General features: G+C 40.3%; 1 non-coding gene across 1 annotated transcript; it reads right to left on the minus strand.

Annotated features, from left to right (window-relative positions):
• Positions 1 to 32149: 32149 nt before the first annotated feature.
• Trnap-ugg (transfer RNA proline (anticodon UGG)) lies at positions 32150 to 32224 on the minus strand. Its single transcript has one exon. It is a non-coding gene; the product is annotated as a tRNA-Pro (tRNA).
• Positions 32225 to 72089: the final 39865 nt, after the last annotated feature.

Genomic DNA, 72089 nt, shown 5'->3' on the forward strand with positions numbered 1-72089 from the left:
CTTTGGCTTTAAGGGGCTCCGGAACGCCCTATACTTGCAATGTTAAAATAACGCTTATAAATTACATCTTTCCTCACAAAGTATTTGAGGTAGGAAGTTGAACATTTTACAGATTATTTATTGGAATATGGGCTACAACTTAACACAGGGATTTTACAAAATTTTAGTTCAGTTATTAAAGATGAGTTTTTTTCAATTGTAATGAAAATTCACAACATTTTTTTGCAATTTTTTATTTATATATTCAAAAATATACAGTTTTTTGGAAAAAGGCTGTGTTAAATTATGCAGAATGTACTGTGTAACATTTACTGAAAGTTTGAAACAAATATGTTTGTAAGATCCTTAGAAAACATGTAATTAGTATGAGAAAACAAAAGTTTTGGGAATCGAGCGACAAAGATTGGATTAACTTTTTAGTGCATTCCAGGGCCATAGGATGGATTATCTTCATCCTCTGCAAACTCCTCCTCCAGCTTCCTCTTGTTCCTCCTCCTGTTTACTCTTGCTTGTATTTCTAGACTCTTTACAGCCCTGTCTGCAGCCCGAAGGCGTTCCTTGTCTAAAGCAAGCATCTCTCGTACCATGTTAGAACCTATCTTCATTCCCATATTTCTAAATACCTTGCACCTTACAATGTTGCCATCATTGAAAGTCGCAACAGCATCATACACACCAAAGTGAAGTGTTTCTATTCCAACAAATACAGTCTTGGGGATTCTCGACCATATGACACTATTTACACTTTCATTGGGGTTTTGAGTTTTTCCGTAAATACACTTTTTCAACAGTTCAGGTGCTGCTAAGTCTCTGAAAATAGGTTTTATCACCTCCATTATTGCATGAGGCAGACTATGCTTATGAGTGTACACTTCACCAGTTAGCAATCCTTTGTTATATTTACACCAACTGTCTTCTTCTTTGGGACACAAGCTATGTTGGGGATTTTCATCGTCTTTATTGTTTACAGTAATAACACATACCTTTGGCTTTCCAACATTTCTCCTTTTCTTAAAAGCCTTCAGAGGATTTCTAATAACTTTACTTTTACTCATTATTATACTTCAACAAAACAGAGACTCAAGAAACAGAAATAATTACGAATATTTTCGAAATAACGACAGAGTAAATAAACATGAAACAATCGACAATCACACCAGCGATATATATTGAACCATCACAGGTCAGCCACAACACATACTTTATCTCACATCACTAAAATGTACCTGATGAACACGGACGTTAATAATAACACCATTTGACAGCAGTTTAACAGCGCCACAGTGGCTCACGCCCATGTAGAACACATTTCAAAAAATTTTTTAAAATAGTTGTAGTCTTCGGAATTGAATATATTATATATCTCTTAAAAGGTAATAGTCTGCAGATTCAGAAAACGCAAAAAAGTAAAAATTGAACTTTTCATGATTATGAGCCTTTCCGGAGCCCCTTAACCTAGAAAACCTGTCTGCCTGGTCCCATTAACCACAGGGATCATCCCTTGTGTGACTGTGGTCCCCCTTACAGTATTTGCTAGTAGTGAAGCTAACTTATCTTTACCCTTCCTATTTAGATGCAGGCCAGGTGTAGTGTATCCCCACCTCCCAATAGCATCAACTGGAACAACACTTATGTGAGAGCATCCTGTTCAGCTCAGTGTTAACATGCCTTACAGCAGTGTTCATCCAGGGCCGATCATGGCGCTGAAAGACCTCCACAGACCCCACATTTGTGTGCCCAGTTTCTGCTCCTATTTCGTCCAGGTCACTCCTAATACTATATCTTGGATTCTTAGCCACTTTGTTTCCTGCTCGCCCAACTACCCCAACCTGTCTTTTTTCTATAAGCTAATATTCTGTTTCAACCTACATTCAACTACATGTAGATGAGGGCCTTCCTCCACTATTTCAGACAGCAAGCCAAACTGATTAACTAACTGAATTTCTAAAGTTTTTTTAACAGTTTCCCTTTTTCGCCCTTCGCTTGTTACCTTTTCCCAGCACCCCATTTCTTTTTCCTCCCATAGCCTACATAATTCCAAATTCGCGTTTTATAGTTCAGCCTTAAGGGCACATATTTTTGCCTCTTGTTCAGAGATTCTTCTGTCATTTCTGCATCACCTACATTGCCCTGGAAGAGCCTCATTATCAACCCCCATTTACTTGCCGCTACATTCGCCCCAATGAAGCCATAACCTGCAGTCTTCACAGAACACTCCCTCCTTTAGGTTTCTAAGGCAACCATCACATTTGTCATACACAGTTTGATAGAAAAATGTATGTAAAAATTTACACAAAATTCACAGAAAAGCAGAGAATAACTTGGCACAAGAGCACTGAAGTTTCATAGCCTGTACTAAAACATAACTAAACGCTAAGGTAAACAAACTTTTAAACTTACTTCCCAAAATTTTAATTAACTACCTAAAGGCTATATGACAGACTCGTATTAATTTAACTTTGAACCGCTTCACTTCATTTTTTTGTGATAAGGATATTGGTATGTGTTATTTTTATTGTACGATACCTTTTGCGTTGAGGACTCATGGATATTGTAAGGTGCACCCAGATGGAGCTGTTTATGTGCGGTGTAAAAGACCTGGTGTTGTGGTACTCTAACACTTGTTTGCGATTTTACTGTATATTATCATAAATAAAGAACCCTGATGACATCCAGTTTCTGGTGCAGGTAAGCTTGCAGTTGATACAGCCAAGCATATTATAAGCGCGGCAATACCTGGTCTTGTTGCCATTCTGGTTTACGCTGCTACACAAGCAGCTACTTTGAACGACTCACACTGATGCATCGTTGAGGCGTGTTCATCGTTCATATGAAATTGTTTACAGGGCTATTAATAGTATTGAAATTGTTACTAGAGCCAAGGAGAAAAACAAAGTGAAGGTGAAAGGCATTGCTTCACATGCAATGGTCTCTGTGTTTTTGCAGGTGGAATTTTCAATTTTTCATTTATAATGGATGATAAATTTAGTCATATTCCTGAATTACTTACCATGGCTATTATTCACTGCTATCCAGCCTCTGGCTCCCAACTTCCAGTACTTGGGCAACACACCGCAAACAGAATTAAACACATGAGTCATAGGACATGACATAAAAGAAGTACCTCACAGAAAACGTAACACATTACTTGCTCAATGTCGCATCACCTATTTACTCCTTAAGGAATGCCCTATCTCCTTTCTCGCCACCATCGTGACACTTTATAATGCGATCCTCCTTAGAGGTTACTATCCCGACCACTAGAAAACCTACAAAATACTACTTTTCCTCAAACTGTACAAGCCTCATACTGATGCCTTTTCCTATCGCCCCATTTGTCTCACCTTAGTGTACAGCAAGTTCTTCAAATCGATTCTTTCCCAGTGCATTCATTGACATTGAAGAACACCACCTACTTCCAATTAACCAGCGCGGCTTCCATCAAAGTTTCTCCTCTGGTGACCTGCTCCTGCACGTCTCCCATCTCCTATCCCACCTACTAAATTCCCATAAATCTGGTATTTTTGTGTCTCTAGACCTAGAGAAAGCCTACCACCATGTATGGCAATCTGGTCTCCTTCCAAAGTCCAGACATACAGGGTGTTACAAAAAGATACGGCCAAACTTTCAGGAAACATTCCTCCCAGACAAATAAAGGAAATATGTTATGAGGACATGTGTCTGGAAACGCTTAATTTCCATGTTAGAGCTCATATTAGTTTCATCGGTATGTACTGTACTTCCTCGATTCACCGCCAGTTGGCCCAATTGAAGGAAGGTAATGTTGACTTCGGTGCTTGTGTTGATATGCGACTCATTGCTCTACAGTGCTAGCATCAAGCACATCAGTACGTAGCATCAACAGGTTAGTGTTCATCACGAACGTGGTTTTACAGTCAGTGCAATGTTTACAAATGCGGAGTTGGCAGGTGCCCATTTGATGTATGGATTAGCACGGGGCAATAGCAGTGGGGCGGTACCTTTGTATCGAGACAGATTTCCAGAACGAAGGTGTCCCGACAGGAAGACGTTCGAAGCAATTGATCGGCGTCTTAGGGAGCACGGAACATTCCAGCCTATGACTCGCGACTGGGGAAGACCTAGAACGACGACACCTGCAATGGACGAGGCAATTCTTCGTGCAGTTGACGATAACCCTAATGTCAGCGTCAGAGAAGTTGCTGCTGTACAAGGTAACGTTGACCACGTCACTGTATGGAGAGTGCTATGGGAGAACCAGTTGTTTCAGTACCATGTACAGCGTGTGCAGGCACTATCAGCAGCTGATTGGCCTCCACGGATACACTTCTGCGAATGGTTCATCCAACAATGTGTCAATCCTCATTTCAGTGCAAACGTTCTCTTTACGGATGAGGCTTCATTCCAACGTGACCCAATTGTAAATTTTCACCATCAACATGTGTGGGCTGACGAGAATCCGCACGCAATTGTGCAATCACGTCATCAACGCAGATTTTCTGTGAACGTTTGGGCAGGCATTGTTGGTGATGTCTTGATTGGGCCCCATGTTCTTCCACCTACGCTCAATGGAGCACGTTATCATGATTTCATACGCGATACTCTACCTGTGCTGCTAGAACATGTGCCTTTACAAGTACGACACAACATGTGGTTCATGCACGATGGAGCTCCTGCACATTTCAGTCGAAGTGTTCGTACGCTTCTCAACAACAGATTCGGTGACAGATGGATTGGTAGAGGCGGACCAATTCCATGGCCTCCACGCTCTCCTGACCTCAACCCTCTTGAGTTTCATTTATGGGGGCATTTGAAAGCTCTTGTCTACGCAACCCCGGTACCAAATGTAGAGACTCTTCGTGCTCGTATTGTGGACGGCTGTGATACAATACGCCATTTTCCAGGGCTGCATTAGCGCATCAGGGATTCCATGCGACGGAGGGTGGATGCATGTATCTTCGCTAACGGAGGACGTTTTGAACATTTCCTGTAACAAAGTGTTTGAAGTCACGCTTGTACGTTCTGTTGCTGTGTGTTTCCATTCCATGATTAATGTGATTTGAAGAGAAGTAATAAAATGAACTCTAACATGGAAAGTAAGCGTTTCCGGACACATGTCCACATAACATATTTTCTTTCTTTGTGTGTGAGGAATGTTTCCTGAAAGTTTGGCCGTACCTTTTTGTAACACCCTGCATATGTACATGTTGCAGCCAGATGAGTTACAGGTGCAACAGATGACGTCACAAACATCACCTCATGAAGCCTCACTGCACCAACGGAGACAAGCTGTGCCGAAGAACCTGCACAAACCCCAGGTAGCCGTCAACAATATTCAACATTATATCTCGCCACCCCCGCCCCCCGCACCCCATAACGATCCTTCCTTCCAACAGCCTTTAAGAAACCTACTAATCGTCAAAACATAGACATCTCTCCCACTCCCACGCCTAGCAATCCACAAACTGAACCTGACGCCACTCTGCATGCTCTTGCTCCTCCAATGTTTCCCCTACCACCCACACCTTCGTCCTCTCCAACCCTGACTCAAAGTTCCTTAAACCCAAATCCCTCACCCTTGCAATCAAAAAGTACCTACCAAGTCTCCAAATCCAAGAAATAATCTCGAGAATGTCTCTGTCTTACCAGAGTCCGTGAACCCTAATTTCTATACTGTCTGTCTCTCCAAAATTCCTCACATTCCTTTCGGTCCCAAAGCCTCCTTAAAACCTCTTATCACCAAACCCAGGATCAAACAATCCCAGCCTCCTCGGTTTCCTCTCACCTTCACCACAGTGATCACAAATGTCGACCTTGAGATCATGGATAAGGTAGTTGCACATGAACTGAACAATCACCCAGATTTAGATGTCCAAAAAGCCCTTTGGATCAACAATAAACTTGATCCCCTTACCATGTCTGTACCTTCTGTGACTCTGCTGCCACCATAGACCATCTCCTTAAAGAGCGAGCCTTGATATACTACCACTGCCACAAGGACAAACCTCCAGAATTTCATCCTCAGTCTTACCACTGCCAAAAACGTCTTTGATAAAACGAACATCTTACTGCAGATTGTAAAAATCCACCTACCTGTCTACACTGCAATCCCTCCCAGTGCCTTAATCCAGCAACACCTGCAATGACTCCCTCCCCACCCACTCTGCAAAATGCTAAGCTAAACCACAACCTACTCAAAGCTGAACTCGCTGTCCAAATCTGTTCCACTGATACCCACACTCGCCACAATTCCCTCCATCCAACCCCCATTGCTGAAGATATCATCAAAGTCATTAGAATCGTCCCCCATAACATCCATCCATTCAAAGGTCCACACACCCTCCAACAAATCTCCCTTGCCTCCCACTCCATTTTCCATCTCAGTACCCAAGATACTTATGCTCACAACCAGACCCACTTTCTATTCACCTGTCCCACCACCCTTGCCTGAACCTCCTGAGATTTCACCCAAAGAAACCAATATTATCCCTTATAATGGCGCGACATCACTACAAAATCCTGTACCACAACATCCAGTCACTCTCCACTAACAAACATCTTTTAATGCATACCCTATCCCAACACAGCGTCCATACCTTTATCCTTAATGATACATTCCTCCAACCCTATCATACCATCTGAACTTCTCCCCATATCTTCCACTTCACAGATAAGCCCCTTTCCCTGATCGGAGGTGGAGTTGCATTTGGCCACAACAAGAACATTAATGTTTGGACACAACTCTTGTACAATAATCCCACCAAACATGTATTCCTTACCCTCTTTATCCAAACATTAACCATTACCTCTATCACCATCTACATCTGACCTACTCACCCCATCGTCCTTGATTTGATCACCCTCACAAATTGTACCTTTTCCACCAATATTATTGGTGCTGACCTCAAAATACTTAGTAGATCCACCACAGATATCCAGCAATTTATCAAGTTATGCTAGGTGGCTTGTTCCAATCCAACACCACGCCCACCCTGAGAGAACACTGCACCTGATGTCATCCTAGCATCCTTCAACCTCTCTGGGCGTCCCACTGCACAAGTCCTTCGTCTGATTGGATGTGACCAGCTAGCTGTACTCCTCACCATCTCCTACATACAACCTTATCCCCATGTACCTCATCCCTATTTCCATCCAGGTGTTATCCAAGACTACACCTGTGCCAACTGAAATGAATACTGGGACTCCATACAAACCCTTATTGGAAGCCACACCTGACCTTCCAACAACATGACGATAGCCCTCACACCACATTCTTCCTGCAGCAGATCTTGTTAGACGCTATATCCACCCACATTCCTACCAAGACCATATATCCTCACCATCTCACCTTCCCTCTACAAGCTCTTATGTACAGCAGGCTCAAGACTGGGATACATTCACACATCATCAGTAAATACAGACACATAACAGGAAGTTATTAAACGAAAACAAACGCAGAGACGGGCACCAAACTTGCATCAGGCTGAAAACTCTCTCTCCATCAACTCTTACAAGTACTGGAAAGCATTCCATCGGCTCACTGGCAGTTACCCAATACCTCAATACCCGCTTCTCCATGATAACCATCCCTTACCTGACAACCTGACCAAAGTCAACCATTTTGCATCCAATCTGTCTGACACCTTCTCCATCTCTGATGACTCACATTTTGATTACTCTCTTTTCTCTACCATCCACAAATGTACAAATACCGGTGCCCCACCCCTGGCTCCTAGCTCCCAGTACATGGACAGCATGTCAGAAACAGAATCACATATAACAATTACAGCATGTGACATAAAACAAGTACCTCACAGAAAACGGTACACTTCCCCTGGTCATGACTGCATTACATATTGACACCTCAAAAATGACATCTCTCATTTCTCATCACCCTTGCAAAACCTTTACACCACTATACTCTCCACATGTTACCTCAACAGTGGGAAACATCCAAAATCCTACTTCTTCTCAAACCACACAAATCTCCTACTGATACATCCTCTTACTGTCCCAGCTGTCTTACCTCAGTATTCTTCAAATCCAGCCTCTCCTGACGCATCCATTAGTATTTGAACCAACACCACCTTCTTTCCGTTAACCAATATGGCTTTGAACCTAATTTCTCCTCTGATGACCAGCTACTGCACTTCATATATCTCCTTTCCCACCAACTCAACAACCTTAACCCCACAATTTTTGTCTCTCTCGACCTAGAAAATGCCTGTGACTATGTGTAGCATTCCAATCTCCTTTTGAAACTCCAGGCATATGCAATTCCAGTTAACTATGTCTGTCTTATTGCAGCCTTCCCATCTAATCGCCCATCCCTTGCCTCTGTCAACAATACCAACTCCTGTCCCTTCCATCGCACTGCATGACTGCCCCAAGGCTCTATCCTCTTTCCTCTCCTTTATCTCTTCTAGGGTGCAGATGTGCCCCAATCAATCACAACCAGTCCACCTCCTACATTATGCTGATTACACCACTTTCCTCAACCTCTGTACTACACTCCAGAAACCAAACGATCCTTCCAAATCCACCTCAATCAGTTTACCTCCTGGTATAACCAAAGGCCCCTCAAGATCGACCTCTCCAATACCCAGGCAACAATTATAGGAGAATTCACCTGTACCTTCGGCCTCCATGACTTCTACCTTGCCATTTACAACCATCCGACACATTTAAGTAATTCACTAAAATACAGTATCTTAAACTAACCCTCGACTGGTAAGTAATGTGGAAAACTCATGTACTAATGATCCAACAGCAAGCCCACGATAGACGAAAACCACAAACAAGCTGAACTTGGGGATTACACCTCTCCATTAATCTTCACACTTACAAAATGTTGATCCGACCCATCTTCAGCTGTGTGAATGCTGCATGGATCTCCACCCTACCAAAGTTCTATAAGTCTCTCCAAATCTTCGAACGACATGCACTCCATCTTACTTTCCACATCCATTCACCTTCCACCACATGGATCCTCTTCCATCTCATCATATTCTCACCCATTCTCACCCACATCGAACACCTCGGCATCTCCTATGTTATTTAGAGCCTAGGTTGCAATCATCTCATTATCTCCCTTCTTATCACCAACCCTGGTAAGCTGCTGTGCCTTCGCAATCAGATCACTCCATCCCTACACCTACACACACACACACACACACACCTTGTAATAACCCAAAGCAGCTTTGACCAACTCCCTCTTCCAGACAGTGAAATCCAGCCCGATATTTATCCCTCCTACTAATTTTAACTCTTTCCCACTTGTTCCATTTCACATCAGGGCTCGTCTCTCCTTTACCCTCTCCATCTATCTGCAGCCCTTTGCTCTTGTTACCACTGACCCACCCACTCACCACACTTCTCCTCACCCTCTGCCTTTGCCACTGACTGTATTTCCACTATCCACTTCATATCCTGCCCCTCATATTCATAGTTTCCTACCTAACCGATTCCTATCTCTAAAATGTAAACTTTCACGGCCAGAATAGTCACAATTAATAAAATATTCCGGGCTGTTATGAACCAGTCTAATTGATTTCACTTTAAAATCCGACGTTTCGTCCCGATATGCGAGGGTAATTTTCAAGGGAGATCGTAGCTTTGTTGAATGTCCGATTCACACGCTGGTCGCTACTGACTACAGCAAAATTCCACTTCTGTGAGCTACCGCGCAGTGGCGTGGCGTCACATGTTTTGAATACGCGAGTGCAATTAGCCGTTGTCGACTGCCGTCGTCCGCTGTTACAATCATCCCATGGTGGAAGAGCGAAACACATCTTCTTCAGTGCCAGAATCCAAATTTCATTCAATTTCACGCCGTCCTCTCTCCTATTGTAATTCTTGGAGTGTTTCACAATCTCTATGGCCTCTCTATATAGCCTTTCGTGGTATCCGCGTGTGGCTGCCGGTACGTGAGTACCACACCCCTCAACCCTATGGAACATACTCTGCCATGCGACAATACTTGTACCCCAGACGCGAGTGCAGCTCTTTCAGATTTTAAGTGGAAGTGCAGTGTTGCAGTGTTTTTATCCGAACGGTTTCACCTTCCTGCGATGTTTTTTTTAATGTGCATATTTTTCTTTTTTTTAAACTGTCTGTCTTTAATTTTTAAATTAAATTAGAAAACAGACCCAAATTTTGTTTCTATTTCCCTTCAGAATTTTTTAAAAATCTGCATGACTGAAGAGTGGAGAATTGTACCACTGCCAGCCCACCCATCTCATTCATACGAGGCGAGGGAGATGAAATAACAATACAGAAAGAAACAGCTCTGTGTGTACATTCGAAGTTTGGAAGCCCTCTTCCCTTGAGGAATAAGAGCTGGCTGCGCTGCTCTCAGGGTTTAAATTCCGATAGGGAAAAGCTTCCAGCGTCCTCATCATCGTCGTTGTCGTCGCCTTAACTGCCAGTCTTCGCTGTCACCTCTCGCTACCTGTCTTCGTATTCGCTGCCAGTGTGTACTACCTGTCATTCCATTTGCTTCTTCTGAAATGAATACAGGGACTCCATACAAACCCTTATTGGAAGCCACACCTGACCTTCCAACAACGTGACGATATCCCTCACACCAACAATTACAGCATGTGAAATAGAATAAGTACCTCACAAAAAACTGTAATCTTTCCCTGGTCATGACTGCATTACTTATTGATACCTCAAAGAATGCCACCTCTCATTTCTCAATCGCCTTGCAAAACCTTTACACCACTATCCTCTCCACAGGTTACTATTCTCAACAACGGAAAACATCCAAAATCCATCTTTTTCTCAAATCACACAAACCTCCTACTGATACCTCCTCCTACCATCCCATCCACCTCACCTCATAGTTTAGCAAGGTCTTCATCTCTACTCTCTCCTGACACATCCATCAACACTTGAACCAACACCACCACCTTTCTGTTAACCATTGTGGTTGCTGTCCTAATTTCTCCTCTGAAGACCAGATACTGCACATCACCCATCTACTTTCCCACCAACTCAACTACCTTAAACGCACTATTTTTGTCTCCCTCGACCCAGAAAAAGCCTACGTCCATGTATGGCATTCCAGTCCCCTTTTGAAACTCCAGACATATGCACCCCCAGTTAATTATGTCTGTCTTATTGCATCCTTCCCAACTAATCCCGTCCATATTAACTATTAACAATACCATTTCCCCTCACTTCCATCCCATTGCAGGAGCGCCCCAAAGTTCCATCCTCTCTCCTCTGTGTTATCTGCTCTACACTGCAGATATGCTCAAACCACAAAGCTTCTTCAGTATGCTCGTGACACCACTTTTCTCGCCATCTATCCTACACTCCAGAAATCCCCAAGATCCCTCCAAATTCACCGCAGTTTACCACCTGGCGTAAACAATGGCCCCTCAAGATTAACTCCTCCAAAACTCAGGAATAAATATGGGATGAACCACTCACACCTTCCTCCTCCATGGCTTCTATATTACCGTTTCCAGCCATCCTATCCAATTAACTAACACACTAAAATATCTTGCACTGACCCTTGACTGGCAGCTAACATGGAGAACTCACCTATTAACGAACCAACAGCTAGCCCACAATAGATCAAAACCACTAACAGGCCGAGCTTGGGGGTTACACCTTTCCACTATTCTTCACATTTACAAAACCATGATCCAACCCATCCCCTGCTACGCGAATGTTGCATGGATCTCTGCCCCACCAAACTTCTGTAAGTCCCTCCACATATCCCTGAACGTCATGTACTCCATCATGCTTTCCGCATCTGTTCTCCTTCTCCCATATGGATCCTCTACCATCTCATCGAAATCTGATCCCTTCTCACCCACACCAAATATCTCTACATCTCCTATACTATCTACAAGCTTGATTCCAATCACCTCATTATCTCTCCTCTGATCATCAACCTTTTCATGCTGCTGCACTCTCACAAACACGTCCCTCCATCCCTACACCTATGCACACTCCATATTGTATCCCAATGCAATTTCGACCAGACAATGAGATCTGCGCCAATGCTTATCCGACCTAGTGATTTTGATTCTGCTGCGCGGGATTAGCCGAGCGGTCTGAGTCGCTGCAGTCATGGACTGTGCGGCTGATCCAAGTGGGGGTTCGAGTCCTCCCTCGGGCATGGGTGTGTGTGTTTGTCCTTAGGATAATTTAGGTTAAGTAGTGTGTAAGCTTATGGACTGATCACCTTAGCAGTTAAGTCCCATAAGATTTCACACACATTGGAACATTGGATTTTGATTCTTCTCCACCTATCCAACTCCTCTCTCACTTTCTCTCTCAATCCATGCCTACCTCTTTCCTCTTGTAACTAATATCCTACCCACACATCACACTCCTCCTAACCCTCTCTCTTCCCCACCAACTGTGTTTCCCATTATCCACCTCATCTCCTACTAATCATCTCCAATGGTTTTTCTACCTAACAGACCCCTATCCTTTTACCCACCCGCCTCAATCCAAAAACAATACTTTTGGCTCTGTGCAGGTCCTTATGATTTTAAGCGAAAGTGCGGTGCTTCAGTGTTTTTATCAGAAGAATTTCACCTTCCTGTGACGTGTTTTTAAAATGTATGTATTTTCTTTTTTAAGTGCCCATCTTTGATTTTCAATTTAAAATAGGAAAACAGTCCCATATTTTGTTTCTAGTTCTCATTTTCATTTTTTTAATTCGCTTGACTGAAGAGCACAGACTGCCCACCCCTAACCCATATGGGGTGAAGGGTATGAAATAACAATAAAGAAAGAAAAAACAGCTCTGTGGTGATTCGTTATGTTTGGTGAATTTTACAAGCATAACTCCTTAATATATTTTGGTCCCAAAGCCACGACACAAGTGGTCACCACAGCGGTAAGTTATCGAAACGGTAGTATGTGAGTAGTGTCCCTCTCTGCTTGGAGCTGTCACTGACAGCTGGTAAACTGATTACTGGCTGCTGGACTCTTTATGTATTGGGCTGTACGGCGACCAAAGTGGGTGACAGCTCTGCCCAACCATCTGGGGGTGAGAGTTGTGTGCAGTAGCGGACTTCTCGATAGCGGAAAGGGAGCTCTCCCTGGCAAGGTACCATCTAATTTGAACTTTAACTTGTGGGAATAAGGCGGGAGGCGTGTCCAGAAGGTCTGTCTCTCCTGGTGTTTGTTTGAACAAAGACACTTGTGGAGAGACTCGAATTTAGAGTTGGGAGAAGCAGTGACCACACATCGTTGAGCGAATAGTAGCCAAGGAAAACATGTCAAGTAGGTTAGCAGACAGAGCTGGACATGCACAAACATTCTTTGATTCAAACGTCATAGTGCCAGTATTCTTGAACTTGGATTCTGATATAATAGAGCCTGTTCCAGTATTCAGAGTTTTAGATTTTCTTCTCCAGTATTCCATGTCGGCCATCTTGCATCGCCATCTTGTGTTCTGACATCATAGCAAGACTGTGCTAAAGTGCGCGTCATATATCTTGGCGGCCGAGTTTAGGTTCGTTCTGCGCATCTGACGTCAGAAAACACAGTCAGCCAATGAACCGAGAACGACGTTGCCAGATCTCGACTGCAGTGCAGAGCACGGACGAGTCTCTTCAGTTTTAGAAACGTTCAGTCATAAATACAGTAATATAACAAAAGCAATGTCTTGATAGCAGACTTTCTTTTATAGAAAGTTTGGAAAAAGCATTCTTTATACCAATTGCTTCATATTCTATTAATTAATTAAACCAAACAAGCAATAAGACTCCTAATTCAGGCGATAGCAAGGAATGGTGTTTGTTTGAATCTCACGAACTGCTTTTTCGCAATAAAGAACAGCGGTAATTGTTTATTTCCTATTGTACTTCGACGAAGCGTGAGTAATTCATAGTCATACCAACAGTTTTTATAAGTAGTTGCGTGAGGCGTTATAATACTTATGGAGTTGAACTGTTTGAGAGCCGATGTAGCGGAACGGTTAGGGTGTTGCGCTGGCTAGTGAAGGGTTACGAGTTCAAACCTTGTGCGGTGCATAATATTTTTTTCTATTTAAAAACAATATTGGAGTGCCTTACTTCACGAATTTTATTCGTTTGAATGAAATTTCTAGTGCTTTGCCTCCTCATTAACTTTTTCGCTGCTGCAGACACGTGCTCCCGGATTCCGCGCTGTGCGCGATTTTGTCATCACTGCATTTCTCGCCTGTGCAGACACATGGTGTTCCCACTGCTTTGACACACTTATCATTCGATTTCACAAAAACTATTTGGCCAAAAAATTTGATTTTTACACGTCTTCTTGACTGATACCTTCCCCCCATAAATGACTTAATTTTGTTTTGATGTGCAGCATTAAATGTAGTAAACCATTGCACGAAATTTTGAAGAGTTTGCAGAGGTAAAAAGTCCATAGCGTATACTTTCCGTATGGTCGATTTTAGTTGCCACAATGTTGAGAATGAAATGTGGACAAGATACCTAAATTTCATATAATATTTACTGTATAACAATATCTCATTTAATTTAAGTACCACATAGGTGTCGTATGTAATATTAAGAAATATTCCGTCTTTCGCGACTGGAATAAAAGTTTTATTTACACAGGGCGCGTTTGGCTTCATTTTAAAGTGAAAGGTGAAAAGGTATGGCACATACACAATGGTATTCATGTTCTATTTCTTGTTTTTGTTCCACAGTCGCAGTTTTACCAATGGTATTGAAATATATCCCTCTTCTGCAACTGTAATAAGCGACTTATTTAGACCAGATGCGTTTCTCTCTTTTGAAGCATCATAAGAGGACTGTATTTTGTGTCCTCCATTGCCAAGTCACCTTTCGTAGTTTTGTGCTGCGGTAGCACAATATTCAACGTTTGTGTTGGCTCATCAGTGTTTTAGCAAATAAATGCTGTTTGTGTGTGAGACACACAAAATTATATTTGACATAGCTCTGAGCACTTCACTGACAGACGGTATATTCAAGTCCTAATGTTTTTGTAAGTCCACAGTTTTGTTTAATGTATTTTGTCTACTTCCTTTTGATTGATTGAAGTACTTTAAAATAAAGCCAAACGTGCCCAGTGTAAGTAAAACTTTTGTTACAGTCGCGAAAGGTGGAATATTTCTGAATATTACATACGACACTTATGTGGTACTTAAATTAAATGAAATATATAGGTATCTTGTCCACATTTCATTCTCAACATTGTGGCAACTAAAATCGACCATATGGAAAGTATACTCTATGGACTTTATCTCTGCAAACTCTTCAAAATTTCGTGCAATGGTTTACTATATTTAATGCTGCATAATAACTGCGTTGAATATCGAAACAAAATTAAGTCATTTATGGGGGGAAGGTATCAGTCAAGAAGATAGGTAAAAATCTAATTTTTGAGCCAAATAGTTTTTGTGGAATCGAATGACAAAGAGTGTCAAAGCAGTCGGAACACAATGTGTCTGCACAGGCGAGCAGTGCAGTGACAAAATCGCCCATAGCGCGGAAAGCAGGGAGCACGTCTTCGTAGCAGCGAAAGGGTTAATGCGGCCGTGGTGGCTTTACTTCATGAACTGCGCGCTCCCCCCTAAACGTAAGCTTGCGAACTATGCTATACTATGGCGCTGCTTCTCTTGGCGCGTGCGTCGTGTGCAACTGGCAACACAGCAATCTCCCGCGTCTAGGCGGGCATGCGCGAGCCGCCAAGATAAAAGAATTGAACTATAGTATCTTAAGTCAACCACCATGACAATGTAGCATTTTGAATTTACCTCCAATTTATACTTAGGACAATTTCTTGATTTTTCTGCCAAAATTTGAATTCCCACCATTTCATACATAGGGCAGTTGAACTTTGTCAGAGGAGTAGCGATGGTGGAAGGGGTAGGGGAAGAGGGAGGGGGAGGGGTGGAAAGAAGGTTAGGGGAAAGCCCATGACGTATCGATGATGTCATCGATGACATTACCACACCAGAAAATCACTCCAGTACCCACCTAGCATATTTACTCACCCACCCTTTTTCAACTCATCCTATATTTCATCGTTAATGTCTTCGCCTGGGCATCCTACAACCGACAGAATTGTTACCAAGTACATCTAATTATTATCGTGAGAGGTCACACGGCATGTGCTAAGACAATGCTGGCAGATTTTAAAAGGAAAGTGTTCATATGGAGTTCCACCTTCGGAATTCTTATCAGAAGGTAACACTTCAGTGAATTCTGATCTCAAACTATGTGTTCAGAACCTGTAAACTTTAGCTCGTCTTGAGCTAGCATATCACTGAAGAAACCAGTAAGATTTGCGGATAACTCTCAGACAGGCTTTATAATGTGCCACCAGACTTACTTGTGCATAGCTTGAAGGAATTAGGTATCTCTCTTTTTCGCTATTTTTTGGGTTAATGCGCTCTGTCATGAAGTAAACCCTCTAATTCTTCTGATTTTGACAGAACGCTGAATACTGTTACCGTAAATGTTTTGTGTCACCACCTTCTGAGTGAAAAATTAGAGCCGTGATTTATGAAAGTTCGTGTTCAGTATGATGAAACCATTTTGTATCCTAACAGTACGCATTAATGTACGTATAAAACTTCTCTCTATCTCTCTCTCTCTCAAAAACACACACACGCACACATATACAGACACACAAAATGTCGTTCTGTGAGTCAGCCTCACCGTTCGTCTCTTCCAATCCTATGAAACGAACAAACTGCTTTCCGAGAGTCTGCTTTTGAGATACGCGCACCTTGGAATAATACCAAACAAACAACAGTTTAACAGCTGTCGAAATTGTTACCAATATGCTGGTGCCGTCATCAGACGCTGATATTACGTACATCGAGCGTTCAGACCCCCGAGAAGCATAATTACCCTGAACCATTCCATTAAGATTGTCCTACAACTCTGTACAAGATTCTGTTGTTCGTCCTTCTCAGAACTCAACTTGGGTTCCGTCTCTCACCACTGATAGTACGTAAGACCCTAAACAAATGTAATGACTTCGCTCCATACCTTCTAATGTGTCTACACGCATAAGTGAACAGTAGTCTACATTGCCCCTTTGAGTAACAGGTTTACATCTGAAATCACCATTTTATTTTATTTTTTTAAAGTACCAGTGTCTTTCTCGTGAAATCTGAGGTGCTACTTCAAGACAGAGGCATCTAGTAGTACACTGAGGTACATATACGAATGTAGTGCATTGTACCAATCATTTACAGCCTTCAAAGCAAAAATCGGCGCTAAGGTCGTGCTACGTGATTGTAGGTGATTGTGACATGTGTTTTTTTTTTTATAGTGACTATACTGAGGAGACCGCTGAAAGTGGAAGTAAGTATATCTAAAGTTATTGTAACGTGAGTTTGTATTACTGCTTTATGCGCCCCCGGTAATTGAGTGGTCAGCGCGACAGAATGTCAATCCTGAGGGCCCGGGTTCGATTCCCGGCTGGGCCGGAGATTTTCGCCGCTCGGGGACTGGGTGTTGTGTTGTCCTAATCATCATCATTTCATCTCCATCACGCGCAAGTCGCCGAAGTGACGTCAAATCTAAAGACTTGCACCAGGCGAACGGTCTACCCGACGGGAGGCCCTAATCACACGACATTATTATTATTACTGCTTTTATCAGCGGTTTCGAAATGAAACCATAGGGGCAATATGTAGTTTTGACTGAAAATTTTTTAAAATTTAGGTTCTTTTTGCTTGTTATTAAGGACTATAATTTGTTTCAGGCATTATGCGTTCAGGGAAGTTTCGAGATATGCGCTTGTGTCTAGGAAAAAAGAAAATTTACTTTCAACTATATCGCATGAAATTATGGGTGGTTGAAAACTGTATGTCCTAGTGGTTCCAAAACGAAACCACCTCCTTAAAACAAATGATTGTGTACTTTTCCCAATTTCTTCTTGTATTCGCTGCTTACTATGATAATAAAGATTAATTCTGTGAAAAATTTTACAATTATCTTACAAAGTGAAACTACCTCCTCAAAACTTCTTGACAATTTCTTCTTGTTTTCGTTGCATACTGTGATAATAAAGGATAATTATGGGAAAATTTTTAAAATCATATTTTGTTAATATTGTTGGGTCTGAAAAGGTTAAAAAAACCGTATGTGGAGGCCAGAGTGCTATGCTTAGAATCTCGATACTCGGAAGAACATCGACATTTAGGTTTCCCATACATTATCGAAGTCTGTGAGAGCTAATTTATTTGATGTGCACAAAAGTATTTATATCATATTGATCCAAAGGTCTTGCCGGATAACAATAACAAACAAACATCATGTCGAGCATGAGCATGCTATAGCATATTGCTAAAACTTTTTCATCTGGCAGATCCCTCTTTTGATCTCCATGCTATTCTCCAGTTGGTGTGGTTGCCGTGCTTCTTAGCAGTTTTCTTTTTTCAGAACTCTAAACACAGAATATTCGTGTTAAAAAATAAGGAAAAAACATTTTTATTGCATTTTTAGTAACTAATTTTGAGTCTTTCAGCCTTTTCACGAATTCCTAAACACTCGCAAAGTTCACCAAACACGTGCTCGGATACTATGAAATTCAGTCCGTTTCACTCAGATGACTTTGAGTGAGGTGTATGAACAATAACATATAGATACATCACTGTTTTCCTCAGTCATACAGCACTGAAAAGTAATGACTGTATAAATGTTTTGATGACACTTACGAAACGCAATCAGTATGGTGATCCACTATAAGCTCATACAGCACTGAAAAGTAATGACTGTATAAATGTTTTGATGACACTTACGAAACGCAATCAGTATGGTGATCCACTATAAGCTCCTGTATTGACAGCGACGAAAATTTTATTTAGCTGCACACAAAAAGATTTCTTCCAATAAACGAGCGTATTCACAAAGACGAATATAGCTTGGACTATGGGTGAGTGTTGTAATAGATGACGAAAAGTCGCCAAGAGCATTGGATTATCTGAAAACAACCAACAATGAATAAATTTTTACCTGATCGTGTTTCAAACACGACAGATTCTACATCTAAGAACTCAGACTCATTGTCTTTTAATTCTGTCGGGTTGAAGTCACAAATTGTGTACTTTGAAAGCTATGATAATAATTTTTTATCATTCGTATTTGCAGGCACGCAGAGATACATAGATGGCACAGATAGATAAATGGATAGAGAGAGAGAGAGAGAGAGAGAGAATTAGCACCGCCAAGTTTTCTAATTGTGAGCCGGTCTCCAAAGTAGTTTGATTATCACACAACTGAAACACTGAATTTTTTGACATTTATTGACATTTAAATATTAAAGATTAGTAATTATTTTTGAAGTGCTAAAACATACTATTTCCTTCAGCAGACGATACATTGCACTGCAACCATTCGTATTGTCGTATTTCCTCTGGAAAGCTCTAATTTGTCTGTTGAGATTTATGCCCTCATCAATACCGTATTCTGTGGTGCCCAATGACACGTTCATTACTGTACTGCATCGGCACAACAACCAATACACGTTGCATAGATATTTAGTGCTATTCGGCTTAAAATGGGTTACTTAACTTACCCAATAGCAGAATCAATAATAATTTTGTGTTCGAGTTCCAAATAATGATGAAGAGACAGATTACTTACAGACGTGGTAAGAGCCTAGAGCCGCAGCGTTTAATGATGAGTCTGTACAGAATTACTTTTTTTACTTAGGTTCATCTGTCAAAGGCCGGCTAGAATTTCGTTATATCGTAAATGTCACGAAACGACAACGTATTTCTGTCAAGCATTGACCTACCTTATTAATCGAAACTTTATGTCTCCACTTTTAATAATCTGAATATTAGCGGAACCTTACATGTAAATACATGGCAGCATTACTGGAATATTAAGAATGGATTCATGGTAGTGCCAAAAAAAGCCAAAACACACATACATCACGCACAAACAAACAAACAAACCAATACACGTGCGCTATTTGAAAACAGGGGTTGTCAAGGTCTCATTTGTTCAATTTGACCCGGCACTGTAAGGTTGCCAATATTAAAATTTATAAGATTATGAAGAGTTGCCGTGATAAAATAATTTGTGGATCAAGAAATTATGAGAATCTTTTTCTGCCTTAATGTCGCCGAAAGAATACCATAAAAGTAACCTAACCTTCATTCAAAGACTGAAGCACGTTCACACAAAAGAAAGACCGAAGGAGTACGAATTCTTTCACCTTTGTGCGCCCGCCTTCGACAAGTTTTCTTATGACGTCTCGCAAAGGCCCATGAACTACGTTTGCTATCTGAAAACATTAATCGGAGGCAGTATATACTAATTACCCGTAAAATAGGAAGCTATTCGAAACTGAAGAACGTACTTAAATCTTAGAGAACGTGTCTCCTGGGAAAGCTTTGTCTCTACTCAGATTAAGTTTTAGGTGTTTAATGACACCGTTAAGTAATGCGGAAATCGAATGACCGTCCAGCACGTTATCACTAGCCTTAGAGGTGCAAACGCTATGAAGGTGCGACCAGGCTGGCTGAGTTGTGTTCACTGTACCTATTGCACCTCGCACTAAAACAGGAATGTAGCTGTGATAACTACCGCACCTCCTAGCAACCATAAAAATGTTACAAAGCAACGAGTTCTACAAAGAATAATTTTATGTTGATGTGCTGTCAAGCAAGCTACAGCAACAGAGCTCGCCGTTAGGAGAGCGTTACTACCGTATCTGTGTGAAGATAGCTTCACAGAACTTTGCGTAGCGCACGCACCGCTGCAGTGTGGAGATCATACGGAACCGAAAGCTCTGAAAGGTGTGGGAGGACAGTGAAATACATCACTGTGTCCGCCCAGAACTCTTCTGACTAGCGTGGAATAAAATTCGAAGTTGTTGTATCAGATATCGCCGTCACAAAAAGTTATAATTGTTTGTTTTAGTTTCTGCTGTCACAGCTCTTCTTCTACATTGCTGCCATCAACATCTATAACAGAAAAACAAAACAAAGAATGAGAGAGATAGAGAGTACTGACGATGCTTTGCGAGCGAAAGCCGTCATGGAAAGAGGCAGATATGACTGAGAGAAGAGATAGAGACGATCCAACAAAGAGTGGCGCGTTTCGTCACGGAAAGCTTTAGTTGGCGCGAGAACGTTTCAGAGATGCTGAACGATCTCCAGTGACAGACGTTACAAGAGAGGTGATCTGCGTCACTGAGAGACTTACTATTGAAATTTCGAGAGAGCACTTTCCGGGAAGAGTCGGACTACATATAACTTCCTTCCACATACATCTCGCGGAAAGACCACGAAGAGAAAATTCGAGAAATTAGAGCTAATACAGAGGCTTACCGACAGTCATTCTTCCCACGAGTCGTTTGCGAGTGGAACAGGGAAATAGGGATCTCTAAGTGGTACCAGAAGTATTCTCCGCCACACACCGTAATGTGGCTTGCGGAGTATCACGCAGACGTAGATGTAGAAACACAGCTCTGCATCGCTAACCATTTTTCTCTTCATTCAAATACCACAGGCATGAGTCGCTGTTACGAAAGGGGGCCAGGACTACCAACTGAATCGTATTCTACAAAGCTTTGTCGTTTGATAACATCCTGGATCACTCTTCCGTCTTTAGAGAATACGTCATTTGTGACTTTTCTGTTAACAAGAAGATAAATCCTAGAGACAGAGGACAATACAAGCAAAACACAGTATAAGAAGAAGAATAAAAAGAAGAAGCCGACCGTCGGCTTCCTGGGAGCTCACTTCCAGACCACACAGCGAGTGCACCAGCCTGAAACACTGTTTCTCGAGTGAGCCTTTATTTTCCGCATTCTATTCAAGCGAAAACGGTACTGAAATTTACAGAAAGAACCGGCGACCCACATGAAACTCTTTGCACCACGCATAAATTCTTCGACTAGGGCGATTTTGCAGACTTAAGAGAGACATACAGCGTTTTGTGCCTTTGAAGTAGGAAACGAAAATATTGTCCGCTGTGCACAGAACAGGTCCTTCGGGGAGGCATTTCCAGGAACTACGTTGGCTGCAGACGGCTCGTCGTGGCAGCCAGGGGGCCGCGCATGCGTGGGCGGGCCTCAGAGGTGACGCCTAGTTTCGATCGGCCCGGGCCCGGGGGCCAGCCACCTGTATTGATGTACCCCGCGTTTCCACGAACTCGGAAGCTGTGAGCCGCCCGTGCAGCAAGGGGCCGCCTAGCACCCTACCCCGTCACAATCTAATCTCATGCCCGTCAAATTTTAGTGAAAGACGGAACTGTGAAGACTGTTATCGTATATACTCAATTCGGCTGTTACAGACAATGTAAAGAAACTGTCTTGTCACGAGGACACGTTTCCGCTTGGACGAATCAAAATCTCCAGCGAAGAAAAAAAATTTCGAGTAAACGTGCCACACCTTTTCAGATCCTTTACAACAACGCTAAGCCTTGCACTCTCCTTCTTTGTCATGTCATACTGTAGCATAAGTTTTAGACGTTTAAGCGGCGTGACAGACTCCACAAAATTTACCACTGATCGAGTGCTCGTATACTACTGGCTCATTTCTGTGTGTTATGGGCATTACCTAGTGTTTATCCATATGATTGCTTCACAGGTGAGGAAGGGGGCGGGGAGGGGTTGGAGCGGCAAGAAAAGTCCTTAACTCGTTCAAGGCTTTAACGTGGAAAATGCTGAAATTTAAGAAAAATGGATATTGCTTGATAATTAGCAGTTACGTAATTATTATCATATTTTGTAAATTATAAGTTGCATCAAAGGCTCAAATTTCTGCTGTATTAAATTGATTTATTTAGATAAAAATACTTAACAGAAGAAATGTTGCAGCTGATGATGAAACATGTAATTGAAATTTAGTACTACGTTTCAGACGCTACATAAAAACTTTATTTGGAATTAAAATTTTACGTCATTTGTCTTTGGTGATGTGGAAACAGTAAATGAGCTACAAAATTAGAAGTGTAATAAAATTTCGGAGAACACTGTGATGGGAAATGAATAATTATATCAATATATAAAACTGCCTTTACGAAAAAGCGAACTGAAGATTTTAGAGAACTTATCTACTGATCAGTCTTCCTACTTCATCTCTAATACTTTCTGTTTGTTCGTGGATACTAAGTATATGTCAGCAAAAATTAATTTCGAGAATAGTGGAATGCCCGGATAATGAATTAACAAATATCGAGGGAAATTTGTGGTTTTCAGGGAGTCAAATTGGTAATATAACTATGTCGTAGATCTGACAGCATTTTATGGAGTATAAGTGAATTTAAAATTGAGAATTCCTATTCTCGTCGTGGCATGGATGACACCGTCTGAAACTTATGCCGCTCTCAAATGCTTAACGCAGGTTGATGTTTAATCAGTTCTGTGTTGCACTTCGGTGGGTTTGAACACAGCTGTTCGTAACAGCAAGTGTGGTAATACTGTGTAAATGCATACAATTTGAACAACAGTGGCTTTTCCTCTCGACATATAATGGACAATTATCTAGATTAGATATATACAGTGTTCTGTTGGTACATAGTTAGTTGGAGGACGTGAGACAGGGTGCAGAAACAATATAAAACCAATGATAATTGCCGGCCGGAGTGGCCTTGCGGTTCTAGGCGCTACAGTCTGGAACTGAGCTACCGCTACGGTCGCAGGTTCGAATCCTGCCTCGGGCATGGATGTGTGTGATGTCCTTAGGTTAGTTAGGTTTAATTAGTTCGAAGTTCTAGGGGACTTATGACCTCAGAAGTTAAGTCGCATAGTGCTCAGAGCCATTTGAACTAATGATAATTTAATAACAAACATAGTAAATTTATAATCAAAATTAGTTTACATTACAGTTTCCCTGACACGTTATTTTCGCAAAATTAACTGCTATCGAGACAAAACACTAACGCATATGTAAAACTGATAATTAGAATTGCAGCCATAACATCTGTAGTTAAGATCCGAAACCCACCGGACATTCGAAAGACAATGGACCTACAGTGTTCCAGAGACGGTTTGTTATTATTTAATTTTCTAACCTAACCAACAGAAAAAAGAAAAAAAGGAAAAGTTCTGTGTCCAGAACATATATTTGGTTAGGGCTGTGATAATGACAACACTGAGAACAGATATTTTCTGATAATAAGAAACTGTTGTTCACGGAACAGATTTATTATCACAGTAGCTTTTGAGAAGCTGCTGTGAGCAAGGGAAATAGGAAATGAGGATAGCAGTGGAAGCATACAAAGAAAATGGCTCCAATTATATTCCTGGTAGACCGTCATAACCTGACGAAGCATTTTGGTCCTGAATGTATGAGTACTTTTTTCACACAGGAGTGTAACTCTTTCAGTAACGTAAATACAATAATTTAGGAGGAAAATCGAAGAATAGAATCAAAGACAAATATACGTTAAAATCTGCAACTAAATACATACTCTGCAAACCAGTATGAAATGTGCGGCATGGAGTACTTACCGCGGTACAATATGCTAGGATTTCTTACTGTACCAATCGTGCATGAAGCACGGGAAAATTGACTGCTTAAGTGGCTCTGTGTGTGTTGTAATGATTCTAATCTTCACTTCGTCGTCCCTATGGGAGCGATATGAAAGGGTATAAAGAATATTCCTAGATTATTCATTAAATGCTTGTTTATGGAACTTTATAAGCAGGCTTTCGCGGGATATCTGGCATCTCTCTTTAGGCGTCTCCCAGTTCAGGTTTTTCAACATTTCCGAGACACTTTCTCATGAGTCAAACAAACCTGTCACCGTTCGTGCCACTTCTTTGTAACTATTGGTCTTGTTTGGTATGGGTCTCAAACACTTGAGCAAAATTCTGAAAGGAGACGCAAAAGTGATTTGTAAGCAGTTTCCTTTGTAGATTGCTGAGGTCTACCTTACCTACGACTGAACCAATATGATCATTGCATTTCATGTCCCTACATATTGTTATACCCAGGAATTTGTAAGAGATGAATGATTCCAGTTGTGACTCATTGATTTTTTGGTCATAGGATACTATTTTTCCGCGTTTTATGAAGTGCAAAATCTTACATTTCTGAACATTTAAAGCAAGTTGCCAATTTTTGTACAATTTGAAAACGTATCAATATCTGATAGGATAACAGATGCTTGCCAGTATAAGGGAGGACTGCGCCTTATCGATTGTGTGTCAGCGCCGGCGCACATCGGAATGACTTCATCGTCGCAATGATTGTTTTACTGCGCCTGCGCATACCGGAAGGACCGCCGTCGTATCGATTGTATTTCGGCGCCTGCGCGTACCGGTAGGGCTGCGCCGTCATATCGACTGTGCTTCGGCGCCTGCGCATACCGGAATGACATCATCGTCGCAACTATTGCTTTTCTGCGCCTGCGCATACCGGAAGGACTTCGCCGTCGTATCGACTGTGCTTCGGCGCCTGCGCATACCGCAATGACATCACCGTCGTAAAGGTTGTGTTTCTGCGCATGCGCTTACAGGAAGGACCGCCGTCGTATCGATTGTATTTCAGCGCCTGCGCGTACCGGTTGGGCTGCGCCGTCGTATCGATTGCGTTTCGGCGTCTGCGCATACCGCTGGACCAGCGCGGACTGTTTTTCTACATCATCTGTAAAAGATCTGAGGTTGCCAAGGGCGCCCCTAACCCGGGGCCGCGACCCTCCCCCTTACACCCTCCCCAGCTCTTAGGGAAGAGTGCAATCTGGTTTCTTCTTTCAAAAAAATATTTAAAAGTCGGTATTACGCAGGTTTTTAAAAGGATCGGTACTGGAACTTTTTTATGGCTACTTAGAAGTCGCCTTCTGTCTTCCAGATTATTAAAAATATTCCATACCCCAGATCTAGCCCCCCCTCATTGCCCCCGTCCTACAAACTATCACACAGGTGCCCTTAGAGGTTGATATTAATATTGTCTTCTTCAGTTCTGGTCCAACGTGCTGCGTAAGGAGCCTCTTTTCACTGCGACATCGTATTGATTCACTCCGCTGTTTGGATATCATAAAAAGAATTCAGGAATTTCTTGGAGTGCTATGATATCAATAAGTATGCATCAGGTAAGAGGAGTAAATAAAAACTAACGATGTTTTACATAGACAGGGGCAGAGGGCTTCACTGGAATGAAATTAATGATCAGGCAGCACACGCTAGTCCTCACGTAATTAGGAATGCGTAACAGAGATGACGTAGAATGATGATTGATATCGACTGAAATAAGGGTACTGTGGTAAAAATATTTTGAGAGGAGTTAGGATAAATAATAACTGTTAAATAACTCTTCACTGTCGAGGCTGTCAGTACATCAGAAAAATACTAATAAACGTGCCCTGAAATTGGTTAGAAATTATATCTATTGCGAAATTTAGAAAATGTTTTACAAAAAAATTCTAGAGATATAACTCAGTTGTTGGAGACAAACTAGTACAAGTTGGCGAAAGAGAGCGTCGCAAAAACAGGTGCTGCTCACCCCTCCCCAGTATAAGGAAGGACCGTGCCGTCGTATTGATTTTCTTTCTGCGCCTGAGCATACCGCTGGACCAGCTCGGATTGCTTTTCCACAAGCTGTGCCTCATGCCGACAGTGAATAACAGAGATTCAACAACAAGAATAAATCTCTTGACGACGACACGTGCTGTTCACGACCCAGCTAGCTGCACTCGATATCGTATTCGTATGCGAACCTTCCTTCCTGTGTTGGTAACGCCCGTGACGAGGCAGTCCACTTTTGTTACCTTCTACAAAAGGTGTGTCTATATAAAAAGAATAATTAATTAATTCTGTCACCTCAACGGAATACTGCTGTTCCTGAATTGGCAAGCTGTGTTCCGCAAGACAAACAGAATTTTTCTCTTGAGCTATTCCGTTCTGCTTATTTCACGCCTGACTCGATTTTAATGGTTGAAGAGTGGCATCCAAAAGCTTGTATTTCCTCTTCAGCCATTTCCCGGTGGGCGTAGCTTTTGCTTACGTGTGATGGACCTGTTTTCAGCGACAAGTCTACAATGGATTCATCTATAGTCGAATGTCGGATTGTAAAATTTTTCAGTGTCGATATTTTTAAAAGTGACACCATAGAGTAACTTAGGAACGATTTAGGAAGAGCATCAGTAATCGGAGACAGTCCTGAGATTGGACCAACTGCTAGCCCCTTGAGTCCACTGGATGTAATTATGGGATCGTCATCATGTAATTGAACATGTTAGAAAATTCCTTATTTTTCAGTTATTAATGAATGAATACATTACAAAGACTAAAGTTAAAAACTCATAACAAATTTGTAAGCGACGTCCGCTTGCTTCGGCATCCGCTTGCGGTCCCATGACATTAGCAGGGGTGTAAATCTTTACGATACAATGTAGGCTAGGTATCAGCAACAGTTTAAGATTAACGTTTGGGTTTGACTGTTTTTTAAGTGGGCATGTTCTCCCAGCGCGTCAAACAGGCGAAGTCTATAAGGTCTCTATTCAGAACACTCTTCTAAACTTGCTACAGGATGTTCCACTGCAAGTAAGAGAAAGTATATGGTTTTTGCATGATCGCGCTTCAGCGCATTTAAGTTACTTTCTTCGAGACGTAGTGTATTATATCTACAATGACAAACCGATAAGCAAAAAAAAGGAACGTTTTAATGGGATGCACACAGAGCCGTGCCGACATGATTCTGTGCCCCTGGCAAAACTGCCACGATTCTGCCCACCTCCGTACACCCTCACCTCGTAAAACTACGTTGCTGCCAGTTTTTCTTCGCAGCTTTAGTAAACTTTGTAAGTACGTTTAACAAAAATAAGATTTCGTATATCTATACAACTTATAAAAATGTATGTATGTATGTCTGTATGTTCAATATCTCCCAAACCACTGGACCGATTTCAACCAAACTTGGTACTCATATCGTTTACTGTCTGTAAAGAATCACTGTGAGGGTAAGAACCACCCACCTATCGAAGTGCTAGAGATGGGGTGAAAAAGTAATATAACCCACGACGTGAGAATACCCACATTTAGTCATCCACTATTTGAGAATGAGAGAACATAGAGACTTGCAACAAACTTTACACTTAATATACGAACCTTCACAAAGCTTTTTCTCACTGACGAAATGATGAAGGTAAATAAAGTTTATCACTTACTACATTTTCGCTGTTCTTCCTGTAAAACTGACACATGAAGCATGATGTTTTAATTTATTACTTCTTTACTACTAACTGTATTCGTGACAAATTTTCCAGACAGCATTTTCATGTAATACTGCATGTACCAGAAAAATCGCATCACTGTACGATACTTAGTTCAGGAGGTATGATGTCATAAACACAAAGTGTATGAAAAACTACCGCATCATGCGAGACGTTTAGATTTATTACTTCGTTGCTACGAACTCTATTCTCAACACTTTTCGCAGACCGTATCCACATCTACCGCTGAATGTACATGCAAAATATAACATTGAACGACATATAGTTCAGGAGATATGACGTCATAAACACTGAGATGCGTGAGAAACAGCTGCATCATGCAACGTTTTAATTGATTATTTCTTTACTACTAATTCTTCTCATAACCCTTTTCGCAGAATGTATCCATATATGTCGCTGAATGTATCTAGAAAAAAATATCATTGCGCGACTCATATTTCCAGGAGATATGACATCATAAACGCAGTGAAGCATGAAAATAGTCGCATCGTGCAAGACGTTTTCATTTATTACTTAATTACTACTAACTCTATTTACACCACCTGTTGCAGACAGTAGGCAAATATACCATTGGATGTACCTACAAAATTATATCACTGCACAGTAGATAGTTCAGGAGATATGACGTCATAAATATTGAGTTGCGTGAAAATGGAATTGATGGGCAAAATTCGCTAGACATATAGGTGAAATATGTGTACAAATATGCTTGAAATTTGTTAAACATGTGTGAAATATGTTTGACAAACACAACAAATTAAATTCATCATTGCACTAAATAAATCTTAAAATGAATAAAAATTTGAAAGTAAAACAAAAACTATATCTTGTCGTTTATAGCAACTACTGTGTATCGACCTTCGTTAACCCAACTGGCAGGATAAATTTCCTCTATGGTCAAAATTTTTTGCATTACATTAGGACATGTTTTTATAAAACAGATCTGAAGATGGTCATTATAGAACGAAACCGGTAGTCTGATGACAAAAAATTTGTGAGCATAGACGTAAAGTAAAGGAAACTTATTCTATATTCGGGTCACTGTTTTATTCGTGACTATGTCGCAGCTTGTGTACTACTGGTAGGTATAACGAAACGGAATATCCAGTGAAATTTGATACAAAGACTACATGGATTAAACGTTTTGCACGTTATGTAATTTCTTAGACTTTCCCAGCGATTCGGTGTCATCATGTGGAATCGGGTGTACTGCCAGTGTTATTTTAATTCTACAAATTATTAGTTTTATAAGATATAGAATTTTTTTGCGATAATCACTTTGTAAAACATGTTTTTTTTCGTATCATTTTTTTTTTATTTTGCGGATTGTGCATTGTAATGTTCTGCTTTATAATACTGATGTTATTTTCATGTTTTTTTTAATTGCTGTGGCACCTTTGCTATTTTCATAAATTTTACTTGTTAATAAACAGTCATAAATTTTCCTGTCATCAGTTGGCACTTGCAATGAGCAAATACTGGTGAACTCCATAAGGGTAACAACCAGAAATTGTCTTCATATTAATGACACAGGAACCATTGTTGTTACTTGCTGACCGAATTAGGTCTACACTATCTTTTAAATAGGTGTCACAGATTGTTTTTTTTTGTCTTTGAAATTGGTAGATTCTAAAGATGTGTTGAAATTATTGTGTTTTAGCAAGTAGCTGGTGACCTTTTGCCTCTTCTTTACATTTTTGATTTAAGTTGGATGTGAGAAGCCTGCTTGGGAATGTCCTAGCATGGCCAGAAAATTCCCTGCACAGTCTTTTCCCGGAGCGTTGGGGTTATGAAAGGTCTCTGTTGGATTCCTTTCATGTTAATTTCTTAAATCTGTTGTCATTTACGGCATAAATTCCTCTTCTAAATTTACTATGGTGTTTCTGACTATCTGGGAGGAGACTGAGCAGTGAAACGTGTTACTTTTACACATAAACAAGAACGATCTGTCACACTACTACACTTTAAAACACAGTTTATATGTAATTCGTGTCACACAGTCTAATACGGAACCTACATCCGCCTTATTTTATATACTGTATATGATAAGATACTGTCATCCCCCTGCCCTTCTGTGTGAGAGGATGAATGAGCAAATGTATTTCTAGTTGTATGCTGGATGGTAGCAGACAAGCCTGTCTGCTAGAGAACAGTAGGACCAACGTCAGAACAGGTAGCTACGCTTTCTAAAAGCAAAGAGGTTTCTATCCTTAGTATGGTTCTGTCTGTCCCTTGTCATGTTGGTATAGGAAGCTGCCTCTCTGGTCACTTCCGTTTGCATTTGTGAGGCACCCATCAGGAAGGGACCACGGCAGTCTGTCCGTGGCGAGCATCTGAAGTGGTAAGATCTCCGGCTAAGCGCGTGTCTGCTAAGTCCGTAGGACAATGGATTTCTTAAGTTCAGCCTAACTTAAAATTTAATCACCTTTATTTCAGGTTTAGCTCTAAAATATCTAATGTTATCTTAAATTGCAACGCAGTGTAATTCGCGTGTGAAGTTCAGAATATCTTCCGGTAGTTGCTTTGTCACTACTTTGTGAGTGAAGTGGAACCACGTGTTGATCAGTAAATCTAACTAAGATCATCAATCTTAAATGCGAATGTGCGTGAGATTATAACGTCTCGTCTTGACAATATTTTCCAATATAGCAACTTTTCTTTATGTTCAACCCATGTGAGGTGTACTTTGCGAGACCAGTACCACGTGCTTATACAATTGTTTGACCCATCAGGTTAATAGTAAGACGTTAGTAACCAGTTTGAGGTTTTTCTTTTGTAAATTGCTTTTTGATCTAATTTATTTTAATCATCAAAATTATTGTGGAGTTACACTCTTTGTGCAAACCAAGTTGACCACGTGAAGCATGTGGTATAATCATCAAAGTAGCCCTCAGCTATTCTTTTCGGGAAGATTTCACAGAGAGTTAGTATGAATTTAGTATATCAGTGTGTGGTAATTACATGACGGACAGGATTGTGCTACGAACATAACTTCTTTGGGTGCAAATTGAATTGGTTGGTCGTGGTTAATTTCCTCTTGCATATGTTTCAACGTTCTTTGTGTGTTATTTTATGAATGCAGTGTTGTATGCAGTCTCCCAATCTTGGCTCCATATTTGATGTGTTCTGTAAGATTACAAACTCACATTTTCACAGTCCTAAATAAGGCACCAGCTTAGTTATGACTCACGTTTAATATGCTGAAATTTAAATGATCAATGTTAAAATAAATTTCGAAATATAACTGATTTATTTCTTGTTATTTAAATTCTCTTTTATATATATATATATCACCGGTTGTCGTATGACTATTAAAAGATTATAATTAATGTTAGTCTGGTTGGGAATTTGGTAAGCTAGACTGGATACCTGGTGAAACAGTTGCGCAGTAATGCAAGGTTAACTTCCCCAGACAGCTCACAGCTTTTAATCCGCTTTTATTGTCTATCAGCACCGCTTTCATAGCAAATTAAAAAATGGTTCAAATGGCTCTGAGCACTATGGGACTCAACATCTTAGGTCATAAGTCCCCTAGAAGTTAGAACTACTTAAACCTAACTAACCTAAGGACATCACACACACCCATGCCCAAGGCAGGATTCGAACCTGCGACCGTAGCAGTCCAGCGGTTCCAGACTGCAGCGCCAGAACCGCTAGACCACCGCGGCCGGCAGAAAATTAAAGTAACAACGTTACAATGTATTTCAGAAGACTAGATTAAGACCAAAGTGTGTACTGAATATAAATTATTTTTACAGATTTGATGATGATATTATTGAAAAGCCTCGTCCACCAAGAGAGGAAAATTAGTATGGTTAGATCAAATTTACCCATTTAGTAGTAAAATATTTGATAAAGAAAAGGAATCTGAGCCATCTGAAAAGCATTTAACTATATATGACGGTAGTATCTGTTCCCGGAAGAACAGTTACCGTGGATGACCATGCAGCTTTGCTAGAAATGAAATGATAATTAAATGGACACCCTAGCTGCAAACAGGCGTTGATGTACTTCATTGGGGACATGTTGAAAATGTGTGCCCCGACCGGGACTCGAACCCGGGATCTCCTGCTTCCATGGCAGACGCTCTATCCATCTGAGCCACCGAGGGCACAGAGGATAGTGCGTCTGCAGGGACTTATCGCTTGCACGCTCCCCGTGAGATCCACATTCCCAACACGTCCAAACCAGTACATTCGTAGTATGCCTAATAGATGTCATATATAGTTAAAATATGGCTTCCCGGCCATTGACCTTCTTGTGTGAATGCACACGCTATGCCCGAACTCGTACGGGACTTGGCAGATTAATCTGCCACGAGTAATGAGTATGATGGGCAAACATCTATTAGGTGCACTACGAATGTACTGGTGTGGACATGTTGGGAATGTGGATCTCACGGGGAGCGTGCAAGGGATAAGTCCCTGCAGACGCACTATCCTCTGTGCCCTCGGTGGCTCAGATGGATAGAGCGTCTGCCATGTAAGCAGGAGATCCCGGGTTCGAGTCCCGGTCAGAGCACACATTTTCAACATGTCCCCAATGAAGTATATCAACGCCTGTTTGCAGCTAGGGTGTCCATTTAATTATCATTTCATTTGAAAAGCATTTATTTGAGATTAAAGAAATTAAATCGAAATTTAATGAAAAATTTAAAGTATGGTCTGTTGACTATAACATTGTCTTTAAAGATGCTAACATAGCAAAACTCGATACTTTTAATGAGAAAACAGATTATATAACGAAAGCACTCAATTCCATGGTAGATGTAGCTAAAAAGAGGACTAATTTCAGGAAAAGAGATAAGCTGCATATAACACTCAATAATCCAAAATTGTCTTATCCAATTTCTGCAGGTTATAATGCATCAAATAATACTTGAGAATCTGTACAAGTTTTATGTAATAAAATGAGGAACATCTTAACATCTTATGAAACTTTTGACATAGCAGAAACATCATTTAATATTCAGATGTTAGCAATTCCTAGAGGCCCAGGTGGTCGAGGTAAAAAAATAATAAATCTAGCTGAAGACAAAAAGACAAAGAGATGCATTACAAGAATTAAAAATGATGATAATCTGTGTTATGCTAGAGCTATAATTGTGGCTTTGACATACCAAACATATAATATATTGGGAAGAGAACTAACTACAAACAAAATGAAGAAAATCAGAGAAGGAGATAAATACAAATTACAGAAAGAGTTAACCGATATATTATGTAATCAGTAATTGGGTGAATACAATGAAGAAGGATTTACTTTAGATGATATTAAAAATGTTGAAGAATTGTTGGATATCCAAATAAATGCTGTATGTGCTGAAAATTTCGATGCAGTTTTCTATAGTGGTCCTGAGAAAGAAATAAAGATTTATCTGTACAATGATCACAACAATTGCGATGTAATTAACAGTATGACTGCTATCCTGGGATCAGTATACTTCTGTAATAAATGCAACAAGCCATATAACAACAAGGACGCTCACAAATGTAAAATAGACCGAAAAGAGTGCATATTACGCAAAGGTCCAGAACATGAAAGTGAAGAAAATAATATTTATTGTAAAAAATGCAATGAAGAGTGCTTGAACAATCACCAAGAAGTTTGTGATACAGCTTACAAGTGTGGCAAATGTAAAAAGATTTGTTTAAGATCTAAAGAACATAAATCTGGGTTTGATCTTTGTAGAAATTGTAAACAAGTAGTTGAAATAGGGAATCATAAATGTTATATGCAACCTGTATTGCAAAAAGGTGGTATCTGTGAAAGAAAATTTGGTGAATTTATAGTGCAAGGTTGTCCAAATTGTAATAACGAAGGTTGGTATGTTAATGCAGAATTCAAAGATTTTTATATTTACCAGTGACTCGTGTGTAATAAAATAGTTGGTGGTGGTGGTGGTGGTGGTGGTGGTTAGTGTTTAACGTCCCGTCGACAACGAGGTCATTAGAGATGGAGCGTAAGCTCGGGTTAAGGAAGGATTGGGAAGGAAATCGGCCGTGCCCTTTCAAAGGAACCATCCCGGCATTTGCCTGAAACGATTTAGGGAAATCACAGAAAACCTAAATCAGGATGGCCGGAGACGGGATTGAACCGTTGTCCTCCCGAATGTGAAATAGTTGGTGGTAAAAGGTTTAAATGTTGTAAGAAAGGCTTTCCAAAAAAAGTGAATTGGACCTATACTGAAAGTTACATGTGGTTCAATTATGAAGCAACTCAAGAAACTGGAACACACATTCCAAATCTTATAATTGTTCACAATTTTAAAGGTGATACTGTTTATAAATTTAAGACAAATGATGAATTCTGTAAGTGGATGATGTCTGGAAAGAACAGTTATCATACATTCATAGCTCACTATGCAAAAGGTTAAGATTCCCAATTCATTTTGAAGTACTGTGTTGAAAATTCAATAAGGCCATATACCATCTAAACCGGAAATAAACTAATGTTATTGGAGATCAAACAGTTATGAATAAAAATTATTGATAGTAGTCACATTGTGCAAGGTTCACTTAGTAGTTTTCCAAAAACTTTTGAATTACAAGAATTGAAGAAAGGGTACTTCCCACATTTATTCAATACACCAGAAAATGAAAATTCTGTAGGACCAATTCCTGATACTAATTATTACTGTGTTGACACTATCAAGCCAAAAGATAGAGAAACATTTCACAAACAGTACAGCTCTAGAGTCAAAGAAAATTATGTGTTCCATATGAAGAAAGAAATTAACGAATAGTGTAATTCTGATGTAGATATATTTAGAAGAGGTTGTTTGGAATTAAGAAAACAGTTTCTGGAAATTCCTAACATTGATCCATTCTGTTATTTAACTATTGCTGGCGTTTGTATAGCAATTTACAGATCGAAATATTTACTGGAACATACAACAGCAGTATTGGATAAAGAACAGAAAGATAATTACACTAATCAATCCATAGCTTGGTTGCATAGTTTAAATAATAGCAACATTCAGCACACTCTTAATGGTGGAGAAGTAAGAATTGCAGGAGCAAAAGTAGATGGATTTGATAAAGAAACTAATAGTGTTTATGATTACCATGGATTTTATTGGCATGGATGTAAAAAGTGTTTCAAAAGTGAAACGATTAACAATAAAAATAAGGAAATTATAGACGATCCTTATCAAAAGACTTTAACAAGAAGTGCAGAAATAAGAAATGCTGGATTCAATTCAGTGGAAATGAGGGAATGTAATTGGCTGAACTTAGCAGAGTGTAAAAATCTTAAACATTTACCAGAAGTTATTGAACCATTGAATCCAAGAGATGCATTTTATGGTGGATGAACAACTCCAATAAAACGAAGTGCTAAAGCAGATGGCATTAGCTCAAAAATAAAATATATTGATGTATGTAGTCTTTATCCTACTGTGCAATATTATGATTACTATCCTGAACAACATCCAAGAAAACTATATAGACCAAAATATTATTCTAAAAATTGGTATGGCTTAATAAAATGTAAAGTGTTGGCTCCTGGAGGATTGTATCATCCTGTTTTACCTGTACACATGCAAATCGATAAAAATGAAAAACTGTGTGCCAAATGTGCAGGAGAACAAATAAGTAAATGCAATCACAGTGATAAAGAAAGAAGTTTCATTGGAACTTGGACGACTGATGAAGTAAAGAAAGCTGTAGAAAAAGGATATAAACTTTTAGATGTTTATGAAGTATGGGATTTTAAAAATAAAAGCAATATGCTGTTTAAAATTTATGTGAAAGACTTTATGAAAATAAAATTAGAAACTATATCATATAAATTTGAAAGTGACAAAGAATACATCAAAACAGTTAAAGAGAAGTTCGATATTGACTTGGATCGTGATACAATAAAAGAAAATCCTGGAAAACGAGCTGTTGCTAAGATATGTCTTAATTCATTATGGGGCAAATTTGGACAAAGGCAAAATATGAGTCAAAAACAATATGTGACAGATTTGCAACGATTGTATGAGATATTACTGGATGATCGATTAGATAACTTCGATGTAAATTTTATTACAGAGCAGATGGTTCAGATGAGGTACGATTTCAAGGATTATTTTGTGGAAAACAATGCAGCTATTAATATTTTCATCAAATACAAGGCTTAGATTGTATGATATGTTAGATAAACTGTGATAATCTGTTGCATATTTTGATACTGATTCTGTTGTATATATTGATAATGGTAAAAATACTGTGGAAACAAGTAGTATGTTAGGTGAATGGACTAATGAATTAGGAAATAATCGGATTACAGATTGGGCTAAGACAGGTCCCAAAAGTTATTATTATGAGAAAAATGGTAAAACGACAGAAATGGAGGTAAAGGGATTCCCTCTAAATTACAAGAACATTCAAAAGTTGAATGGTGAATCGATGATAAAGTTAATAGATAGTGAAGTAAAAGAAGATATACAGTTAGAATACAATCAGATAACCAGAGATGTTGATACTAAAAATCTGGTTAACAAACAGGTTAAGAAAGAATTTTCATTTCAGTATGATAAAAGAGTTGTTCTAGAAAATTATGATAGTGCCTTATGGATATTGAATCTCTTCTAATTTTTTTATCTACATATTTTGTTTGTTTGTTGTAGACAGTGTATTTTCAACTTACATTTATAGAAGAAGAAATTTAATAGGCTTGGAAAAAAGTAGTTAAAATTAGAAAGGCAAAAAAGGCATAAAATTTAATTGTTTTCAAAAAGTAGTTGAAAATATAGTAAAGTGATTTTCGCACCTATAACTGCTTTTGCTTCTTTTTTCTGATTTTAATATTAAGCAATATAATCCTGATTCATTAATAAAGATAGTTTTTATATCAATATTTAGGATGCCTTCTTTTATGGCATCCATAAAATCTTTCAATTGTAGACACCTTTATCTTTCTCTTCCAATTGAAGCTGTAGTTGTTTGTTTGTTCATTTAATTCTATAGCTTGTTGTTCAAATTGAATAGCTTTGTATTCTTTTACATAGTCAGCACAGGATTGAAAGTTTTTTTCTAGTTTAAGATAATATTTTTCAACTTCCTTGGCTTTAGAGTTGTTCAACAATGTAACTGCACATTTAAAATTATCTCTAGCCATAAGTGACCATCTTTTTTATAGATATATTTCAAGTTGTATTCTTTATGTCTTCTTGTATATATGGATATAAATTTACTTTTTCATTTTGGTAATCTATGTGCACATAATCTATTTCGTTCTGTTTTAAAAATTCAACAAAATGCATTTTTGTGTTTAAAAAATTGACAGTCGGATTTTTCGACCATCGATTTTCATCAAGAAATTTGGAATCTAGATCCGCAAAACAATTATTTAAAAGCTTATGATGCTTTTTTAGATTCTAAGAGAACTACACAATTGAATGAAGATGTTAATGTGAGTAAATTCAGCTTTATTGAAAATTATCCTGTGTATGTTATAATATGTCTATAAGAATGAATGTGTTAGCTACAATGAAGCTGTGTGCAAATTTTAATGATAAAATTGCGAAAGATAAACTTATGTATCTGGTAATGTATGGTAAAAAGAATTTGACATATGATTCACAACATAGAATTTTAGTTGAAAATTTTAAAAATTTTTAATTTTTTTATGGCTTGCATCCGTTTATAAAAAAATTCAGTAAGTAAGTGACTTGTGTGTGCAGCCTAGCTGTTTATAAGAAAATAACTGTTTATAAGAAAAGGAAGAGCATCACTAAATCATCTGAAACTGCGCTCAACCTACCCACTTACTATTGATGTTGTTCCCTCTCTTGTCCGTGAGCGCTGCAATTGCATTCCGAGGAAGTAGTGGCCGCGTGGTGTTCCACAAGAGATCCGATCCCGTTATTAACGACCCTTGTTGTCTGAAGTTCGTTCCTGGAGAAGGGAACTTTCTTCCGTTGTTTCTTTAGTAATTCTAAAGCCGGATTCCACGCCCCAATGATCTGGTATCCTGCTTCGCGGTTGATCAGATTCTCTGTCATCTTGGTTTCAATAGATTCAGTAATCACACTATCCCAAACTCAGGGGATCTTAGGCAGGATCCTGGTTTTATGATAATACACGGCGTGTTCAAGTTCTAGGCAATGTTCTGCTGCTGCTGATTTAGTAGCCTTTCGTCACCTGATATGTCTTTGGTGTTCTTTACATCTTATTTCAATTGTTCTGGTAGTTTGACAGATGTGAGACATATCACATTCACCTGGTCTCTACCATATACTTTGTGGTTCAAATGGTTCAAATGGCTCTGAGCACTAGGCGACTTAACATCTGGGGTCATCAGTCCCCTAGAACTTAGAACTACTTGAACCTAACTAACCTAAGGACATCACACACATCCATGCCCGAGGCAGGATTCGAACCTGCGACGTAGCGGTCGCGCAGTTCCAGACTGAAGCGCCTAGAACCGCTCGCAACACCGGCCGGCTATACTTTGTGAATGGGGTATGTCTTACATAGGGGAAATAGCGGAAACGGGCGCGGACGGAACACGGAACGCCTAGAGATAAATAGAACTTAAATATTTTCAACATTTCGCGGCCCTGTCAGCAACTGTATAAATATTAATTTTAATTATAATAACCAACAACATCAGTTGCAATGTTTATCTGTATTTACCTAGGTTTCAGTCGGGATAACCCAACGTCCTCCAGGATAAAAGTAACTACCGTTTGTCCATAGTGGACATCGTGAAGCTAAAAGTACAAATCCATAATCTATTGTCAGACCGTAAAAACTTATCTGAAACTTCCTCGGCACCAAGAAGCGCTGTTTAAGCGGCGGTATTGCGGCAAGTTCTGTAATTCCCTCGTTGGGAAATCAAGTGGCAACACGAAGTGGGGCCGAGGCAGTTTCAGATAAGTTTTTACTGTCTGACGATAATTTATGGATTTGTAGTTTTAGCTTGACGATGTCCACTATGGACAAGCGGTAGTTACTTTTATTCTGAAGAAGGTTGGGTTATCCCGACTGAAACCTAGGTAAATATAGGTTAACATTGCAATTGAGGCTGTTGGTTATTACAATTAAAATTAAATTAATAAATAGAAATACCAGAAACGGCCGCAGCGGGCGCGGACGGCGTACGAGAAGAAACAAACACCACAGGCAGCAATAGGAATAGCACTGCAGGCTGCTAACGTACTTCCCATTGAGGCAGGAAGCGCCTTGTCGCCCTGTCGTGACTTTTTAAAGCTTCTTGCCTTGTTGCTTCGTAGGTTAAGCAGCCTATACTGCTGTTCCTACAGCTGCCTATGAGATTTCTTTCTTCTCTTTCCTGAATTATCTTCTTGGTGTCACTAGTGTGGTCTTCTTCTTCTTTTGCTGCTGATGTGTAGTCACTACTCGCGCAGCAGGTCCGGCCAGCGTGTGGTCGGTCGAAAGTGGACTTGGTTCACAAGGCCACTGACGAGTTGGTTGTCGGCTTCACTCGTTGCCGCGTAGAAACTTGCGGCTAATAGCCGGAAGCGCTGTTTCAGCGGCGGTATTGCGGCAAGTTGGTGTAATTCCCTCGTGGAGAAATCAAGTGGCAGGTACAGTGCAAGCCTGAGGGCCTTGTTCTGCACGGTCTGGAGCAGCTTCACTGAAGTGTCGGCCACGTTTCCCCAGACTACGGCAGTGTACCCCAACACTGTCCCGATGAGTGTTAGATACAGTGTTCTGCCGCAGTCTGGAGGTAGTGTCGACTCTGGGTTCAGCAGCGGCTGTGTCGAGTGTCCTCAGCGGAATACGAACTGCTCGTCGGGGAGCAGGCCTTCTTCCCTGACGTGGCGGTGCAACCTTCTCGCGTACAGGTGCTCGAACACCTTTGAAGTGGACGGCAGAAGGCTGATGGGCCTGTAGTTCTGAGACAGCCTGTTGTCCTTCCTTATGGCCAGGGGTAGCTGCAGCTCTTCAAGACGGCGTTGAAAATTGCCGTCAGGAAACGGACTGCGTCAGGCGGCAGTTGCTTCAGTAGCGCGTTGTAAACGTCGCAACCACACGTCTTCCTGTTGCACCTCTTCGTCGGTGATTTCTTCAATCTCGTCGTCTTCCGCTCTGATGGCCAGGAAGACAGGAAGCTCTTAGCTCTGAACACTATGGGACTTAACATCTGAGGTCTTCAGTCGAAGGCAGGAAGCCCTTCTTGAGGCAGGAACATCGTGAACTCACGACGGCCGTAGCGGGCGCGGACGGCGTAGGGAACACTAGACACCGCGCAGGCATAAATAAGGGACATCGTCAGATTTTGGACCAGTCGCAGGAAACACTTGATGAAGACGCTGAGTTGCGACGTCGAAATATTCTGTTGGAAAGGCGCAGACCACCGGCAGTACACGAGATGACATTTAGCACGTTGATCAACAACGAAACTGATGACTTTCGGTCCTTTAGATCTGCCAGAGTTCCGTTCGCACTACAGGAACTACAAAATGCCTACTACATATGTAACGCTTACTTCTAGTGGTCTTACGACACTAGATGCTTGCGAAATGCAGTCGATGAGCTATTTCAGAGGATACGTTTGTTTAGATGAGGAATCAGCTTAAACGAACAGAGTATAACTGATTGCAGCAACAGATTAACAATTTATGTAACACTATTAATGAACCACCGAAGGCTTATTCCTGATTCATTTTTTATTTACATAGCATATCGCACCAACCTAAACTTGGTAGCAGTCAAAATGCTGGCTGAAGGGGAAAGTAAAGACATATCCTCTGTATATTTTCTTGCTTGCTTTTTCCACCGTCGTGTCTCGTTCAAATCCTTAGTCGACGCAGAGCGGCAAAAACCGCAAAACAGCAAGCCCATGGTCAAATAGTATATTTGCTGCAGCGTCCACTTGCTGATCTTTCAGATTTTACAGGTATAATACTATAGCGAAGTAGCAATAACAACTCCATTGCCGAACATGAGCAAGCTGTGTGAACCAAACGCTCTTTGCCTCATAAATCATCTTAACAATAGACGTCTGTTCGGTACTAGTTTGTTAATTATGGTACTTGGACGAAACGGCATTGAAGAAGTGACAGTTTAACAACACTACGCATTTGCAGTCATGACCCATGTTAAGGCTTCTTCTCGTAGGCAGAAGATATGAACAAATAAGGGCAGAAGGAGTACCTCGTTCAGTTGAGTTTTGAAGCGTCCTTCTTTCTATTTTTCGGTTTTTGAGAGCATTATGTGCCTGCGCTCTTGTCGTGGGCCTGTCTAACCACCTCTCCGTACGGCCCTTCATACACATTCCTCCCACCTCAGTTCTTGTGACTAATACTTGTGTAGTCACCTGAAGGAATTGGTTGCGGAGCCGATATTCCTAAGACAGAGACAATTGATCTCTGTGTCATGGAAGCATTCGAAATCATTCGATGTCGTCAGGGGGTGTTTGAAAACAGTAGTCCGTAATCCAATGAGTGCATATGTGTGCACGAACAAGTGAAGGACATTTTAGATACTTGTTAGGAGTTTCTGCCTTGATAACTGTGTAAAACGTTCTTTCATTAACAACTCAATAACGAAGAATTTTGAACTGTTCAGTAACATCACTGTGACCACCTGCCAAAAGCCCCAATAACCACCTTTTGCAGAGTGGCCAGCTTCGCTACGTTTCCCGGTTGAGGATTCATGGTGCGAACAGCACGATCGAGATGGTCCCACAGATTCTAAAGATGCTTCATATGGCTCTAAACACTATGAGACTTAACATCTGAGGTCATCAGTCCCCTAGACTTAGAACTACTTAAACCTAACCAACCTAAGGACATCACACACATCCATGCCCGAGGCAAGATTCGAATCTGCGACCGTAGCAGCAGCGCGGTTCCGGACTGAAGTGCCTAGAGCCACTCGGCCACAGCGGACGGCCCCACAGATCTTCGATTGGGTTTAAATACGAAGAGTCTGGTGGCTAGGGAAGTAGGGTAAACTCATCCTGGTACCGTTCGAACCATGCATGTACTAGAGTGTTGCGACGCTCTATGTTTGACACGTTACGGCTCACCTGCTTAAGAGTGTACTGAGCCACTCTTGTCCGGTCCCACATGACTCTGCTCGGCCACGTGCTCCCTCCATATATGGTGGTGGTGGTGGTGGGTTTGAGAGATAAAGGGACCAAACTACAGGCCCATCAGTCCCTTCCTCCATATATGAAGTCCGGACTCCAGACACACGAGCCTCGTCGCTGACGTCTCACTTTGCCTCCAAGCACTATGGGACTTACCATCTGAGGCCATCGGTCCCCTAGACTTAGAACTACTTAAACTTAACTAACCTAAGGACATCACACGCATCCATGCCCGAGGCAAGATTCGAACCTGCGACCGTAGCAGCAGCACGGTTCCGGACTGAAGCGCCTAGAACCGCTCGGCCACAGCAGCCGGCTACGTCTCACTTCGCCTCACCGCATTCCACACATCGAACGCATCTCTCTGTCTTTCTTTTCTCGTTCTCTGTCTTTCTTTCTTTCTCTCTCGCTCTTTTTCCATACATAAGTAACGTTTCCAAAAACGCTTACGTGACACAGTTAACTTCATACAAAATGTGCAAAATAATCTAATATTCAGTTGAAGCACAGAAAAGCGACTCGTTTCCAAACAGAAGATTTATAGTGCTTGGCAATAACATCTAACTACGTACACAATAATGAAATGCTTATTCCTTAAATATAGGAGACGACTGTATCTATAAAGAAAATTTACGAAGAACATCATAGATTTTCAGCTGTAACTATAGAATTCATATTTTTCACTTAAAGAAAATGTGTAATTACTGTTGATCGACAGCAGATCGATGACACAGTGTGGATTTAATTGACTGTGCCAGTTTGTTAACATTCCAACTTTACTAAAGCACCGTTCGCTAGGTGCGTTTGTTGCTGGGATGTATAAAATACGTCTTGTAACTGCAACCATCCCTGATACATCCACCACTTTAACATGTAATTGTCACCTCCAACGTGCATTAAAGTACAGAGATCTACTTCGTCGTCAACAAGGAATTTGTTATTGTCCCAGCTGTTGAAACTATCTCTCTTTCTGGGTGGCGGTGGCACTGTACTTCACGGCTCTGTCTTAATAAACAACAGAGACAAAGGTAACACAGAACTGAATGAAAGTATGTCCAGAAAAAAAACGTATTTTACATTAATAAAACATTATACAAATCATAGTAATCTCGGTTGGCTGTAAGACAATGTTCACTGGCTATAGAAGAACGATTACGTTAATGATTGCATTGCAAAACTAGCACATTTCTGTCGCACACTGCTAAGAATTTCCTGCTTTTCATTTGTCAAGCATATTGATGTCAGGGGAAGACGACCAAAGGAACTTAGTAATTTCATGGTTAGAAATAAATGCGACCTTCTTCCGTACAAAATTCCTTGTACCTCGTATTAAAAGATAAATATCTGTTAGTATACATCAATTTCGCTAGTTAATTACAAACCTATCTTTTCTTCGTTTCAGGCCGCGTGGGATTAGCCGAGCGGTCTAGGGCGCTGCAGTCATGAACTGTGTTGCTGGTCCCGACGGAGGTTCGAGTCCTCCCTCGGGCATGAGTGTGTGTGTGTGTTTGTCCTTAGGATAATTTAGGTTAAGTAGTGTGTAAGCTTATGGACTGATGACCTTAGCAGTTAAGTCCCATAAGATTTCACACACATTTTGTTTCCTTCGCTTCACAATCAAACAGTACTTGTAACAGCAGTAATGTAAGTCACCTCATACTATTTGACAGTCATTTTCATTGTCTCGGCAGATTGGTAATCAAACCAAAGAAGAACTAACTAGATTGTAGTTTCTTTTTCGGCTTCTGGATCACAATGCCCTCTTTAAATGGTTTCAGGAAATCCACAGTTCTTTCTGTAAAAGCATTACGTGTAACCGGAATTCTTTTCCGTAACTGAAGCAGCGACTTCGTTTAATTGAGTGATTAAGGACTCTAGCTTAGTGTACTAGCTGTTCCAGTGTGCACTGATCTCTTGCTCCAAATATAATTTCAAAGACAAACAGAGACCACATTTCTTCATGTACTGCACGATGCATTTTCCAGTAGTTTGCAGCAGTCTTCGGAACACCATTTAACAAGCAGGTATCTTCATCGAAGGTGTAGTTAAATGCTGTGTTAATACAATGAGCAGCACACAGAAACCTTTCATCACATGCCAATGCTGTTATTATATTGGCACCCCGGTCGCAAACAAAATCATTATTAAGCAACATGTCCGATGAGATATTCCAATCAGCCATGTCCTCTTATATTTCTATTTTAATATTATCCCCATCTTCTTAACGTCAGTGAATTAAGATGTAAATAAAATATTATTCACAAGAGACCAATCTGTGTTGACGTAATGTGTTCGAAGCGTCAAATAATTCACCTGACTGCGTGAATCAGAACAGATATGAACTGTTGCAGCACATGTTTTATTAATAACTTCCTTAATAACACAAGACATTACTCTGTTAAAATTGCATAAACCTGTTCGTTGACGTGTCTGCTTGTTATAGAGGGATGCGGCATGACATTTGAAACGCTTACTTCTTCATAATGTGCATATAGCCTTCTTGGCGTAGTTCTTTGAAACCTTCACCAGAAACAGCATCAAAAGGTATCATATCTTTGGTACCCGTTGCAAAACACTTTGCTGTTTTACTATTTTTTGTTATTGGCGGTATAGCCGAAGGAGTTGGGTCAGTGTGGGACTTCTTACACTAACGTTTCTTTAAATTAGTCGCTCCCTACCGGAAACAAAACAGTCTAGAGCAGTTTATGCACGATGCGTTCGCAGTGAACTTGCTGTTTTCATTTACAACCAACAGAAATTTGTTTCATAGTTCGCTTTTTAGACACTCTCATTTCTTCAGTGTTTATGCACTGGTTTCAGTCTTACTGCATTGACTCCCTCATACCGTATGACCGCATAAACACACACCAGGAATGAGTCGCCTATGCTGGCAATAGTTGCGTGCAGATCAAAACAGGTTAAACGTCTTAGTCATTCCAAGATGCTACTCCAGGCGGTTGTAAAATGAATGTGCGCAACGGAAAATACTGAACGCAAAAATGAAGATTTGGCCCTGTTTGACTACTCCCTGAAGCAGATCTTGGGATCTCTTAATGGTGAGCGCGGGATTAGCCGAGCTGTCAAAGGCGTTGCAGTCATGGACTGTGCGGCTGGTCCCGGCGGAGGTTCGAGTCCTCCCTCGGGCATGGGTGTGTGTGTGTTTGTCCTTAGGATAATTTAGGTTAAGTAGTGTGTAAGCTTAGGGAGTGATGACCTTAGCAGTTAAGTCCCATAAGATTTCACACACATTTATTTTCTTAATGGTGATATTATCTCCTTATTCTTGATCTTTAACATATAAATTACAACATAAACATAAATGAATGATTAAGGGAACTAGGAACCACAAATGATAACTGTTGTTTCTGCTTATACATTTATTATAGATTAAAATGTCTTTATATATTACAAATGTTTATATATCAATGTCCAATGGACATATAGAGATACAAATGGATTTCCTAACTAATATGATTGATCAATTGCCCAAATCTGCCCCTTTTTATGGCTACGCGATCTAATATAAATAACGCGAGATGACTGACACCATCTGCGTACCAAATACTAGAAGACACTACTTTCAAAGATGATCTACAGTGGTATGCAACCTCAGTGGAAATAAAATTTACATGATCACAGCTGTTTAGCTTTACAGCCCTAATAAGCCGAAGCAATTAGCAATATCACCATATGTACTGTATCCGGTGCGTTGGAGTGATGGTTCTCGTACACATCTGCGACGATGGAGGAACTCCAGCCACAAAAATTTAAAACAAACCTCATTCAAACACTAGGATGGCAGAAGACGGTCCTCCGACTAGTATAATCTAATACTGTCTTCTCCTCTCTGTGTTCTACAGACGAGAAACCTGAAATCCCAGCCACAAGGACGGAGTTCAGATAACGTCTCAACGTGAGTATAGGCAGAAGAAGTGCTCTCAATCATTGAACGCTGCATACTCAACGACGACTCCCTGCCCGGAGGCGAAGTCCAGAATCGTATAAGTTCGCAACAGTACAGTGCCTAACCATTCTAACTATAAAATCTCCTGAGAGCAAAGACAGAGAGTCCGTCTGTAGAAACAAAGCTGACACTGAGCGACCGTCAAACAAGGGTGCTCAAAACGGAAGATGTCTTTCTCTCCACCGCTGGCTTCCCAGCAAAGTTCGGCTCCCCTCCTTCCTAACTGCTGAAGGCGAATCATATTCTCGAAACCACGGGATATTCTCCCTCTCTACAGATTTTTCCGAACGCCGCCCAACCATATTTTAGTCTTTTGTCGTCCAGCGCGGAAAGTTTGCGAGGAAATACCTATCCTCGTTAATTAGAAAACGCTTCTCAGAGTAAAAATCCTCGGAAATAACCGAACCTGCGTGATTTCCAATGTAACGCTTCCTCGTGCCTCTCTGCTGCATCCAAGATTTTCAGAGTTTCCGAAGTATTATCCGGTTATCGTTCCGGCCCCGCTACAATACCGGCAGTCCGCTGCTGTTGAGCTTCAGTGCTCAGGTGCCCGAACAGTCCGTCTTGGCTGCTTCCTGTGTCTAAGCAGGACCAACACACCTGTGCAATCTTTTCCACCCAGGTCTTGAGTTACGCCTGCCGGTTTATTTCCAATGGCGTTCCAACCTCTATTAGTATAGGCAATCATTCATTACACCGTTTTGATAAGAAAGACACTCCGTCACCTTTCATGCAATAAACGTTAACTACTATTTACAAGGTGTACGTGACAATGTTAGTCTTCTTTAAATATTAACATATACGATGTACAACCTATCAAATGATACCTAATTCCGGCCGTAAATCACGGCAAAGTACGTAGATGAGTGCTTGTAAGATACGAAATTTTAGAACATTACCTATGATTTGGTCACGGCTTCTATGCTCAGCCAATATAACTTGTGCGGTTCAAAATGGTTCAAATGGCTCTGAGCACTATGGGACTCAACTGCTGTGGTCATAAGTCCCCTAGAACTTAGAACTACTTAAACCTAACTAACCTAAGGACAGCACACAACACCCAGCCATCACGAGGCAGAGAAAATCCCTGACCCCGCCGGGAATCGAACCCGGGAACCCGGGCGTGGGAAGCGAGAACGCTACCGCACGACCACTAGATGCGGGCTAACTTGTGCGGGAAGCCTACCCAGTTACCTTGTGATCGCCAATTCACGCATTTTGTACTCGCTAGCAAGTGTACTGTAGTTTCGTGACGTGTTGCATTCTGCTGTCCCTAGATGCCAACGCGCCGAGGAGAACTAAACTGCGTGTAGGGGTGGACATGGTTCTCAAGGATAGATGAATACTTTTGCTGATCCACTGAGCCTTCCAGAATAACGAGATCACCTAGGGAATGCCCCCAAGCCCAGAGCCTCCCAACGACTATAGCAGGGTATTTGCTTCAAGACGTTTCACGTCGTATCTGCCAACGGCCATCTATCCGATGGAGCATAAAACGTGATTCATCTGAAGAGACCACCTATAGCCACACAGTAGATGTCCAATTGAGGTATTGGCGTGCAAATTCCGGCCTTAATCTCCAATGAATAGCAGTCAGCATGGTTGCTTGAACTATAGGCCTGCTGCAGAGGCCTGTACGCAGGAACGTTCCCTCAACAGTCGTTAAGGAGACACTGTTGGTGACACCTTGGATCGTCTCTGTGGTTAGTTGCTCAACAATTGCACGCAAGCCGGCCGAAGTGGCCGTGCGGTTAAAGGCGCTGCAGTCTGGAACCGCAAGACCGCTACGGTCGCAGGTTCGAATCCTGCCTCGGGCATGGATGTTTGTGATGTCCTTAGGTTAGTTAGGTTTAACTAGTTCTAAGTTCTAGGGGACTAATAACCTCAGCAGTTGAGTCCCATAGTGCTCAGAGCCATTTGAACCATTTTTTGAATTGCACGCAATCGCCCGTACACATCTCCGCAGCTGTCGTTCAATCCTGTCATCTACGGCCGTGGTGTCTCGGCACAGATTTTTGATACCGCCGTTATGCCATGCACGGTATACTGTACTTTAAATGTAGCGGCACACACAAGATTTCCAAACTTAACCGTTTTGGAAATGCTCCAACCCTTGGCCTGCAAGCCAAAGAGAAAGCACTTTTGGACTTCAGATAAATAACTCCATTTCAGCCTTACGACAATGACTTCCCTGTTTTCTGCGTCCCCCCGACTCGCATTATGTAGCCTCTACTACTAGTGCTGTCACCAGCCGCCTGTAAGTGATTATTCCACGTTGACGTACAACATAGGCGGTGTGACATTAATGTGACTGGACTGTGTAAAAGCATTCTGGTACCCGCTGTTCATTCATGTACTCACATCCTTAAGTGGCTTATTATTGTTGTTATTATTATTATGACAATGCACACAGCAAATGAGATCACTGTGGTGGATTTCGTATTTTACCACTAGTGGGATACTTCTGAAGTGTCTTTAGCTGTGTGATGCATCGAGGGATAATTCGTGCACGTCCCAGTAAAGTGGCTTTTGTAGCTGGCAGATAGATATTTTATCAATACCAAAGATTTTCATGTGCCCAATAAGATCCTTCGGAAATGCTCTACTGTGCCGAGAACCACTTGGACTACTTTCACTGGTTTACATCAGCGTCGCTATACTCCAATTTTCAAGTCCTCCTATCGTAAAAGTTTTCCAATTTTTTGTCGTTGATTATGACATCACCTGGGATGGAAATTTGAGAGATCCACACATTATTTTGTTCCAAAATTGTGTGTCTAGCGTATTGTGTTCCAGCATTTGATATGTCTAATGCTGGAAGTGTCCAAGTTGTTTGACATGTTCACTTTCTGTAACTTTTTCTGTTTTGTGGTCCCACGAGTTCCTTGCCACTGGCAGGTGGTAAATTGTGCATAAGTTCCAGTTGACCATTCATGCCACATCATTGTGCCTCTGCTTATGATCAGACTGGAAGATATTTCTGCAACAGCTCGAGATGTAGTCAACATTTTTGTCTGCTTCCTTGTAGAATCTGCACTTGGGATCTGTTGCTTGTTTCTCGATTCTGGCTTTGATGGTGTTAGATCTGATGGCTTGTTCCTGTGCAGCAAAAATCAGTGCTTCAGAGTCATTCATAGGGTACCGTTGGTCAGACAACACGAGGTCTTTTCTTTATCCGTTTTGCCTTCAATCTTCACCAAAAACTACTCATACAGTGCCTTATTGCGCAGGCTGTCAGTTCGGCATTGCAGTACAGCTTTCCGGTATTGATTCTTGGTTTGCTGTACTTGTTTTTGATTTCAATCAGAGCTACCTTTCACACAGTCTACCAGCGCATATCTCAATTGCAAGAGTCCTCTACCGAAGGCTTTTGTGGTCAAGTAGAGCCCGTTGATTTCACCGCAAGGGTGGAGTGCGTGGTGAACTGTCCCGATCTTTTTTGGTTTCCTGTCCAGATAATAGAGCTCTATTTGTGTCCAGTTCACAATGCCTGCAGTGAATCTGATGTTGGGCATAATACTCCGTCATGAGAAGAAATCGACGTCACTGACATGCTAATTCGTTAAGTATTTTACTGTTCATGTTAACGATTAATCACGGTGAGGAACAACATTTAGCCATATAGATTCGAAGAATTTTGTTGCCACAGATTAGGATACCTTATAGTATTCCACTTCAGTGTGTATGTAGCTGAAAATGTTCACATACAGTGTGATTACAACAGACAATTAATGACAGCGCCACACACTTTTAGGCAAGTTGCTTTCGCAACTCTCTCGATAGCATCATAACCATACTCCCTTGTGCAACAGCATCTCTTTCAGATGAACCTAGTTAACAAAATATTTTCATAAACAAGCAATGCTTCATTAAGTTTTATCTGTTGAGTAATTATGTGACCTACATGCAGCCATCAAGGCTATCAAATTCAATACTGAGAACCAGATCAGATGGAATTCCGGAAATCGAAAAATGACGGCTGGACACTGAGTGGTCAAAATATTTGGGAAGGCAAAGTGACGCAGACTCTGAGGACAAAGCCTAAATGCCGAATAAGAACGGGCAGCGCGGAAACAAATCTACAAAACAAGCTGAATACTAGCCAATCAGAAATGTCCAAAGACCAAGTGCATAGCAAGTTGAGGTGTAGGCCAGCAGAGGAACCAGTGTCGAGGAACCCTCAAAAATGAGGACCATGCGCACTGGCGAAACGTCGAGAAAAAGAAATGTTATTGGACGACAGAGTATGCCGGAGAATCAACCATCAGATGAATTTGAAATAATAGTTTAGTTAGTTAACTTTCCGCTGCAACCTAAAGATTCAGTGATGCTCGGGTCACTCGATTTCTCTGATGACTTCGCAGGACTAACTCGAAACAAGAATGTACCAAGTTGAGTGGTCATATGTCATGCCAAGGCACTGAATTGGTCCGCCGTGTCCTATCCACTGACCAGAGTACTGTAAATTTTAAACGTTCCGCACATTTTTAGCATAATGCGGAGCAGCTCTGTCCTGTTGGAACCACATTCGTTGCTTAGTTTCTAAATCAACATCTTCCATTAGCTTCAACAAATCATCGCGGAGAAGATGTAAATAAGATTCCCCAGTAACATTTCAGTCAAAAATATATGGTCCTATCAAGTAACCGTTTAAAATTCCACACCAGACCATTAACGACCATTTGTGTTGATTGTCAATGGGTCTGTGCCAGTGTGGATTGACAGGGGACCAATAATGACAATCATGACGATTTAATTCACCATTGTTTTTTAATATGGCTTCATCGGTGAACATAACGTATCTAAGAAAATCATTTTCACCTCTTATCATTTCCAAGGCCCATTGGCAGAAATGCACGCGTATTTGCATATCTTTCGGCGTTAATGCCTGTGTCAGTGCGACATGATATTTATGTGCCATAAAAATCCTCAAAACAGTTTATTTCGGTATTCCAGTTTGTCTCTGAATCGCACGACTACTAATTTCAGGATCCAGTTGAACACAGGCGAGAACAGTAAGGGTACGAGCGTCATTTTCATTGTATTCGTGATGACGAGGTGGACGGTACGTGTATCCATTTCAAGCTCGTTGAGTGCAATTTCGAATAATGTTTTCGCTTGGATGTCGTCTGTTCGGGAAACGATCCGCATACAATTGCGCAGCTGCAGCGTAATTGTTATGGCATTCACCTAAAATTAACATATCCTCTGTAGGAGGATAGTGAGCCATGATTCGCTAAAGAATAATTTACTTTCGTCAGTTGATGTTGAAACGTCCCCTTAGAACAATTATACAAGACTGTGCTTAAACTGACGCACTATATTTTTAGCGCAACGCAATCTGACTTTCAAAATAGCCCTGACTAACATTAACCTATACCTTTCACAAATCACTTACCTCACCAAAAATCTTCGTTACTCGAACTACTGCAATACAGCGAGCGCCACTACTGCCAGCTAAATAAAAGATTCAAACTACTGAAGGCACTAACTACTGATAGGCATAGTTAGCAAATGAAAGATTTTGATAGAGAACAAACAATGTATTTACCTTACTAGTGTTCAAAAGTCATAATATATATAGCAGTTCATGACATCCAGTCTTACAAATTTCAAAACTCCGCCATTTCTCTCCCCACATCCACCACTGCTGGCGGCTCACCTCCAACTGCGCAACGCTACGCGCTGTTAACATCCAGCTGCCGCTGCCCAACACTACAATGGCAGACAACAATGCAAATTAGCCACAGACTGCACACAGCACAGCCAGTGATTTTCATACAGAGCGCTACGTGGCGTTACCAATATAAGAACCTAAATAGCCTACTTACATAGCCCCCATGCTCCCCACAAAAAATTTTACAAATTGTTTTGGGCAGTGGCCAAAAATGATTTGAAGAAATTTTTCATAATTACAATAACAAAGATATCAAATGCACACACTTATCGATACAATGTTGGTCAAAAGCTAAAATTTTCTCACTGTCCATAAAGACTGTCCTGATCATTCATCACAGTAAAATTGCAGATTTTTTTCGAAGTCTGAGCAGTAAAAGAAAATGCACACGGAAGTAGTGGATTTCCATGCAATCTTGGAGAAGTAGTGTTGTCCTTCCAACGGAAAGACAGAGCTGACTCTTGACATGCAGACAGGTAATGGGCCACAACAGAGCAGACCCACAGCAGAGTCAGTCGAAGTTTTAAGAATACTGATAGGTGGGTCATCACAGAGCAGACCCACTATAGTCTTGGTAGAGAGTATGGGATTGGTGGGCCATCAAACATGCAGACCCACTGTAGTCCTTGTAGAAATAATGGTACTGGTGGGCCATCAAAGATGCAGACCCACTGTAGTCCTTGTAGAGACGGCCAGCAGACATCTGTTGCGACTGTGCAGGTGAACAATCACCATCGAAGAGTCTTGCGGAGAATATAGCAAGTCCATAAACCACCACATGTCCACTCACAAAAAATTTGTTTGAAATGTCCTTAGAACCAGCAATGTTGTTATCCAGTCCCTTGCTGAATTATTAACACATGTGCAAACACTATCAGTCCCTACTTCTCACATATTGTCCATATACTATGACCAACAGAAATGTGTGCAGTGAAATGTAACTTACAAGTTACTTAATTTGATGAACTGGTGTCAATTACAATTTTATAACATAAGAATACAATAACAAAGGTACAAAATACATCATTAAAGAACATAACAATACAGATAAATTTGTAGTAGTACAGACTTTACAAAAGAATAGAAATAAACAGATACATCAGTGTTACAGGAATTATGACATAAGTGCATACATAAAAGATCAGAATAACTTTTGAAACATCAACTTCACACATGAGCATTAAAACAAAACAGAATAAATAATGTCTAAACATCTTTACAAAGAAAATAACATATTATTAGAAAAATCCCACAACGTAACTCATATCAGCTAAACACATAAAGACAGGAAAAACACAAATATACAAGAGTACACAAACACATAGCAGAATTACACAAGAGGAAAGGGCAGGGTTTGTTTTCAGTGTAACATTTGGTACTGCAGTCCAACCTAAAACTTCATTCCATAGACCTTTCGTCTTATTTCAACATTTGTTTCCACCAAAAAAAAATCCTATCCAAGCATGCTTTCTGTATTTATATGTTCACATATTTCTTACCTCATTATTTATTTTCCATTATCTTACCTCATCATTTATTTCCAAGAAAATCCTACCTAAACCTGTTATCCCTAAACCCTACTTTTTTGTTCATATCCTCTTTCAAAACACTTTTTCTCCACTGTACACTCCTTTCTTGCCAAACCATTTTCTTATAGCTTCTCAATGCATTTCTTCCAATTCATCATAACTCATTCTCTTATATAGTCTGCCCCCTCTTAAGCTAACTTAAATCTACTGAGCTCAGATGCTAAACTAAGGAACGAGGCAATGCAGCAGCACAAAACAATTAACACAAACAGCAATGATAAAAAATACAAATGGCAAAGCAAGCAGCATAAATTAGCAAAGCAAATGCAATATTACAACTAATATAAGGCAATGCGCAGCAAACAAGAAAAATAAATTCCTAGTAAAACTGGCTTAACAGAGTAATGTAAAGTGAAATTTAGTAGCACTATGCCTGGCACACAGTAGCAGCAAATGCAATAACTTATACCTAAACATGACAAAGCTCAAGCAGAAAAAATATTACAGTAAAAATGGCCATGTTTAATGCCTATGTCACATCTTAACACTAGGGTGATGCATCACCTTAACTTACACTACTAAATAAGTTACCCAGTCATTGACAAAAATTATGTATGCAATTCCTGTGAAGGAAAATGTCTTTTTGTGCTCCCTCGCATTTTTTGAAGTAGATTATGAAATGGTTATTTACTGGATCTGTAGGCATAAAATATCTATATTAGTACATCTATTAAATTTTATTTTAACCAATGCTGCAGTGCAGCTAGAAACTAGATATTAAACAAAATAGGCAAAGCAAGGCGTGAAACGTCATTCACTAGCCATATGGCATTTCATAATGCAGTAAACAATCTTTCAACTAGCAAGGCAATAGATGTGAAATGTTTCTGATCATTTCATTAGGCATTTTAGTAAACATCATAAATTACGAGCTCCACAGTGTAATCATATGTTTTCAAGTTTGAGCGTGTCATATTTGCGATGCTTTCTACAAAGAAATGTCAATAGCGAGGATAATGGCCTCCTTTTTTCTCCACCTGTGCCTCTGAAAGGCACACACTAACAGCTTTTTTCCAGGCGACTGTCGCGTCGTGCCCACGATGCATTATGCGAAGGTCACTTAACTTTCTTACTGAAATATTTACAACACCAGTTGCACTACAGTGGCAGTCTCATATACAAAATTTCACGTTGTAAATGTGTAGAAACAAAATCTTATGAATATAAGAGTGTCCAAAAAATTTTCGCCGGCATTGTGATACATTCACGCATTTACACACATTTCATAACTCTTAAAGTATGATTCTTGGTTTCCAACATCCTTTTTCACAAGTCAGAGTCCCTAACCACTATTCATTACTCTTTACCTTATTACACATATATATATTCGTCGACATGTCAATCTTCTGACGACACTTCAATATTTCATCATAATAAATACATAGCATAATCAAATTCCTTATATAGCATCAGTTTATTGATCATAAACATACCTCAACAGCATAATACAAATCGTCGTCGTAAAAATAACATCATAACACCTCAGTCAAATCTCAAAAACGTCGTAGCTTTCTGCAATAACTTCGAAACCTAAAAAAAATTCTCTGCTGATGTCAATAGTGTCATCTACCTCAAACGTACTTTAAAAATCATGATCCCATACCAAATACATCATTCAAAGCTCTCATAGTATCACAATGGTTCCGAAAAAATATGAACAGTTCACAAAGTACAGACAAAATACAGTTTCATAAGTGTGAAGTTATCGAACTGTGTAATTACGTAAACATCTGTCACTGATGTAGTGAAATAAATGTTTGTCTCTCCCAGTTAGATGATCAGATAGCGGTGTAATTCTGTGTTAGAGAAATATGGTACCGATGTGTAAAGTTGTATAAGCAAATACCATATTAGCTAGGGCTCCTTGTGCTTTCCACACACATGGTACACAAAGTAAGCGTGTACCCCCCTGAGGATTAATGTAATTATACCCTCAGGTGTTACAGATTACAGCAATGGAATGAAATGTATCACGAAAAACTTTCTTTGTAATTCTAAAATCTTTAAAAATAAATGTTTTAAGTATAAAATTAATCACTCAAATACGTGTACTGTAGCGCTAAACTGTGCGTCTTGTTGCAACATAATCTCTGTCGAAGTGTCGTAGTTATCGTCCTCCGAAAGCTAGGTTCTGCAGAAGTCAATGTACTTACCTCATGATAAACAAAAGTGAAATGCTTTGCGTATAGATATCGTAGTTATCATGCTTATTGGCGTGATGAAGAAAGTACTGTACAGTAACGTATTGTTGTGCCACGAAAAAGGCTGTTCATTGTTGCTATACCACAAAAGTAACTACTAAAACATGTTTTACTTTGCAGAAGAATTCAGAAAAACTGAGCAGATATAAAGCAGATACAGCACAAAAGCAACAATGTAAATTGTGTCACACATTAGTAGCATCGTGATATAATCGTGTAGCTGTCAAAGAAATCAAATACTAAGTCGTCTTTAATCTCACAAAAACTACTTCAAATAAGGAATGTCTTTTCAAGTAAACCAAAATGTTGCATTAAAATCTCATTAGCAGTACCAGTATATGTTCTAAGTATGTAAGCCTGATAGTCGTTACGTAATCGTGCAAGTAACAAGTAAGAATGTACAAATAACAAATCTGTGTCGTCTGTTCAGAATAACAATGCATTCGTAATTTCTGTTTAAATAAATTCTCTTGGATCTTGACTGGATATTTAACTTCAAACATTGTTGCATATTAACAGATTCTAAGTCTGACAAAGCATACTAGTAATATAAAGTGAAAAGTTATATGGCAAAGACAAAGTTAAAAAGCAGATTATCTTTCAATAAACGGTCTTACATGTGAAATGTGGTGTAAACCCTTACTCTTCCTAGTACGCAGAGTTTCAGCTTCAGTGTAATTATCATGTGGTACATAGTACATCGGTAAAGAATGCTAAAATTTTTCTCAAGGTTAGCGTCTATGTTATTTTTCCCTGAGCCAGCCGGCGCACGTGGCTGCCTGCGGTGCGAGTCATTGTCTGTCTCTTTGCTGGCGTGCGTCGTTATTGGGATTAGGAGACCTAACTTCTGCAAATTCACCTTGTCGAGAGTGCCCTGCTCTGTTTGAATCCCGCCAGTTCTTTCCCTGAGCCAGCCGGCGCACGTGGCTGCCTGCGGTGCGAGTCATTGTCTGTCTCTTTGCTGGCGTGCGTCGTTATTGGGATTAGGAGACCTAAATTCTGCAAATTCACCTTGTCGAGAGTGCCCTGCTCTGTTTGAATCCCGCCAGTTCTGATAAAATTCAGGTCTGTCGTTATGATTATATCGTCTGTCGTCATGTCGGTAGATTCCACAGTTTCTTTCTTGTCGGTCATGTGGTGGAGAATTTCTCCCGGAGTCGTAACTGCGTGATAGACCGTTGCGTCTGAAGTTATTCTGTCTCCCTTGATAATAATTATTTAGGTTCCCATATTGTCTGTTTCTATGGTTGTCTCTGTCACATTCATTACTATGGAAAAGCGATCTTCCACTGTAACTATTATTCTGCCAACGGTTGTCATACGGGTGGTGTCTGTTTTGGTCACGATTTGTGTTGTGAGAATAGCCTTGTCGTGTCCAGTTATTATTTCTTTCATCGCGGAATTGCGACGAATGTGACCTGTAATTGTTGTGTTCCTGTTTTCGCGTTCCGCGATTATCAGTGTCAATTTGTAATTCTTGTAAGAGTCCCTGAAAAGCTTCAATGTCGTCTTTGCAACGTCCTGCCAAAATAATATGTCGTAAATGTTCAGGTAATTTGATTAAGCAAATGCGGATGAGTTCTGAGGGGCTGTATGGGTTTGACAGGTACTAATTCTTGTGCAACATGTCTACAAAATATTTCACAAGACTGGAGAATTCAGATTGTTCGAAACGTTTCATCATTATGATGCTATGTTTTACTCGGTCTTGTGTAGCTTGAGACCGATATGCTGAGAGGAAGGCATGATAAAATTCTCCTTCACTGTGACAATCGTGAATGACCGATCGAATTCTTACAGCTGGTTCGTTCTCTAAGTAGCCACACATAAATTCTAATCTGTGCCGCAATGACCAGTTGGGAGGAAAACAATGAGAGAATTGATGAAGCCATGCTTGTGGATGAATGTCGTTGCCAGAATTCTTAAATGTTTTGAATTTACGTGTAGTAATGAACAGCTTATAGTCAAAATCATCGTGTCGGCGAGTCACACATCGCTCATTGTTACTTCGTTTCGGCGGTTCCATCTCAAAATTCAATGCGCCTTGCCAATTTCTTTCATAATTTCCGAAGTGTCCTGTGTATTTCTATGTCCCTCTTCCTGTACTGGAGCGCGAGTGTCCTCTGAAATATGTAATTCTTGTATTACATGTGCCAACTGATCTTGTACTTCCCGGATTTCTCTTTTGTACTGTGTATTGATTTGATTTTGATTTTGTTTGAATTATCTAATTTGTTCATACTCTTCAGTGTCAGTGAAAGCTACAGGTCTTGTGTCATTCAGATCATAATCTACCTTTGTAGATAAGTTAGTGACCTGATCCGAAAGTTCGGCTACTTTCTCCGATAGTGAACACATTTCCTCAGTGTGTTTTTCTGAACCAAGTTTCAGAGTGTCCATTTGTGTTGAAATCGAATCTACTGTGTCCTTCAAGTTTTCCTGTGTTTTTGCAAGTTGCGTAACCGAATTGGTAGATGCAACTGAGTCAAATTTAGCTTGCAAGGTCTCATGATTTTCATGAACAGTAGTTTGCAGTTCTTTTATGGCTGCTTCGTGATTCTGTAATGCATTTTCATGACTCGAAAAAATAGGTTGAAAATGCTCACAAATTTGTGTTTTTACGTCATTACAGACTTTTTGACATTTCGATTCAATGTTATGTAACTCAGTAGTTAAATCTTGACGTGTTTGTTCAAGTGTGGTGTCTAACTTCCGAAGATTTTGTTCCATTGTGTCTAACTTTTGAAGATTTTGTTCCATTGTATCTAACTGTTGCTGTGTTTGTCTCTGGTGTTGTTCCATTGTGTCTAACTTTTGAAGCTTTTGCTGTGTTTGTCTCTGATTTTGTTCCAATTGTTGCATTAATTGCAATAATAATGTATTAGTGTCTGGAATGTGTTTCTCTATGCTTTTTGGCAGTGCATTTTCACCGGCAACATTCACGTTTTGACAAGCAGAAAATGTGTCTTGACTCATTTGAGAAAACAGTGAGGACCCAAAACCTGAGTCTACAGTATTTGCAATATTGTGTTCTGTCATTTCGGATTCCTGAGGCGAGCTGTTGCCGACCGATCGATCTATAATGCTTCCCTGTTCACTAATTGTTTCAGTGCCTACACCATTATTTGCAGCCCGCTCCATTTCCCTATGCACAATTACCAAATTACTACTTTGAACAATAGTTAATTCATTACTCTGCGGCGCTAACACACTGCTTTCGTCTTCACTGTCATTTCTCAGTTTACTTTGAAGCCTAGTATTACGTTTTTCACACGCCATTATTGTCACAATATTTCACACGACAACACAGAAAAGCACAATTTGAAGAGCAAAATAACAAAACACATTAACATAGCATTGAAAATAATATCTAGTTAATTGCAAGCGCAGCTGCGAAATACTTGGTGCAAATCTACATGCATGCCACAACTGTGTACGACAATGAAAAACTACAACTACAAAGGAAATTCTCTCTATAATTACGCACTAGCAATAAACAAAAGCTACACTAATTACACAAACTACAAGAAAAAATCAGAAGATTCCAGTGAGGTATCCTTGGCTAAGGGTCGACATATGAAACGTCCCATTTTGAAAAATTGTACATGACTGTCCTTAAACTGACACACAATATTTTTAGCGCAACGCAATCTGACTTTCAAAAATCCCTACAAAAGAATGGCCCTGACTAACATTAACCTATACCTTTCACAAATCACTTACCTCACCAAAAATCTTCGTTACTCGAACTACTGCAATACAGCGAGCGCCACTACTGCCAGCTAAATAAAAGATTCAAACTACTGAAGGCACTAACTACTGATAGGCATAGTTAGCAAATGAAAGATTTTGATAGAGAACAAACAATGTATTTACCTTACTAGTGTTCAAAAGTCATAATATATATAGCAGTTCATGATATCCAGTCTTACAAATTTCAAAACTCCGCCATTTCTCTCCCCACATCCACCACTGCTGGCGGCTCACCTCCAACTGCGCAACGCTACGCGCTGTTAACATCCAGCTGCCGCTGCCCAACACTACAATGGCAGACAACAATGCAAACTAGCCACAGACTGCACACAGCACAGCCAGTGATTTTCATACAGAGCGCTACGTGGCGTTACCAATATAAGAACCTAAACAGCCTACTTACAATGTTTACGGTTCACAAACTGAAAGTGAACTGACGTCTGATCTCAATGCACTGACCTTTATACTGAGCCATAGTTCGAAGTTTGGTGACGGTAGTGCCACAGTCGGGTGAGTAATGCAATTGTGAAGAGTTCCCTAACGAGATTTTAATACCATTCAGCCTCCCTCCATCAAAAACTGTGGCGGGTAGGATACATTTTGTAAAAACATAGCTTAATTTGGCGTAATTGGGGCTGGGGGTCACGTGTAATATCATATGATGTCCGCCTTTGACCTTACAAACTTGTCTTTTCCACTATTTTTACCCGATTTTCGAAATAATCTCATCCGAAACTTGAGATGGACCACCCTGTATGTGACCAGTTTCATAGGATGATTCTGCCTGTGCGTGCTTGGCATGCAGCGCCAGTGACGGGAATGATTCACGTTTCTCAGTAACGGTAGAAACCATCCGAATGGAGAGGCCTATTGGAGTGTAGGAATGTAGCTGACTTAACCGTATTGTCCCCTAGACAGCTGAATAGCGTACTAATACTTAGTAAGTGTTGGGTCACTTTCATGATCAAGCAGAAATTAGATAAGATTCAATATGGACATGTGTTGCACTGGGCCATTATTCCCTCCCAAGTAAATTGTTTGGTTGACTGCTTCTGCACGTTTGACTTCTTTATTGGGTTGAGAGAAGATCGATTATGGTGTGCATCTAGCAGGTGGAAGTCATGTTTGCCGATTCTCTAGACATGTTGACTTTGTAAATTATAGGGATGATTTGGAATCTGTTACATCACCGATATTGGTATTTGCAAGTGGAAATATCATTTTCCTCTATTTGTTTCGAGTTCTCATGTAAAGGTCTTCACAGACAGGATAAGTTTCTAGTTACTCAGTGGTCTACAGCACACTCCACCTCGCTAAAGTCTGGGATTTGTAGAGAAATAATTTCCAGCCTATACCTTCGGAATTATGTTGCACGAGCGATCGGTAGGATACTGCTGTGTGCTTGATATCGAGAAGTATTGCGAAAATGGTGTAATATTATGGCAAACCATGCGAAAATACATGTATTCTAGCAATCCCAGAGTCTGGAGATCGGTGTAGAAATCCAAGCAAGGAAGCAGGTTCGTCCCAGAAACAGTAACGCATTTGTGCCGAGGGGGAATGAGCCCAAATTTGTAGAACAGTTCTGCAAGTGACTTCTGTCTGCTGAGGGCGTTCTGGTCACACGTCACTCAACTGCAGAAAACACATGCACGCGGCCCAGAGGATGACTTGGCGCTTATTTAGATAGAAATGTGACGTCAGTATAACACAAGAAATTTCACATGCCGTCGGCAGTATAGTGAGAGTGATGGCTCCTGCTGTCTTGCATCTGGTGTCGACGCGCTCTGCAAATAGGTCTTCACTCTCGTCTGGTCGTGTCAGCAGTTGTGCGTAGGTGAACACGTATTCTGAGAGGAATTTCTCAGGTACCAAGTATGCAAGGGATGCCGCCGCCTCATGCTTGAGGGACCCCAATGGGCACCTGTGCGTGGCTTGGCAGCTGATGGCTGCATCACTTCATGGGGCTGTTGGTGCATCCCAACATCTGGGAACATGTGTGGTAGTCTCCTGTGCAGTCCAGTGGAGAGAGGGTGGTGGGTTGTGCATGCACACGTTGTTTGGTTGTCTGTTGCATTATTTTGTGAGCAGGTCTGTAGACTGTGCTATGCATTATTTGGACAGTTTACAAGTTGATTTCGTGTCTGTACATCAGTGTACTGCACTATTTAGGAGGAGTTTGCATCTTTGTACTGACATTATTTCGGTAATTTAGGAGATGTTTGCGTGTCTACAGAGCGTTATTTGGGAGTATTTTACAGGTCTGTAGGCTGTGTGGCGTGACACCAAGCATGTCAGACCGTGTGTTTTGTATCAGTGTGATAAATATACTATCTTCCAAAATCCATCCCTAAATAAATTGTTCCAAAATAAATAAAGTGCACTCCTTCCTCTCTCCAGCAGCCCAGTGCAGGCTGAGTCATTTTCCCCTCCAGACAGTCATCTTGGGTTATGTCACAGAATGGACGACAGTGCCCTCTGGTGACAGTACTGTGTTCTACGTCCAGACCTTGTGGCAACCATACTGTTTCTCGCCAAAATCCACCACCTTGGATAACGGTATTTGTGTCATCAGCTAATGTCATGGCCAGCATCTTGGATTACATCACAGAATGGATGACAGTGCCCTCTGGTGTTGGTACTGCGTACTAAGTCAGTTGGACTCTGGACCTCATGGTGAACACAGTGGATGGCTGTACTGCATCAAATTGTTTAAATAAATAGTGCATGCAAAATAAAGCCTTACATCCTGCACAGGACGAGTCCTCTTCCTGCCATTTCCTAGGACGAGGTGGCGGTCAGGTGACTTAGGTTAGTGGAGGTAGCCCAAGTGCCCTTTCTTTCCTGCCAAAATTCAAACTTCCCGCCAAAATCCGCCATCTTGAATGACGTCATGGCCGCCATCTTGGATGATGTCATGTGCTGTTGCCAAGTCTACTCTCCGCCTTCTTGGATGACATCATCGCTGGCATATTGGATACATTGGCAACAACAGAGAATGGGGTAGAAACGGCTTTGTCCCAGTGCTGACATTCACATCGTACAGACATGCATCATGATCGATGCATTTTGAGAGGAGCAATGGCTGTCCGAACACCTTCCATACAAGAAATCTGCGCACATGCTGCACCTGATGTGTCATCAAGAACCATTAGGAACTGTCTTCTTGCAACAGGACTAAGATCACGTGTGCCTCTGACCACGGAACAACTGACACCAAGACACTGCCAAGCATGGTTGCACTGACATTTTGAAATAGTCGACTGGAGAGTCGAATAACACTCTGTTGTCCCCAGTGAAGAGAGTAGATTCTGTATGTATGAAAACGATGTCCATACACATGTATGGCGTAGACGTGCTGAGTGACCTATTCTGGTGTGTATGCGCCCACGACACACATTGACCTCTCCAGGCTTAAAGGTGTGGGGGCCATCACTTAAAACTCATGGTCACTTTCGGTGTTTCTGGAGGGTAAAGTAACTAGTGCCCGCTACATTACGCGAGTTGTTATCCCTGTGCCATTGCCATTTCTTCGACAGAAAGGTATGTGCTTTTTCAACAGGACAATACACGACCACTATGGCTGCTGCGATGCAAACATGCTCTTCATGGCATAGAACAACTACCCTGGCAAGCAAGGTCACCAGATTTCTCGCCAATTGGACACGTGTGGGACATGGTGAAGTGGGAACATACTCATTTTTCAGAGCTAACAAGAAACATTGCCGAATAGCAACAAAAGCTGCAAGGTGCTTGGGACAGTCTATCCCAGGATGCCATTCGCTATTTTTTAAATAATTCACGTGAGAGAATACATGTCTGCTGTGCCACCAGAGGGAGGGGGTGGGAGAGGGTAGAGGGGTTACACTGTGTACTGATACAAGTGTTTGGGCAGCCATTACTGTGACGTCTGTTTCAGTTAGTCAGAATTTGTTACCCTATACTCCTACAATGATGAATTACCTGTCACATCACTTGTCAGCAAAACGGCCTTGTCCTTGAATTTTTTTCCCTCATTGTAGATTGACTGTACAAACGATATATTTGTAAGTAGGCTGTTTAGGTTTTTTTATTGGTAACGCCACCTCTGTATGAAAATCACTGGCTGTGCTGTGTGCAGCCTGTGGCTGCTTTGCATTGTTGTAATACTCGCCATTGTAGTGTTAGGCAGCTGGCTGTGAACAGCGCGTAGCGTTGCGCAGTTGGAGGTGAGCCGCCAGCAGTGGTGGATGTGGGGAGAGAGATGGCGGAGTTTTGTAATTTGTCATGAACTGCTATATATATGATGATATCAAGGTAAATACATTCTTTGTTCTCTATTAATATCTTTCATTTGCTAACTATCCCTATCAGTAGTTAGTGCCTTCCATAGTTTGAATATTTTATTTAGCTGGCAGTAGTGGCGCTCGCTGTATTGCAGTAGCTTGAGCAGCGAAGATTTTTGTGAGGTAAGTGATTTGTGAAAGGTATAGTTTAATGTTAGTCAGGGCCATTCTTTTGTAGGGAATTTTGAAAGTCAGATTGCGTTGCGCTAAAAATACTGTGTGTCAGTATAAGCACAGTCCTGTATTATTGTTTAAAGGGGACGTTTCATATGTCGACCCTTAGCCGAGGATACCTCACTGGAATCTTCTGATTTTTTTTCTTGTAGTTTGTGTAATTAGTGTAGCTTTTGTTTATTGCTAGCGCGTAATTGTAGAGAAAATATCCTTTGTAGTTGCAGTCTTTCATTGTTGTACAGTAAAACAGTTGTGGCATGCATGTAGATTTGCACCAAGTATTTCGCAGCTACAATTAACTACATATTATTTTCAGTGCTATATTAATGTGTTCTCTTATTTTTGCTCTTCAAATTGTGCTTTTCTGTGTTATCGTGTGAAATATTGTGACAATAATGGCGTGTGAAAAACGTAACACTAGGCTCCAAAGTAAACTGAGAAATGACAACGAAGACGAAAGCAGTGTGTTAGCGCCACCGAGTAATGAATTAACTGATGTTCAAAGTAATAATTTGGTAATTGTGCATAGGGAAATGGAGCGGGCGGCAAACAATGGCGTAGACAGTGAAACAATTAGTGAGCAGGGAAGCATTATCGATCGGTCGGTCGGCAACAGCTCGCCTCAGGAATCCGAAATGACAGGACACAATTTCGCAAATACTGTAGATTCAGGTTCTGGGTCATGACCGTTTTCTCAAATGAGTCAAGACACATTTTCTGCTTGTCAAAATGTGAATGTTGCCGGTGAAAATGCACTGCCAAAAAGCATAGAGAAACAGGTTCCAGACACTAATACGTTATTATTGCAATTACTGCAACAAATGGAACAAAATCAGAGACAAATGAAACAAAATCAGAGTCAAACACAGCAACAGTTAGACGCAATGGGACAAAATCTTCAAAAGTTAGACGCAACGCTTGAACAAAATCAGAAACAAATGGGACAAAATCTTCAAAAGTTAGACACAATGGAACAACACCAGAGACAAACACAGCAACAGTTAGACGCAATGGAACAAAATCTTCACACCACGCTTGAACAAACACGTGAAGATTTAACTACTGAGTTACATAACATCGAATCGAAATGTCAAAAAGTCTGCAATGACGTAAAAACACAAATTTGTGAGCATTTTCAACCTATTTTTTCGCGGCATGAAAATGCATTACAGAATCACGAAGCAGCCATAAAAGAACTGCAAACCATTGTTCATGAAAATCATGAGACCTTGTCGGCTAAAATTGACTCAGTTGCATCTACCTATTCGGTTACGCAACTTGCAAAAACTCAAGAAAACTTAAAGGACACAGTAGATTCGATTTCAACACAAATGGACACTCTGAAACTTGGTTCAGAAAAACACACTGAGGAAATGTGTTCACTATCGGAGAAAGTAGCCGAACTTTCGGATCAGTTCACTAACTTATCTACGAAGGTAGATGATAATCTGAATGACACAAAACCGGTAGTCTTTAATGACACAGAAGAGTGCGAACAAATTAGGAAATTCAAACAAAATCAGAATCAAATAAATACGCAACACCAAAGAGAAATCCGGGAAGTACAAGATCAGCTGACACAAGTAGTACAAGAATTACGTATTTCAGAGGACACTCGCGCCCCAATACGGGAAGAGGGACATAGAAATGCGGAACAGCCACAAAATAATAACACAGCGCATTTCGGAAATTATGAAAGAAATTGGCAAGGCACACCGAATTTTGAGATGGAATCACAGAAACAACGTAACAATGACCGATATGCGACTCGCCGACACGATGATTTTGACTATAAGCTGTTCATTACTACACGTAAATTCAAAACATTTAAGAATTCTGGTAATGACATTCATCCACAAGCATGGCTTCATCAATTCTCTCATTGTTTTCCTCCCAACTGGTCGTTAGAACACAGATTAGAATTTATGTCTGGCTACTTGGAGAATGAACCAGCTGTAAGAATGCGATCGGTCATTCACGATTGTCACAGTGAAGGAGATTTTTATCATGCCTTCCTCTCAGCATATTGGTCTCAAGCCACACAAGACCGAGTAAAACATAGCATCATAATGATGAAACGTTTCGAACAATCTGAATTTTCCAGTATTATGAAATATTTTGAAGACATGTTGCATAAGAATCAGTATCTTTCAAACCCATACAGCCCCTCAGAACTCATCCGAATTTGCTTAATCAAATTACCTGAACATTTACGGCATATTATTTTAGCAGGACGTTGCAAAGACGACATTGAAGCTTTTCAGGGACTGTTACAAGAACTGGAAATTGACACTGACAATCGCGGAATGCAGGAGCACAACAATTACAGATCACATCCGTCGCAATTCCACGATGAAAGAAATAATAACTGGACGCGACAAGGCTATTCTCACAACACAAATCGTGACCGAAACAGACACCACCCGTATAACAACCGTTGGCAGAGTAGTAATAATTACAGGGAAAGATCACCTCTCCGCGGTAATGACTATCACAGAGACAATCAGAGAAACAGACAATATGGGAATCAAAACAATTATTATTATCAAGGGAGACAGAATAACTTCAGACGCAACAGTTCAGAGCGCAGGTACGATTCAGGAAGAAATTCTCCACCACATGACCGACAAGAAAGAAACTATGTAAACTACCGACATGACGACAGACGATATGATCGTAACGACAGACCCGAATTGCATCAGAACTGGCGGGATTTAAACAGGGCAGGGCCTTCTTGTCAGAGTGAATTTGTAGAAGTTAGGTCTCCTAATCCCAATAACGGCGCGCGCCAACAAAGAGACAGACAATGACTCACACAGCAGGCAGCCGCGTGCGCCCGCTGGCTCCGAGAAAAATAACATAAGACGCTAGCCTTGAGAAAAATTTTAGCATTCTTTACCGATGTATAAAACATGACAATTGCTTTTCAGTTGAAAGTCTGAGTACTAGGAAGAGTAAAGGTTTACACCACATTTCACATGTAAAACCGTTTATTGAAAAATAATCTGCTTTTTAACTTTGTATTTGCCATAAAACTTTTCACTTCACATTTCTAGTATGCTTTGTCAGACTTAAGAAACTGTTAACATGCAACACTGTTTGAAGTTAAATATTCAGTCAAGAACCAAGAGAACTTATTTCAACAGAAATTGCGAATGCATTGTTATAGTGAACAGACGACACAGTGTTATTGTGTGTGTGCATTCTTGCTTGTTTGTTGCACGATTACGTAACGACTATAAGGCTCACATACTTAGAACATTTACCAGTACTGTTAATGAGATTTTAATGCAACATTTTGGTTTATTTGAAAATACATTCTGAAATTAAAGTGCTTTCTGAGAGATACCAGATGACACAGAGGTTAGTTTATGTGACAGCTACACGATTTTATCACGACGCTACTAATGAGTGACAATTTACAATGTTGCTTTTGCGGTGTATCTGTTTTATATTTGCACAGTTTTTCTGTATTGTTCTGAAAAGTAAAACATGTTTTAGTATTTAACTTTTGTGGTATAGCTACAATGAGACAGCCTTTTCCGTGGCACAACAATATGTCACAGCACAGTACTTTCTTCATCACAACAATAAGCGTAATAACTAAGATATCTATACACAAAGCATTTCACTTTTGTTTATCATGAGGTAAGTACATTGACTTCTGCAGAACTTAGCTTTTGGAGGACGATAACTACGAGACTTCCACAGAGATTATCTTACAACATGACGCACAGTTTAGCGCAACAGGACACGTATTTGAGTGATTAATTTTGTACTTAAAACATTTATTTTTCAAGATTTTTGAATTGCAAAGAAGGTTTTCCGTGATACATTTCATTCCATTGCTGTAATCTGTAACACCTGAGGGTATAATTACATTAATCCTCAGGGGAGTACACGCTTACTTTGTGTACCATGTGTGTGGCAACCACAAGGAACCCTAGCTAATATGGTATTTGCTTATACAACTTTAAACATCGGTACCATATTTCTCTAACACAAATTACACAGATATCTGATCATTTAACTGAGAGATAAACATTTTTTTTACTGCATCAGTGACACATGTTTACGTAATTACACAGGTGGATAACTTCACACTTACGAAATTGTATTTTGTCTGTACTTCGTGAAATGTTCATATTTTTTTCGGAACCATTGTGATACTATGAGAGCTTTGAATGATGTATTTTGTATGGGATCATGATTTTTGAAGTGCGTTTGAGGCGGATGACACTTTTGACATGAGCAGAAAATTTTTTTTAGGTTTTGAAACTATTGGAGGAAGCTACGACGATTTTGAGAGTTGACTGAGGTGTTATGATGTTATTTTTACGACGACGATGTGTATTATGCTGCTGAGGTATGTTTATGGTCAAGAAGCTGATGCTATATGAGGAATTTGATTATGCTACATGTCTGTTATGAGGAAATATTGAAGAAGTGTCAACGAATATGTATATGTGTAATAAGGTAAGGAGTAATGAATTAGGGACTCTGCTTTGTGGAAAAGGATGTTGGAAACCAAGAATCGTATTTTAGAATTATGAAATGTGTGTAAATGCGTGAATGTATCACAATGCCGGCGAAAATTTTTTGGACACTGTTATATTCATACGATTTTGTTTCTACAGATTTGTAACGCAAATTCTTGACCTATGAAATTTTTATATAAGACTGTCGCTGTAGCGAAAACTGCTGTCGTAAATATTTCGTTAAGAAAGGTAAGTGACCGTGAAGTAATTCGTTGTGAGCGGCCAGGTGTGTCAGACGCCTGGAGAAAAAGCCATTATTGCGAGCCCTTTTCAGCGGCACAGGTAGAAAAAAAAAGGGAGGCCATTATCCTCGCTATTGACGTTCCTTTGTAGAGAGCATAGCAAAAACGACACGGTCGAACTTGAAAACATATGTTGACACTGTGGAGCTCTTAATTTATGATATTTACAGAAATGCCTAATGAAATGACGAGAAATATTTTTACATCTGCACACCTGATTATGACAAGCGTCTTTCTACGAGAGTTGAGAGAATGTCTACTAACTTATGAAATGTCACATGACTATTGAATGATATCTTTATGCTTTGGTTTGCGTAATTGCTTATTTCATTTAATATGTAGTTTCTAGCTGCACTGCAGCATTGGTAAAAATAATATAGATGTATTAATGTAAATATTTTCTGTCTACAGATCGAGTAAATAATAATTTTTTTTTAAAAAAATGAGGGAGCACAAAAAGACATTTACCTTCACAGGAACTGCATACATAATTTTCTTTTCTAGTACTTAGTAATCTTTTGTAGAATTAGTTTTTGTGGTGCACCACTTTAATTACATAGACATTAAGATGTGAATATACATTTCCCTTGTCTGCATTTTTATCTTTAGTGTACTATTTTTTCTGCTTGAGCTATGTCATGTTTAGGTATTTCATTTTCTGCTGCTGTTTGCCAGGCATAGTGTTGTTGAATTTGAATTTGTGTTACTCTGCTAAGCCAGATTTATTTTTCTTGTTTGCTGCGCATTACCTCATATTAGTTGTAATGTGAATTGCTTCGTAATTTAGATTTACTGTAGCTTGCTTTGCCAGCTTGAAATTTTTGTCATTGATGTTTGTGTTACTTGATTTGTGCTGCTGCATTGCCTCGTTCCTTAGTTTAGTATCTGAGCTCAGTAGATTTAAGTTAGCTTAAGAGGGGGTAGACTATATAAGAGACTGCGTTGCGATGAATTGGAAGAAATGCATTGAGAAGTCATACGAAAAAGGTACAGAAAGCAGGTATAGGTAGGATTTTCTTGGAAATAAATAATGAGGTAAGAAATATGTGAAATAAATACAGAAAGCATGCTTGGATAGGATTTTTTTGGTGGAAGCAAAGGTTGAAATAAGACGAAAGATCTATGGAATGAAGTTTTGGGTTGGACTGCAGTACCAAAAGTTACACTGAAAACGAACCCTGTCCTTTCCATTGTGTTATCCCCCTATGTGTTTGTGAACCCTTGTGTATTTGTTTTCTTCCTGTCTCTGTGTAGTTTCATAGAATTTTTTTTCTAATACTATTCACTGTGATGAGGAATACTGTTATCCTCAAATATAATTGGTATTAATAATATGTTATTTAACTTGTAAATATGCTTAGACATTATTTATTCTGTTTTGTTTTAATGCTCATGTGTGAAGTTGATGTTTCAAAATTTATTCTGATCTTTTATGTATGTACTCATGTCATAATTCCTGTAACACTGACGTATATGTTATTTTGATTCTTTTGTAAAGCCTGTACTACAAATGTTATCTGTATTGTTATGTTCTTTAATGATGTATTTTGTACCTTTGTAATTGTATTCTTAAGTTATAAAATTGTAATTGACACCAGGTCATCAAATTAAGTAACTTGTAAGTTCCATTTCACTGCACACGTTTCTGTTGGTCATAGTATATGGACAATATGTGAGAAGTAGGGACTGTTAGTGTTTGCACGTGTGTTAATAATTCAGCAAGGGACTGGATAACAGCATTGCTGGTTCTAAGGACAATTCCAAAAACTCTGTGAGTGCACAAGTGGTGGTTATGGACTTGCTATATTATCCGCAAGACTCTTCAATGGTGATTGTGCACCTGCACAGTCACAACAGATGGCTGCTGGCCATCTCTACAAGGACTACAGTGGGTCTGCATCTTTGATGACCCACCAGTACCATTATCTCTACAAGGACTACAGTGAGCCTGCATCTTTGATGATCCATCAATACCATTATTTCTACAAGGACTGCAGTGGGTCTGCACCTCTGGTGGCCCACCAATACCGTAATCTCTACCAGGACTACAGTGGGTCTGCTCTGTGATGACCTATCCACCAATACTCTTCAAAACTTCGACTGACTCCGCTGTGGGTTTGCTCTGTTGTGGCCCATTACCTGTCAGCATGTCACGAGTCAGCACTGTCTTTTCATTGGAAGGACAACGCTACTTCTTCAAGACTGCATGGGAATCCACTACTTCCGTGTGCATTTTCTTTTACTGCTCAGACTTTGAGAAAAACACTGCAATGTGATGAATGATCAGGACTGTCTTTATGGACTGTGAGAAAATTTTAGCTTTTGACCAACATTGTATCAATAAGTGTGTGCATTTGATTTCTTTGTTATTGTAATTACGATTATGAAAAATTTTAACAAATATGTATTGGCCACTGCCCCAACCAATTTGTAAAATCTTTTGTGGGGAGCATGGGGGCTATGTAAGTAGGCTGTTTAGGTTTTTTTATTGGTAACGCCACCTCTGTATGAAAATCACTGGCTGTGCTGTGTGCAGCCTGTGGCTGCTTTGCATTGTTGTAAAACTCGCCATTGTAGTGTTAGGCAGCTGGCTGTGAACAGCGCGTAGCGTTGCGCAGTTGGAGGTGAGCCACCAGCAGTGGTGGATGTGGGGAGATAGATGGCGGAGTTTTGTAATTTGTCATGAACTGCTATATATATGATGATATCAAGGTAAATACATTCTTTGTTCTCTATTAATATCTTTCATTTGCTAACTATCCCTATCAGTAGTTAGTGCCTTCCATAGTTTGAATCTTTTATTTAGCTGGCAGTAGTGGCGCTCGCTGTATTGCAGTAGCTTGAGCAGCGAAGATTTTTGTGAGGTAAGTGATTTGTGAAAGGTATAGTTTAATGTTAGTCAGGGCCATTCTTTTGTAGGGAATTTTGAAAGTCAGATTGCGTTGCGCTAAAAATACTGTGTGTCAGTATAAGCACAGTCTTGTATAAATTTTTCAAAGGGGACGTTTCATATTCAATAGATTACTAAGCCAAGAACGTATCTGAAACGGATTTTCATACTAGCTTTAATAACACTTGTAAAATTTAATCACAAAAGAGGTCAATCTACCATATAAAAGCGCTCCTCAAGACGTACCGCGTGAGTTACTTGCGTGTTTATTTACATGCTCAATTAGCCAATGAGAGGCTGTTGAATCAGATGTTTAGTTTAAGTCAGGATAATTAATTACAAAGACAGATGCATGAACAGCATGCATGGCAGTACACGTTGGTAAACACAGTGACACTTCACAAGCAACATTTAGATAGTAAGTTTTTCATAAATCTGGAGGGCAGCAATAGAAAGAGCGGTTCATTTCCTACAAAACTGATGTGCCATGTACGTGTATATTTTAAATACTTGAGGCACAGCCAACAAAAACTGAGTATTGTTCTCATCGTTTGAAATCTGCAGTCAATCTA

This window comes from Schistocerca nitens, chromosome 3 (genome assembly GCF_023898315.1).
Source record: "Schistocerca nitens isolate TAMUIC-IGC-003100 chromosome 3, iqSchNite1.1, whole genome shotgun sequence".
Lineage (NCBI taxonomy): Eukaryota > Metazoa > Arthropoda > Insecta > Orthoptera > Acrididae > Schistocerca > Schistocerca nitens.